Source organism: Gambusia affinis, linkage group LG09 (assembly GCF_019740435.1).
Source record: "Gambusia affinis linkage group LG09, SWU_Gaff_1.0, whole genome shotgun sequence".
NCBI classification, from domain to species: Eukaryota; Metazoa; Chordata; class Actinopteri; order Cyprinodontiformes; family Poeciliidae; genus Gambusia; species Gambusia affinis.
Window position 1 is genome coordinate 19,187,665 of NC_057876.1, and position 67,182 is coordinate 19,254,846.

The 67,182-nt window shown below is 34.4% G+C and overlaps 7 protein-coding genes across 7 annotated transcripts; all 7 read right to left on the reverse strand.

The window, feature by feature from the left end:
* Positions 1-4,599: 4,599 nt before the first annotated feature.
* Positions 4,600-7,001, reverse strand: LOC122836787. Its single transcript, XM_044126649.1, has 6 exons — positions 6,975-7,001; positions 6,451-6,777; positions 5,447-5,818; positions 5,199-5,327; positions 5,030-5,079; positions 4,600-4,927 (listed from the first exon to the last, which is right to left on the reverse strand). The coding sequence occupies exons 2-6, from the start codon at positions 6,710-6,712 to the stop codon at positions 4,805-4,807; spliced, it is 936 nt and encodes a 311-aa protein (XP_043982584.1). The 5' UTR covers positions 6,713-6,777; positions 6,975-7,001; the 3' UTR covers positions 4,600-4,804.
* Positions 7,002-18,799: 11,798 nt separating this feature from the next.
* Positions 18,800-20,983, reverse strand: LOC122837462. Its single transcript, XM_044127817.1, has 4 exons — positions 20,941-20,983; positions 20,480-20,812; positions 19,011-19,719; positions 18,800-18,893 (listed from the first exon to the last, which is right to left on the reverse strand). The coding sequence occupies exons 1-3, from the start codon at positions 20,981-20,983 to the stop codon at positions 19,286-19,288; spliced, it is 810 nt and encodes a 269-aa protein (XP_043983752.1). The 3' UTR covers positions 18,800-18,893; positions 19,011-19,285.
* A 3,793-nt stretch (positions 20,984-24,776) lies between these two features.
* On the reverse strand, positions 24,777-33,236 carry LOC122837463. The gene is made up of 10 exons (XM_044127818.1): positions 33,126-33,236; positions 32,009-32,365; positions 31,771-31,899; positions 31,649-31,689; positions 31,458-31,560; positions 26,599-26,931; positions 25,479-25,835; positions 25,241-25,369; positions 25,119-25,159; positions 24,777-25,031 (listed from the first exon to the last, which is right to left on the reverse strand). The coding sequence occupies exons 1-10, from the start codon at positions 33,190-33,192 to the stop codon at positions 24,924-24,926; spliced, it is 1,665 nt and encodes a 554-aa protein (XP_043983753.1). The 5' UTR covers positions 33,193-33,236; the 3' UTR covers positions 24,777-24,923.
* Positions 33,237-37,923: 4,687 nt separating this feature from the next.
* On the reverse strand, positions 37,924-40,330 carry LOC122837464. The gene is made up of 6 exons (XM_044127819.1): positions 40,258-40,330; positions 39,843-40,166; positions 38,684-39,037; positions 38,465-38,590; positions 38,299-38,330; positions 37,924-38,200 (listed from the first exon to the last, which is right to left on the reverse strand). Exons 1-6 carry the CDS (start codon positions 40,328-40,330, stop codon positions 37,994-37,996), a joined length of 1,116 nt encoding a protein of 371 aa, XP_043983754.1. The 3' UTR covers positions 37,924-37,993.
* Positions 40,331-44,088: 3,758 nt separating this feature from the next.
* On the reverse strand, positions 44,089-46,969 carry LOC122836817. Its single transcript, XM_044126703.1, has 7 exons — positions 46,965-46,969; positions 46,638-46,711; positions 46,212-46,538; positions 44,818-45,174; positions 44,600-44,725; positions 44,467-44,498; positions 44,089-44,368 (listed from the first exon to the last, which is right to left on the reverse strand). The coding sequence occupies exons 2-7, from the start codon at positions 46,678-46,680 to the stop codon at positions 44,234-44,236; spliced, it is 1,020 nt and encodes a 339-aa protein (XP_043982638.1). The 5' UTR covers positions 46,681-46,711; positions 46,965-46,969; the 3' UTR covers positions 44,089-44,233.
* Positions 46,970-51,279: 4,310 nt separating this feature from the next.
* On the reverse strand, positions 51,280-54,493 carry LOC122836877. The gene is made up of 6 exons (XM_044126848.1): positions 54,412-54,493; positions 52,964-53,296; positions 52,219-52,575; positions 51,990-52,118; positions 51,856-51,908; positions 51,280-51,739 (listed from the first exon to the last, which is right to left on the reverse strand). The coding sequence occupies exons 1-6, from the start codon at positions 54,455-54,457 to the stop codon at positions 51,629-51,631; spliced, it is 1,029 nt and encodes a 342-aa protein (XP_043982783.1). The 5' UTR covers positions 54,458-54,493; the 3' UTR covers positions 51,280-51,628.
* Positions 54,494-57,574: 3,081 nt separating this feature from the next.
* Positions 57,575-60,121, reverse strand: LOC122836900. Its single transcript, XM_044126878.1, has 6 exons — positions 59,999-60,121; positions 59,534-59,878; positions 59,050-59,400; positions 58,695-58,817; positions 58,166-58,221; positions 57,575-57,758 (listed from the first exon to the last, which is right to left on the reverse strand). The coding sequence occupies exons 1-6, from the start codon at positions 60,045-60,047 to the stop codon at positions 57,597-57,599; spliced, it is 1,086 nt and encodes a 361-aa protein (XP_043982813.1). The 5' UTR covers positions 60,048-60,121; the 3' UTR covers positions 57,575-57,596.
* Between the last annotated feature and the right edge of the window lie 7,061 nt (positions 60,122-67,182).

Consider the following 67,182-nt stretch of genomic DNA (forward strand, 5'->3'; position numbering starts at 1 on the left):
GGTTACCTCAGAATATAAAATCAAAGGGCATTTCCTGTATGTACATATGCTTTGTTTCCATTGTTGTGTCCTTATTTAATTGTTATGTTGGCTTTGTGTTTACCATCAATAGTTCTTTGCTAAAGACAATATAACACAGAAGAAAGGTTGCAAACAAACATGTCACAAAAATCGGATGTAGGGAACCAATTGCAACATGTTTATTAATCTCACTCGCTAACAGAGATTTCATGAGTTCTGACATCTTATAACTACCAAACTTATTAGACAGACTTAGTTCATTATTTTGTCGCCCAAGTTAGGTTGACATTTTGAGCCTCTGCATTTAAAAACCCATTAAAATGTGCAGGCTTAAGAAGCATTTTTAGCTTTATGTAACACTTTAGCATTGTTCTATGGTCAATCAGTTTGTGACCCCTGCCTTTTTCTTTCTGAAGGATAAACCAATTGATTGGACCCTGAATTATAACAGTATACATACAGGAAATAGTGAAATAGCAATAATGTAGGGTTAGGGACAGAGTTACCACACCTAGTTATTGATCAGATAATTTTCTCTTATGTCTAAAAATCATAATTACACAAACAAGATCTAAAACTACGGTAATTGATCTTCAACGCTGCATATCACTAGAAATGTGCTAAGCGTAGATTAGAGATGAAAAGAATGACTTGAGTTCTGGAGATTCAGCCATTGGGACAACAAAGCACACCTTTGATTCATTTTTAAAGTTATACATGGACAAAATTGTTGATAGCCCTCTGTTAATGACTGAAAAGCCCGCAAAGGGTTCTAAAATAATATAAAATGGACAAAAGTAATAATGAATAAAAATATACTGAAAATTACCCAATGAAAATCAGATATAACTTCTGAACTGTTGTTCAAGAGAATTACTATTAAAAAGAAACAATAATAAAACAGGCCTGGTCAAAAATTACAGTACGTGTAATTTAATTGTTGTGCAACCTTTTGATGCAATGAAATGCAATCAAACAATTACTGTAACTGCTAATGAGACGTCTTCACCTGCCCACAGGTAATTTGACCCACACCTTTTGGGCAAACTGCTCCAATTGCCTCAGGTTTGGGTGCTGCTTTAGCCAGACAGCACATTGTCTCCTTCCATTGATATTCAATAAAATTTAGACCAGGGCTCATAGAAGGCCAGTTCAGAATCATCCAGAGTTTTTCTCTTGGGGATTTAGAGATTTGTGTTTGGGGTCAATTTTCTGTTCAAAGACCCTTGACATGTGACTGAGGACAGCATATTTCTCTCCAGAATGTTTCAGTCATCAAACCCTGCAAAGATTTGAGACATACTGGGCCAAATGTAGCAAAGTAGCTCCAGAAAATAATTTTATTTTTTTTCATGTTTCAAAGTAGGGACACATTTTGTCTTTCCATGCTTCTCATCTGTGGAAGTAGAGATGATATGCCTTGGTTCTGTCTGACTGCCCCAGAGCAGCTGTGGGTGCAGTCCACATTATCAGCATGTGAAAGACTGTGTGAATGGCAATGACTGATTTCATTGTAAAGCGTCTTGAAAAGAGCTATGTAAGTATGATCTCATTTAACTTCTTTGGAGGTTGTTCTGGAGTCTTTGGCTACCGTTATTGTCCTTTTCTTCAATTTGTCATCAATTTTCCACTCGCAGCCACAGTTGGCTACAGTGTGTTTGACTTTAAACTTCTTAATACTATGAGCAACTGTTGTCACAGGAGCAACAAACTGCTTGGAGATGATCTAGCCTTTACTTTTAATATGTTTGTCTATATTTTTTCTAATATCCTGGGTCAGCTCGCTCCTTTGGTTCCTGTGGTCCATGTTCAGTGTAGCACACACCATGTCTCCAAAGAGCAGAGTGACTACTTGCCACCCTTTAAATAGGCAGCCTGATTGATTATAAGCTTGAAGGCATCTGTAGTGTTAATTGGAGGAGACACCTTGGACCATAACATGTCCCTATGGTCACATTATTTTTGGTCTTTTCTAGAGGTACACTATTTTTTTCCAGGCTTGTTTATTCAGTTTATTTTTATAATTATTCTTTTGGACAAAGGAAGTCCAGTAAAGCAATCATTAATACAAAGAACCTAAAAATGTGCAGATGGCATTCTTCTTATTGTGACTTAGAATAGAATAGAATAGAATAGAATAGAATAGAATAGAATAGAATAGAATAGAATAGAATAGAATAGAAGTTCTTTATTCATCCCAGCAGGGAAATTACTTCGCAGTTGCAGCATAAAAACAAGACACAGTAACAACTAGTTGTAGATAATATAAAATATCAAATGCTACAAATTGTAAAATTAGAAAGTGCTGTAAAATATAAAATGGAACTTAAGAGCAGTCCTTGCAGAGATTAAAAAAATGCAGATATGTATATGTAAATATATGTATATGTATATACTTCCAGATAATTGTAGTCACTTTCAGCAAAACAAAGTTAGAATATTGTAACTGGTCTTGGTGTGACAAAATAAAAGCTAAAAAGGACAAGACATATTCCGCATGTGTCTCAGAACTTGCTGAGACACATGCCTTGTAACATTGGTGATTCAAATTCATGAAACAATGGGAGACCAGAATTAGTAGAGATTAGCTATTATATTGTCATTGCCATCACAATTTAGATCACAGTCTAATTCAGATTTGAAGAATCTGAATTATGAGTTACACCACCATATAATTTCCCTTTGAGATCAATAAAGTATTTCTGAGTTTGAATTTCAGTTGTTTTTGGAATTTGTCTTTATTGTAGCTGAAGGTTGGTGTTATGACAGTATGAGATTAACAATTAGAAGGTTTTGATCTGCCAGAGCAGAGTGATTGTAGGAATGTGGGTGTTGCATATATGCATTCCAGTTCTTGTCTACTCAGACCCATTGGACTGAATTTCACAGTTTTATATACTATCTTTTATGAAGCAGGGATAAAATAGTTACTGGTTTAAATTATCATAGTCATGTAAGAATAGCTAGCACAATGAAGTATTTAGTAGGTTGTTACAATTCATGGGAAATGGATGGAAACTCTGCATGATATGATATATTTGATGAGTTTATAATTATTTTTGAAAATTGAATTATCATTAAAAGCACATAGAATAGCTTCCCATCTAAATATGAGGTTTTTGCCATCTATCACATTGTTACAGATGCAAGCAGAAAGCTAAAGCAGTTTTATCCACCAAAAAGCATCAATTGTTACATGTTGCTATACGTTAAACTTTGTGATTGAGCAAGGATCATTTTTGATATTTTGTCCTTTCCTTCTATAACGTCTAGCTTCTTGTCCATGCTTACTACTAAAATTGTAAAAATTTAGTAGTTTACCAACTCGTAATATTTACTTGACCACCACCATTGCATTTAAAAATCAATTTGTACCTGGCATGACACAAAAACGAAAAACACAAGGGATAATATGTCAGTAACAGAAATCTATTTAAGACAGTAAGCTGTCACAATAAGATCCTTAAACATGTTTAAAGACCTCTTAACTTCAAATATATTTAAATCAACTTCTCCAGTTTTGACTGTGATGCTACTTGGAAAAGAAGATATTTGACCATGCTTATTAAATGCCAGAATAATGAAATGTTTTTATCACTTTCTTAAAAGTCAGAAGTTTATATAACTTTCCTCAGTATTTTTTGAAACAGTGTGACTAGAGTTTAACATTTTGTGTGTCCTCACACAAGCTTCTTTTCATAATTTACTAGAGTTTTGGTAAATCCTAACAGGACCATGTCACTCACATACGCTTCTTTGTCATCTCTGGCCACAGAATTTCTACAGATCTAAGATCAGCTTTTTGTTGTTACTTCCACTTTCTAACTGAGGTGCCATTATGCTTTGGAAAACCCATTTATGCCTAGGCTTTGACTTTCCGTTTGACTGAAGATGTCGCTTCAAAATTTTTACACAGCTTCCTTTCATCATGAGGCCATCTGTTTTATGAAATATAAAATATGTCCTCCAGTAAAACACCAACCCAAATCTGTCATCACTATAATTTACTGTATAGACAATGGGATAAGTTTGAAAAGGTTCCCCCTTTTGCCTCTGAACCTAAAAAGTATATTATTACTTAACACTTCAATTTCAGCTGCCAATTAAAGGATGTCTCCTAAGTTTTGGTTTGAATGTTTCTTTTCAAACTGTAAACTTGTGCTTTATGCTTGTTTTGGTGTATTGATGTCTTCCTCTGTGGATAATGACACTTTGATAAGTCTCAATCAGCATTTTTAAAGATGCTTTTGCTCTAAAGATGATGATCACATTTTTCAACAAAACTCATTCATCTTTAGAAAACAAAGTGATCCTGTAATAAAATCCATCATGCAGATATGATGTGAAGTAAGAGTGACAGATATATGTTGTTATTTAAGAAAAATTAAGTAGAAAGTTTAAAATAGGATATATGCATTATTTAGGGTTTTTTTTTTGTTTGTTTTTTGTTTTTTTGCAGGGAGGAGGGAGTCGGAGGTCTGACATTGTTCATTACTGAAATACACACCAGTGTTCAAAAGTTCAGAAATGTTTTACATAAATTTAGATGAGAAATCAAAAGGGTCCATAGAGCTGTTTTTATTTTTCACTCCTAAGGAAAATACAAGCCATCTTATTTACTTTTTATGTAGGCAAATGTGACAAAATATTAAATAAAAAAAATTTTTATTGTATTTTTCATTCAATTGTCTGCTTGAATTCACAACTTTTATTTCTGTCACTAACAGTAAGCATTTACATCTTTCAAAAGGTTTTCTTTACAAGCTGACACAGATATTCAAGCTCATCCTTTAACCTGTGAATACACACTTTCTTCAGTCATCAACTCTCTCTTCTTCTTTCCTCTTGAAGTTCTCCCTTCAGAGAAATGTAACGCAGCGTAGTTCAGATCAGGTCCAAATTCAGTCTGTTTGGAAAAACACATTTACCATCAAAGTTATTTAGTAATGTTGAGATGTATCTTTTAGTATTAAAAAGAACAAATTAGGCAACTAAGATTTTTACTTACTTCATTTTCTATTTGGCTAAAGTTGCTTCTTTTCTCTGAAGAAGAGCTTTCTGTAAACATGGATGCAAAATGGAAACTGATTACTCAGTTTCAGTGTTTGTTTCATGTGATTCTATTTTTTCTGGCATCACATATGTTTGAAATATATAATTCAGTCACTGAAACAAACCTTTAAATCGATGACATGTTGATCTTTGTATTCGAAAGCAAATGAAAACAATGTTAAATATTACAGAAATGACCAAACAGATTATTGCAGCTATTGTGATCACTAGAGTGTTGTTTTCATCTGTTTTACCTGGAAAACAAAGACAAAGTACGTCATTTTCTCCATCAAAAGAAGGTTGTTGCTTCAGAAAACACTGATTTGTGATGATTTAAGAAATTTTGTGATATCTCATGCGATGTAATTCATACCGTTTTTAATTTCATTTCCAAATATTATCTGTCCACATGTGGCTACAGCGCAGTAGTAAGTCCCAAGATCAGAAGAGCTGGTATTCTTAAAGAAGTTATAAAAACATTTCTTCGGCAAATCCGATCTCTTCTCACAATTTTCTGATCTTTTCCCATCGGTGTAAATCATGTCAGGAAAAGATTTTTCTGATCTGGCTCTGAACCAGAACACGCTGGGTTCTCCTGAACAGGTTGTGTTCTCAGAGTCAGAGAGGACCGAACACTGCAGAGTCTCTGAGCCTGTTGGACGGGTGGAACCAGAGACTGTTGTCTGCTGAGCAATACTTGTTAGCTGTGAAAACACAGTGTAGTCTGAAGTCCGCTTGGACATTCCTGTAAAGTAATCATTATTTGTTAGTGAACTGTTGAAACAAACTGAAATATTAAAACCAGAGATACAGTACACACCAAAAGTTTGGACACAACTGTGTGTCCAAACTTTTGGCACCGTTTGGACACATCTTCTAATTGAATTCAGTTAGAAGGTGTGTACTGTAGATAGATAGATAATAAAGTAATGAAGCTTTTTAATCCCTTTGGGATTTCACTCAGAGAAATTGTAGAATTTATACCATTTCTGGAAATTTTAACATAACCAGAAAATTTGTAGAATTTAGAATTGTAATCATAAAAAAAAATGGGGGGGTTGTAAATAATTTAGCAAAGACTTTCAACATTTTTTATGGCACATTTATTTACAAAGTTGCCCGTCATGACAAAAGCACAACTGTCAAATATTGAAACAAACAAATTAAGTCACAACATGGTTATAGCAGATGAATTTAATATGGGACACTTATTTCATAGGTGTTAACAAGTTACTCACAAAAGATTTGGTTCTTTTTTTTAACCATGATTTAAAGATACCTTAAAGTTACCTTGGATTTAAAGACAATGATGCACATAGGTCAATTTGTGAACTAAAAAATATAAAAATTTATAGTAGATAATAATGACAGATTTACCTTTTACTGATATATAAGTCCCGCTCCATACAGATTTAAGTCTATCTATTTGAGCGCAGTGATACATCCCCTCATCTTCGGGAACTGTTGTGAAAATCGTTAGCCTGCTGCTGCTCTCATTTGATGTTACGAAGAATTTTGAAGAAGAGATTTCTGGTCCATAGTTAGGGTTTGTAGTTTTTGATACCATCGCAATTAAAGTCAGAATATCTCCAGGACTCTGCTTGTACCAGTAAAGCCATGTGTTGCTCTGATATTTCATGGTAAAATCACAAGTCAGATTTACAGATTGACCCAGTTCCACTGTGACCACTGGAACCAGAGTATCTGTATTGGGGGGCAAAAAACATGTAAAACAAAAAAAGGACAGCATTAAAACAAAAATAATGTTAGATTGAACTGATTCATTCAGTAAAGAACAACATGAAAAAGAATAATACTATATAAATAAGAATTCAGGCCTGTTTTTTAGGAAAATATTTTGACGTAAACTATCTCAATTCAAGTAAATAGTACTTACATACTTGATGAAGAAGTAACAATGTGAGCCATAACAGAGTCATGGTGACACTGTCTTTATTCAGAAAGAAGATCCTTTAGTAACTGAGGAGGTGTGGAGATTTTGTCCGTCAAATGCACCTGATTGGTTACCTCACAATATACAATCAAAGGGCATTTCCTGTATGTACAATGAGCTTCTGTTCTCACTTTTTGAATCTATTTTTCATTTTATATAAATGTTGGTTTTGCGTGCACCTTTAATGGTTCTTTACTAAAGATAATATATACACAGAAGCAGGACAATAAGCAAACATGATACAAAATTTTGATGCAGGGGGTAAATTGCAAATGTTTTAGTCTCACAGCTTTATAACCAGCGCCACCAGCAGGCCTTTGTGGTTCAATCATCTTTGAACCACAGATCCCAGATTTAAATTTAGCAGTTTTTGTCTTCCTCTTCAGAGGTTTTCAGAGGACCCATTTCACTGTAGTTAATGACACTGACCAACCTGAACCAGCATCTTTAAAAGTACTATTGAGTTTGTTTTAAAGATGTTACACAGTTCTCATCAAACTTTGACATACTGTGTGCATGGTGGCCTGGAATCAATTTGTTTGAACAGATGAGCATCTGGAAATTGTACCCAAAGATGAATAGGAATTCATGTAAAGCTCATAAATGAAGTGGACATTTCTCTGCTCTCTCAAATAAGATATCCTTTTATAGAATCTAATCTAAATCAAGATGCCATCAATTAGCGGTAAACATTATATCACTGACAAATAAATCCCTGTTTTGTGTGATTGAAGTGATATAGCTCAATGTCAGCACATGATACATCCCATCTTGTCCTTAAAAGTGTGAGATTGCTGACTTTCTTGCTGATTGTTTCATTGAATCTTGAAGAAAACGTCTGGTTGATGGGAGGGGGGACAAGTGTGAGGGGGTTATGAAATTGTCCAGTATCATTATTCATTTCAGTTTCTCCTGCACTCTGCTTGAACTGCTAAAGCTCTGTGGTGCTTTAATGTTCATCCGTAATAGCACAAGTCAAAGTCACAGGTTCACTAAGTTAAACTGTCACTGAAATAAAAGTATCTGCATCGTGGTGAAAATGTCTGATAGTGAAAAGTGTGTGAAACAATAAAAGATGGCATAGAAAAATGAATAATATTAGATTTTGGGGAACCAAGCTATACATAGTTGAGTTTGGACAATTCTGTCTAAATGTATACATGTACTAGCATATCTGATGATAACAGTGAGAACCACATCCTAGTTATTGTGAATCTGTCTTCATTCCAATACTGGGTTCTTTAGTAAGAGGTGGAGGTGTGGTGATCCCAACTACCATAGGCATCTGATTGGCTATCTTAACATAAATGCATGAAGGGCATTTCCTGTATGTACAATGCATATTTTTTCTGTCTGTTTCTTTCTTTTGTTCCTTCATTAGGTGATATCTGTTGTGTTACGACCCGTCTAGGGGTGGCCAGATCATAACATGAAAGGTCCCTCCTCATCCCATCCCAAGCAGCCAACACACGCAAAGTTAAACATTTTATAGTGATATTTATTGATATGTATGGATTTAGATAAGACAAAATGGAATAATAACTTCAGAATGAGCTAATGCCAAAACAACAAACAAAAGAAACTGTCTGAATAATAATCAACTTACCTAACAGAAAATAAATAAATAAATGACAAAAACTTACCTCCCTAACTAACAAAACAGAAAAGGACTAAGGTAACATAAATGGCAGCTCACTCCTACAAACTCCAAACCAAGATGTTTAACAAACAAAGCAAACAGTGTGGCTGGTTGAGATGAGCAGAGGAGGGATCCCCAGGACGTCCACATCCACAGCTTTTATACTCGTCAGGTCCGGGAAGCCACCTATCGGACGCCCCCGTCATCCTCCAGGCACCAATCAAAAACAGGTACCTGCACACTCGTTTGCATAATCAGGTTAAACGACCCCAGTCGTAAAAGTTGTGTTTATATTCCTTTTGTAGGACCGACATGACACTAAATGGAAAACAGTTGTCCACAATTCTTGTAAGAGACTTTCTTAGTATTTTTTTTTTTTCATATGCAGGCATGTGGATGTTTTTTCACCACTTGTTTTGAATTAATTGGGTGTCAATATGTATCAATAAGATTATTTTTAATGTGTAACTAAAATGATAGAATTTATGTAGTTGTACATGAGAATCTGGAGAGATATACCAGAGGTTTTGTATTTCTAAAAGAAAATCTTCAAATATAGTTACAACTTACAGGATTCTACTGACTTTATGTTCACAGTTACAAGGCACAAATAGTTTTGCACCAAAACAAACTCTGTATGTGGGTCACTTTCCAAAAAAACACTGCAACTGGTGGCTTGTGCATCTGTTTGCAAATGAGAAGAAGGAAATTGTGCAATGTAGTTTCTAAACAGGAGAGACTTCAAAAGAAAGTGTCTAATGTAGTTCTTAGAAACTCGATGAAAGTTTGACAATGTTTTTTTAGACAGAGAGTGTTATGTGAAAACATAGGTGAGATAGTCCATGACCTGCAGGTGAGGATGTGGTGAATCAAAGGAAGCTGTTAAAATGGAGAAAACGATTAATAGAACATCAAACTTTTGTTGTGCACATGAGAACCACACGAGTGTACAACAAAAGTTTTTAAAATATGGGTTAAAGTTTTTAAATAACTAGTGATTCACTGTGCAAAGAAAAATATTGTGTCTCCACAAAAAGAGAAGATCAAACAAACTGTTATGGATTGTATGTGTTCGGTGTTAAACAATTCACTCTGAGTTTGAGCAATCTTAGTATTTTAGATTTAGAACTAAAATGTAATCAGATGGCCACATAAGTCATTAAAACTGTTTTTATTATTTCTAACACATTGAAATGGTGTGGCTGTGGTTGTTGGAGAAATTAGGGAAGTTTTTTTTATGGTAAAAAGTAGTTTTCAAGAATCAGGATGAGATGAATTAATATATTTATTAGAAGCTTTCAAAGAGAGAACAAACAATGCAGTTCATTCTGGTTGTCTTTTACAGAGTTTGGTCAGTCGATCTTTAAAAAGACATTTAATTAACAGAACAAATCACAAAGAAATTAAGTAACAGCTGGAAGAAATGATGGTTATTTTGTTTTGGTGGGCTATTCAGAACAAAAGAATCTCCTAAACATAAGTGTCTCAGTGGGTCATTGTACAAATGGAAAGGTTGTGGGTCTGATTCCAGCTTCCCCGTCAGGAACAAAATAATGCAAAATAGGTAATAGACACTATCACAAGTGATGGACACTTGTGATAGTGTCCATCACAAGTTGTCAAAGATGGATAATATATACTAAACACATTTAGAATAAAAAAGAAAATGTTTGATAGATATTTAAATCTGAGTAACATGCAACAAACATTTAAGAGAAACCAGCCAGACATTGCCTTTTATTTGTACACGATTATTTCAACTTATATTTATTTACCGTTATACTGTGTCATCTTTTGAATAGAATAGAATCCATCTTGAGGAATTATAATATTGTCCAGGAAAACCCTAGATTCTGTAGCTTATATGGAAGTAACACACACTTCTGATACATCTAATCATTTCTGCTGACCAATTAGTAACCTGATATCTTCATGATGTCACAATTATTGACATGATTAATATATGAATATTCCACCACTTCACAGATCACCAGAAGTGGTGGTCTGTGATCCATTAGTAATGGATTAATGGGTATTAATCCACAGTGGTGGTCTGTGATCCATTATTAATGGATTAATGAGTATTAATCCATTAATAATGGATTAATACCATTACTAATGGATTAATGGATTAATCCATTATTAATCCATTATTAATGGATTAATACCATTACTAATGGATTAATGGATTAATCCATTATTAATCCATTATTAATGGATTAATACCCATTATTAATCCAATAATGGGTATTGGATTAATACCCATTAATCCAAATAGATTAATGGCTATGTCCTAGTTCAATAAAAAAAAAAACGGTCTAAATTCAGTGATGAAATCTACCGTCCTTATATAATTATTCAAAGTAATACTCTACACAAAGTTTTGAAATGTTGCTCCAAAGAAATGTAAATTGAATTCAGATTATTCAGCAGAAAAACTTGTGTGACATCTTTTAAAGACCAAAAGCTTTTATGCAGCAAACATCTTTTTCTCTGGTGATATTTTAGTTTCAGTATCCGTTTCCATCATGGTGTAGAATGCAGCGGTGTACACCCTTCTGTCTCCCCCTCTCTAAGTAGAAAAATTACAACATAACTTATAAGGTCAATCAAAGAAGAAGGGAACTTGTTTGTATCTTGCAAGATGTGTCCAAACATTCAACGAAAAGCAGTGTCAACATTTTACCTGTTGGCTTTTCTGACCAGGAGGTTTTTGCAGTTTAGCAGGAGCTGGACAGCAAAATAAATAAAAATAATTAAAATACAGAATCAACACTTTACTGTTAGAGATGTACAGAATAATTATCTTGTATTACCTTGACAATGTTCACATTTGTTTTTGTTTTGGGAGCAGACAAGGATAAGTAGGGCTATTAAACTTATGGCTAAAACAGTAGACAGGACAAAAGTGACTGTGATGGCCTCCGACAGCCACAGTCCTGATTCTGTAGCGTTATTGAAGAAACAGCAACAGAGAGAATAATAATTGAACATTAATGATCATCAAATGTATCTTACATCCAAATTGGCTAAGAGTAAACAGTTGACTTAAATAAGTGAGGTAGACTTCTTGTTCTCACGTAACTCAAGTGATTCAGTGAAAATATATCAAACTGCACACTTACCTTGAATATTCAGGTTAGCTCCATTTCCAAACAATATCTCTCCACATGTTGCAACAGCGCAGTAGTAAGTCCCAACATCAGAGGAGCTTGCTTTCATTGAGACGTTATAGATACATCTCTTCTGAATGTCGGCTCTCTTTTCACAATTACCTGATGTTTTTCCATCAGTGTAGATGAGGACTGGGTAAGATTTGTCAGATCCAGCTCTAATCCAGAACATACTGGGTTCCTCTGAACATGACGTTTGGTCAGTCAGTGAGGAATGAGCACTGCAGAGACACTGAGTCTGCTGGATTAACAGAATGTGAAACCGCAGGCTGCTGAACAACCTTGTAGTTTGATGTTCTCCTTGTTCCTATGTTAAGAAGAATTAAATGTGTTTTTACTTCCATGTTTTTGGGTTTAAATCTAATTTACTTAATCATTTTAACTTATAATGTGTTAAAGTTGCAACAAGATATTGAAAAAATTGTTGATTTTGGACTAAGAAGCTGACATTTTAATTTTACATGTATCTATAACGCAATCAACATTTGATCAAATTATGCCTTCATTTATATACATGTCATATACATCATTTCATTTTTAATCATTGCATTAATTACCTTTTAATGACAAGTAAGCTCCACTCCACTCAGTTTGGAACCAGTTAATGTAAGCACAGTGATACATTCCTTCATCTCCTGTAGCAGTCTTCAAGATTCTCAAGTAGCTCATTTTGTCATCATAAGTTGTGTTGAACCTTGAGGCAGAAAATCCTGGTCCATAAATGGAGTTTGTGTTTTTACGCTACATTGAAACTAATTTCAGAGTGTCTCCTGCACTCTGCTTGTACCAATAAAGCCAACTGACGCTCTGAAGCGCCTCGCTTAAAACGCATGTTACCGTCACAGGTTGACCCAGTTGAACTCTTATCACTGGAACCAAAGTATCTGTATTGGATTATAAATGTACAGCAAAAGTTGGTTTAATAAAAAACAAAGAAATATGTACACACTTTAATGAGGAGATTTTACTTCACAGAAGTGATACTTACATCCTTGATGAAGCAGAATTAGTGTCACCCATAACAGAATCATGATGCTAAGGCCTACTTAAGAAACCTCACGCTGTAGCAACAGGAGGAGATGCGGTTTTGTAGATGTAGATTTAATCTGATTGGCTATTTCAAAATATACATTCAAGGAGGACGTCCTGCCACAAGGATCTACCTTTCAGTGAAACGTATATGTTTTTAAATCGTTCCAGTTAAGTTGACTCTTATACTATAAACTTAGACAAGAATTGCAGAGCAGATGTTGGTTTATAGCATCATCTTGAGGTTACTTTATGTGCTGGTGTACACATAAAATCAACTATTTTATTGTGCCCTGTGTGAAAAGAAAAACACAGTTGTGCATATATTATATTGCAGGAGACATTTTTACTGTCTTCTGCAAGAAGTAGCTTTAAAGTAAAATGCATACAGACATATTTTGATTTTCACATTTAATTTCTTGAATTATTTTTCATCATACTATTTAACCATTATTGTTGAATTATAAAAAGCTAATAGTGTGATATGGCTGAAGAAGGTTAAATATAAATAAACATTAAATCAGCTAAATGTAATGAAAATTAAATTTTAATGAAGTGCTGGGGAGATTGGGAGGATTACCAGGGAACATCTGAAAGCTATGCCACAGAACAGGAGCTAATTGATATCAACATCTGTAAAATGATGTGACAATAATCTAAAGAAAACCTATGAGAACATCAAACAATAAGAATTTGATACTGAGAAATAAGAAACATCTAACATGTTAGGCAAGAAACAAAATTGTTGATTTTCAATGCAGGAACCGACACTACACTAGACATACAGTGAGTAAAGCTACTACAAAATGGTTAATGCACACAACAGAACAAAGTCAGTGAGCAAATTAATTTGAAAACCAAAACCTGAAAACAAAGCAGAAATCAAATAATCAGGTTCACATTATCCACAATGTGACAACATGCCATTGTTTGTAAAAATGCAAAAAATGTCTTTACTTAAATTCATAAAACACAATTGAACAATCCATAAGCACTATTTTATTACCACATCTATTACCACATTATGTATGTGTCCACAACAATAGCTTCATTTCAGCAATGTCTATGTTAACAAAAAACCTAAATTAAGTAAAAGCAATTGCTAACAGTTTAATCAAAGGGATCCAATAAAATTAATCTGTGATTTGAAACATAGTGCAAAACAATCATGAACTGGATAATCAACACAAACGTTGTAGGGTATCTTTTTTAAAATCCGAAGGCCTTTACAGCAGCAAACATCATCTGTCTTTCTGCTGTTTTCTTTGTGTTGTCAGATTTCATCAGGGTGAAAACAGCAGCAGAATACATCCTTCTGTCTTCTCTTCTCTAAGAAGATCAGATTAAAAAATATATATATAGATAAGGCAAATGAAAATTCAGGACAATCATTTGTTACATTAAAATGTGTCAAAACATCTGATAAGAGAAGCCCCAATATTTTACCTGTTGCCTTTTCTGGCCACAGTTTTTGTCCAGGTTAATGGCTTCTACACAATTAAATAAAAAAAAAGATTAAATAAAGAGGTAATAGTTTACTTATTGAGAAGTAGAAGAAAAGTATTTTGAATTACCGTCACAATGTGCACACTTGTTTCTTTTGATGGAGCACATGAGGATGGCCATACCAATCACACTTATAGATAAGGCAGCAGACAGGAAGAAAATAACTATAATGGCCTTTGATTCCAGACTGAATCCTTGAAAATTAGAAAGCAAAAAGATCATACATACAAAAAAATTCAAATTACACTTAGGCTAAATTACAGCTAATCAGAAAAGTCTTAGTTTATCAAACACTTAAATTATTTAATTATTAAATCAATTATACCTTTGATTTCCAGATTATTTCCATTTCCAAATATTATCTGTCCACATGTGGCCACAGCGCAGTAGTAAGTCCCAAGATCAGAAGAGCTGATATTCTTAAAGAAGTTATAAAAACATTTCTTCGGCAAATCCGATCTCTTCTCGCAATTTTTTGATCTTTTCCCATCGGTGTAAATCATGTCAGGAAAAGATTGTTCTGATCTGGCTCTGAACCAGAACACACTGGGTTCTCCTGAACAGTTTGTGTTCTCAGAGTCAGAGAGAACCGAACACTGCAGAGTCTCTGAGCCTGTTGGACGGGTGGAACCAGAGATTGTTGGCTGTTGAGCAATATTCGTTAGCTGTGAAAACACAGTGTAGTCTGAAGTCCTCTTAGATTTTGCTGTGAAATAATAATCATATTTGTTAGTGAGCTATTAAAACAAACTGGAATATTGAGACTAGAATAATACTAGAAAAAGGGTTTGTTGTAATAAATTTAGCAAATACTTTCAACTTTATGGTAGATTTTAAAAAAAAATAAACCATCAGTTTTGACAAAAATACAACATGATCACAACACTTATTTCATAGGTGTATTTTCTGTAGACAGATTGTGCAACAAAAAGTTCAGGTTAAACATTTTCTCTAGCTTAAGTTCTGCAGTTCAAGGAAAATATTTACATTCAGTTTTTTCATTCATTTAATTTAACTTCAGTGTTTGATTTTTTAATTTTTTAAGGTTAACAGTTTTCCACAGTTAAGGAAAGTTTTATGTACTTTCCGAAGCAAATGAAACTGAAATAAAAAATATTGTAATTTTCTTTGTTTGCAGGGACAATAATTACAGATGAACTGAAATCAATTAATTTTCGTTCAGTCTGCATTTATTTCATGTAAAATATAAGTTAATAATAAAAGCACAAAAAACATATTAAAATTAATCATTTTATGCTGGTATCATTACCCGCTAAAAACTTGGTTCTCTTTTCCCCCTGAGTCATACTTTTTTTTATAGAAGATCAATTTTTCAGTAACATAATCATGTCTAGTTGGATTTAAAGATAATGATAAAACACTGGCATATGAAGACACTGAAAAATATAAAAAATGCTGGTAGATAAAAATGACAGATTTACCTTTTACTGATATATAAGTCCCGCTCCATACAGATTCAAGTCTATCTATTTGAGCGCAGTGATACATCCCCTCATCTTCAGGAACTGTTGTGAAAATTGTTAGCCTGCTACTACGCTCATTTGATGTTGCGAAGAATTTTGAAGAAGAGATTTCTGGTCCATAGTTAGGGGTTGTGGTTTTTGATACCATCGCAATTAAAGTCAGAATATCTCCAGGACTCTGCTTGTACCAGTAAAGCCATGTGGTGCTCTGATATTTCATGGTAAAATCACAAGTCAGAGTCACAGATTGACCCAGTTCGACTGTGACCACTGGAACCAAAGTATCTGTATTGGGGTGGAAAAACATGTAAAACAAAAAAAAGGACAGCATTAAAACAAAAACAATGTTAGATTGAACTGAACAAAAATATACACTGCAGAAACAAAAAAATATATGTGTCTCAAATCATGTAAAGAATACCTACGTCCTTCATGAAAAAGCAACAATGTGAGCCACAACAGAGTCATGATGACTGTGTTCATTCATACAGTCGACCCTTCAGTAAAACACAAAGGTGTGGCGATACTGTTAAATGTGTCTGATTGGCTATTGCAGAATACACCATCAAAGAGCATTTCCTGTCACAATGAGCTTCTGGGGGTTGGTGGGTTTTCTACCATTATTTGATCACCTAAATACCCACTGCTGAACTGTTGCTTGTTATTTGGTCAACACTGGGGCTCAATCCCCTGCAATTAGAGTAAATCAGATTTGTCAGAAACATTTTGACACCAGTTTTACAAAAAAGTGTCACAATCTAGAAAAGCAACTGAATGTTTTTTGTAGAGTATGCAACAAACCTCTGTGAGAAATATATTCCCCTTTTCTCTTAAATATTAAAATATCTCTTAAAATTATTTAATTATGGTTTCCAAAATGATATTATATAAACATCAGTATTTTTTTTGCTATCAAAACATAGAAATGTAGTTCACAGACATTGTGCCTAGTATATGACTGTGTCCATCAAGTGGCTTTTCTTACAGCGCCATCAGTGGGTCAAAAGTTTTTGTCTTTACGAGCATCAACACATACAGTATCGTTATTAGAATAGGGATTTTGTAATAATTACTCCGATGTGCCAAGTTTAAGCGAATAGGATGCGATGGAAAAATAGACAAAGTTTTTTTCAGAGCAGTCTGATTGTCATGATTTGTGGTGGAGAGGTGGTGAGGCAGCAAACGGAAACCCAGGGCGTAGTGAAAAATGATGTTTATTGGTGAAAATGTCCAAAAGCAATCCAAAAACCAGGCAGCACGGCAGAGCAAAATCCAGGGCTCAGCACCGGTAGCACTGGATACACGAATGACTAGAGACGTAACAAGACTCGGCGACACAGGCGGAGGACCCGACGGACAGAGACACAGGTGACACTAAATACACAGAGGGTTGATTATGGCAAGAATAGATATACAGTAGACTGACCTTAAACCATGACTTACTGTACATTTTTGTTTTTTTACAACTACACAGTTGAAATTTTGCTCTTACGATAGACTATTTGTATTCTTTATTCTGTTTTTATACATTGCATATTTCTATTTTTGGCTGCTCCTACTTGCTTTGCTGGACTGTTGCTGCTGTTGTACTGAAAATTCCCCACTGTAGGACGATGAAGGATATTTTCATTTCTTTCTGTTCTTTGGAGTACCTTGTGGAAATCATCAAAAGATATTAGTTTACCTGTCAGTTTTAAATCAATATCTTTCTATCATTCTATCAAAAGCTTAGGTCTGCCCTTGGTCTTTCATTTCATAATAAATTTCATTTAAAAGAAAACAAATGGATACAATTTGATTAAATTAAAATAATGCTTAAGTCAATTTTGTCAATAATTTACTGTTCTAGACACAAGACTTATTACTTATGTCCAATGTAAAGCTATTCAGATTACATCACTGAATAGCTTTCATTCAAACTAGAAATTAAAATTCATCCAGATATTTATGTCTTCAGCTTGGAGTCTGACTGGATCAACTTTTCTGATCGGTAATATCGGTACTGATGAATTACTCCTCCATCATCTGACATATGAGGTCTCTCTCTTGCCATGATAATCTTTGTAGCATAAACTACTACAGCAAGTAATGATCTGTTAGTGTGCTGAACCTTTTACCAGGAATCTGATCTGTAAAATGATAAAACTTTGAAAGATTCAGTAATCTTTTTTTCTACTAGTATCTACTCAGCGCAGCTCGACTGAGTTCAACACAGTTCAGGTGGTTTTCCATTACAATTAAGTAACAGCTAGAGTGGGTGGGGTTGTGATGCAGTGGATGACCACAGAGTTGAAAAGTCATACATCTTTGAGCATGAGAGTTGCTCCTGAGACGAAGCTAGTGACTCCAGCCCCTCGCCAATCAATGACCGAAGGTATTCCGAGATCTTGTTTTTAGCCAGAAGTGGGACACTTTGAACCACAGTGGAGAAGAGTTGGATTAACATGTGGATGAGATAATGTAGCCATTACAGGTGGAAAATTTTTCTAATCTAGAAGAGCCCATCACTAGTGTTTAGTTTTATTTGGTATCTCCTAAAATGTGTTCATCAAAACAATGTGCAGCTCAGTCAACATAAATTGAAACTACTTCATCAAAAATATTTATTCATGAATTTGTTTATATTTTTAAGCAAATTTATTGTTAACTGAAGAGAAACATACAAGCTGCTTTATTTCAGACACACAAAGAACCCCATTTAGGTGAATTTTTTCAATACATAAGAACTTGACGCCATTTCATTGATCTGATAAAAATTTACTACAGCATTAAACTCTGAAAAAAATATTTACAAAAATTTTTTTTTACAATCTGTCTCATTTCTCACAGTTGAAATGAATCTGAAAATACTGAACTGTCTTTTATCACAACGTCAGTATCCCATATAAACCTAGAGTCGATCATATAGACATCTGTCCTTTAACTTGTGAATATACGCTTTCTTCATTCTTCAGTTCTCTTTTCTTCATTCTTCTTGGCTCTTTCCTTTCAGAGAAATTTAATGCAGCATAATTCAGATCCTGTCCATTGTCAGTCTGCGGAAAAAGATAAAAGTACATCTATTTCAATTCATTTTGTTACAACCAGCTGTGTTGTTCATTATTACTGTAAGTCAACTGTAATAATGATAATTATAGTTTAATATTACTTACCTCATTTCTTGGTTGGCTTGAGTCATTGTGTCTTGGTTGAGAAGAGGAACTCTCTGTGTAAATAGGAAAAGATAATTAATGTGACTGTGGTTTTAAAAAATTAGCTTAGTAAATTACACTTACTCTTATATTGAGCACAGGCTGATCTTTGAATTCGGCAACAAATAAAAATAATATTCAAGATCACAGAAATGGCCAAGCAGATTAATATAATCACCAGCATAATCCTTACAATACTTGTTTTTTCACCTAGAAAACAAAGACAGATAAAAATATCAATGATTCAGAAAAGCATGATTTTTCTGTGATGGCACAAATGGCACAATACGCACAATACCTGGATTGCTCTTTGGCAACATGAGGTTTGTTCCATTTCCAAATAATATCTGTCCACATGTGGCCACAGCACAGTAATAAATGGCAGCTTCAGATGATTTGACAACTTTAGTGAAATTATAACTACATTTCTTCTGATTGTTTGTTGTCTTTTCACAGTTTTCAGGTATTTTTCCCTCAGCAAAGATGAAATCTGGATAGGATGTATCTGATATGGCTCTGAACCAGAACATACTGGGTTCTCCTGAGCAGGTTGCATTTACAGAGTCAGAGAGAACCGAACACTGCAGAGTCTCTAAGTCTGTGTCACTGGCGGGGTTAGAAACTGTTGGCTCCTGAACAACAGTGAAGCTCGAAATCCTCTGAGAGTTTTCTGTGAAGACAATAAGGAACACAGCTATAAAAAAGACATTTAGCATCTTGATTTAAGCTGAAAGTCAAAATATTAATGTGAAAAATCGTTTGTTTTTACCATTGTCTATTAATAACTGAGGATTTTGTAAATAAATTTTAACATGTAGGTCAAAGTATGTATCTTAGCTAAGCCCAAAGTTGTTTGTCCCTTTTCAAATTTATATTCAGTTTTATTTTGTATTTTATAAACAAAAAACAAAAAAAACAGCATTTTGAAAATGATGTATGCCTTTATTAATGTGTAAATAAAAATCTTTATATCCATTGCAGATAACCATTATTTTCTTTCTCACCAGCTTTTTGCACATTTCCACTGGTATTTGGAAATCAGCTCTAAATCTTTGAGGTTGAAAGGTTCCTTATCATCACCCTAATCTTTAGCTGCCTTCACAAATTCTCCATTTGATTAAAGTCTGGACTCCTGCTGGTCCCCTCAAAACTTTCAGTAATACTTCCAAAGATAATAAATATATTAGTCAAATTAAAATATTACTTGAAATCTCACACAACGATGGTATTAACTCTGTGGTAACTGTTATGGAATATGTGATTTTTTAAATTTATTTTGTAACACATTCTGTTACAATATAAAATTAAATTGTTTCCAGCAATTTATATATCAATGGTATTAGAGCGTTAGATATTTTAATTCCAAATAATGTTCCCCAATGTTAATAAATGCCAGTTTTTTGGTATGAAAAAACGTCAAGGATATTTACCTGCTAAAGACAAATAGGTCCCAGTCCAAGTAGATTCAGTCCAGTCCATATAGGCACAATGGTACATTCCCTCATCTTGTTCTACTGTTGATGAAATTATCAAGTTGCTCATGTTGCCAATATATGTTATTTGGAATCTTGATTTTGAGAATCCCGGGCCGTAGGTGGGCGTTGCACTTGTACTTTTACGCAGCATTGCAATTAATATCAAATTATTTCCTGCACTTTGCTTGTACCAGTGAACCCACGTCACAGTTTCAAACTTCTCAGTCATTACGCATCTCAAAGTCACCGGTTCCCCTGGCTGGACTGTGACCACGGGAACTAAAGTATCTGCAGTAGATAAAAGCAACATGTTAAATGATAAAGATCAGTTTTAAAGAAACTGCTTACAGATCAGAGATACAATAAAACAAAAAAAATCTTCAATAAGACAAGATTCTGTTTTTAAATCCACTTACATCCTGGATGAAGAAGGAAGAGTACAAGCCATAGCAGAGTCATGTTGCTACTGTCTTCATAAGGACACGAAAAGCTCAAGAAACTGAGGGAGGTGTGGTCATTCAGACTTTCAAATGCATCTGATTGGCTACGAAAGAAGATACAATCAAAGGGGGCTTGGTGCCTCAATGAAGTTCATTTCAGAGTGGAATAATTTCTGCTAACAGCCATTTCTTAGGTGATTTGAAGCAAATAGACAAGTTTTCAGTTATTTTTATTTGTAATTAGTTGCACAGGTTTAACAAACATGTATCGTCCTATGCTTTTTATAATCAGATGGCTTTCACCCACTGCCATTACCTAGTCAGATTTTTGTCTTTATCCTAATTTTCCAGATTTTCAAATTTAAAATCCCTGTTAATTATGAGAGAGTCCACGTAAATTCTAATATTTCTGAAGTACTGAGTCTTTCAGTATCATGCTGTTAAAAAAAACCTGAAGCAGACTCCATATAAACTTTGATTTTATAAATAGCCTTACAGTGGTTCTTTAGGCTTTCTGGTTAATAATACTTCTGATCATATGAGATATTTTGATAGGTCAAGACACTGAAGTTCGTTGAGAAAGACTATTGGTGCGCTTATTAGACCCACAGAACTGGTCCAGCTCTACTACATTACATTCACAAATTTGTATCTTCATGAACTGTGCTCTGCGCACTAGTCACTTTGGAGCAGGAAGAAGTTATTTCCAAATTGTTCTCACAATGAGCATAAAATTGTCTCTTGCAGGTCGTTTCCTTTTAATGGAGCTAATGTATAAGACCTTGTTCCTGAAATACAACCCCATGCTATAATCTTAAACCTAAATTTATCTATTGGATTAACAGACAAAGAGTCATGTTTTCTGCTTCATTACTGCAGAGAACGTGACAGAAACTGAGCTTCTGAATGGTAGGCCACATAAAATCACAGAGATGAGTCAGCAAATGCTTAGAAGGAGAGAGATCATAAAGATTGGCAACTTTCTGCACAGCAAATAGCTGATGTTTGACACTATGAAGCTTACCAGAAATTACCTGTGCTATAAGCCACCATCCCTCACTGTTAAGAGAGAGAAGAATAAGGCAGCTATTAGTACTAGTTCAGTTTTTGGACTAATGGCCAACATGGACTGAAAGGTTTTGCTCACTTCCTCTGCTGCCATTTCCAAACTAAAGGCAGATTACAATTCTAAAAAAGCTCAGAAAATTGATGCCCCCATTCACAACTTGTCCTTCTGTTTGCTGATTGGGCTGGTTAAAACTATATCTTCGACTCTGTGGGACAATGTCTACTTCAGAGCACTAAAGGGAGATGAGAATTGTGTAAGAAGGCAATGGCCAGGCTAGGTGGGGAGCAATACATAGACAGAATGGCAAATCAAGAGTTTTGGTTTTTGTTTGGGCATTTCATCACAACAGACTGACTCAGGAGATCCTCAAAATGCTTCTTCCACCATTTGAGAATATCCTCAGCTTGAGTTGTGATTAAATGGCCTCAACTTTCTGGATTACATGAGAATATTTCTCCTGGAGGTGTAATTTAAAGATCATCCACCCAGGTTCTTTTCTCAAATGTTGTGTTCACTTTTCCCTCATTATCCTAAGATACTTTCATAGCTATGAGATTAGTTCAATCTTCAGATTAATGAAATTAGTCAAACAAGAATACACTCATCTAAATACACATCACCTCTAGAAACACCGCAGTTTTCTACTTTTCCCATTTTTTGGATTACATAAATTACATATTTACAAAAAACAATAATGCAAGGCTCTCACTTATATTTTTGATATATATAATAGCAACCCTGTTGTAAATATTTGTGCACTTATAGCACAAAGGCTTTAAGTGTTAAAAGTTAATTAAAGGTAACCTATACATTTTCATGTTGATGAGCTTCAACAAAAAAGTTCTCTTTTTTGCTGAGAAAAGGTTAGGACTTTTGGATTTCCATTTGGAAAATCTCTGAACTACACTGTTGTACTCCCTCCATGACAGCACATACCCAATACATGACTGCATCAGAAGCCACCGCTGCACTTCATTTCTTTATGTTTAGATCTGCCAAAAACACATTTTCAAATATGCCAATGTTCATGGTTGGAAAAGAAGCCATGTTGCAGCAGATTTACAGCTGTTGAAATGGACACAAACAAAGGAGTCAGCTTAAACCTGCTGAAGGTACTGTGTTGGTAGGACATTGGCATTTAGTCAATTTTAGAATGAAGTTAGTATTTTACTCCAAAAATCTGTGTTTTTAGACATCATTCTTTAATTCATTCATTCACTAACGAATGAAAGAATGAAATTTTTTGACGTTTACTTTAGATTTCTTGTGGTTTCAGGAACTGTGTAGAAGAGTAGATAGCTAAGGAGTTTCTGGAGGAGACTTGTGTATTTACAGAAGTATATTCCTGCTTGACTAATTTGATTAGTCTAAAGACTAAACTGAATATCATAGTTATGAAAGTTAACATAGGATAACAAGTGAACTCAACAGAGTTGAAATAAAAACAGGACTGTGGGATGATGGAAAGAAGAAGGCCGGAGAGCAGGTGACAACAAGAAGGAAGCTAATGGAAACTAATGCCTGCAGAGACTGAGGTTGGGCAAAGGCTCACTGATTATGCAGATTAAATGAGCGGTGATGTGGTGAGTATCAGGAAACTGATGAAATGATGAAAAACATGAAGGGTCATACTTCATAATGAAAAACGTTTTGTAACAAATTCATGTTTCTTTTTTTGGCAGGTTCTCATTAAATAATACTGTATGTAGAGAAATATCTAGAATCAAAAAAGTATTTCAGGTATAATGATCTTGTGAATATCCTGTTAGTTCAATGCTTCATTTGAAAAGTGTGTACACTAATAAGTAGGAATAACACAAAATTCATTTTACTATCCGATTTGATTTCTACAATGTGATGTCTTTCATTTCCATATTGGATTTTCTTTGTATTGTTTAATTGCATAAGTTCGATCAACACAAGAGATAACTCACAATGTAAGAAACATACAACCTCATCAGATTTTCACTTACATTTGCTAGATTTTTTAATTTCTGCGTTTTATAAAAAAAATACTATATGCAATTCAGAAATATTGAAGTATGTAACAATAAACTACATCATTGCTAAAATATAAATATAGAAAAGCTAAAAGAATGTGTAGGCAGAATAAGACAGAAGCAGAGTAAGTGTTATAACAACCAAAATATTGCTGCATGCTATGGCTAGTATGATAAAACATATGAAAAAAAATTAGCAATTTTGGCAAAGAAAAATCACTTTTGTAAAAAAAAATGACTTAGCCTATTACTTCAGAACGGTGACAATATCGCTTTGCGCATTCACAGCTTTTTTTTAGCACTGTCCAGAACACAAAATTAACATTTTTCATATAAATGATCAACTGTTTATTTTTGATACATATTTATGTAAACACAAAATAATGCAGACAGAAAACATAAGGAAGACTTGGAACAAGTGTCTTTTTGTTCATGGGTTTGTAAAATAATATATCTATAAAAACTTACATTGTTGAACGATATTAGGTCAGATAAAGTGAGTAACAGCACCAATCAGAAGAAATTGCCTTTTTTCACTTACATGGATGGCATCTTCTGTCTAAGCCTTTCTGCTGTATAAATATATACCTCCAACACAAGTTGGTATCATCAATTAAGGTTTCACCGTTTCACGGAAAATCAACTCACAAAATGAAATCTGAGGGCTGATTTTTGAGTTATGGAGTTCCCATAATTTCTTGAGATGTTAGTTGTCTATGCTCTAAAACCATAAAGCTGTTCAAGTTACAAAAAGTGGAAGAAATTGTTTTCAGCTTGTGTTCATGAGGTAAAAATGCACAAACAGGAAACAAACTTATTGAATTAAAGTCATGCATCAAATTTCATCAACAATGTTATATTTAGCTCCAAACAACAATGAACCAGATAAATCAGTGAAAATGTATGTTGAACATCTTCTCTGGTATTTTCTTTGTTTCAGCACTGTCAGTTTTTATTGTGAACATTGCAGTTGAATAGATCCATTTATCTTCACGTTTCTGGAAGAAAAATTAAAAAACATTAAAACTCACTTGTGGCAGAAAATATGCATCAAAGTATTTGATAACTGTATTATCTATACTTACCCAATTCCTGCTTTGAGGGAGATTTTTATTCAGGTTAGTAGCTAGATGGCAAAATGGAAAATGTTAAGTGAAGATCAAAATCTTTCCTATTTATAAAGTATTGAATAAGTATTTGGTATTACCTTGAAAATGGTCACATTTGTTTGTGTTGATGAAGCATATGAGAAAGGTTATAACTATCAGACTCATGGCTAAAACAAAGGAGAGTGAGAAAATGACTGTGATGGCCTCCTGTGACCACAGACTTGATTCTGTAATGTTTTTGAGACAACAAAAAAAAGTATTATCAACATTTTAACCTGGATTTGCTGAGAGTTGACTAGACATTTTAGTTTAATAATTAATTATGTAAAATTATACCTTTATTCAGGCTGGTTCCATTTCCAAACAGTATCTCTCCACATGTGGCCACAGCACAGTAATAAGTGCCAGTGTCAGATGATTGTACATTCTTAGAGAAATTATAACTACATTTCTTCTGATTGTTTGACGTCTTTTCACAGTTTTTAGGTATTTTTCCCTCAGCAAAGATGAAATCTGGATAGGATGTGTCTGATATGGCTCTGAACCAGAACATACTGGGTTCTCCTGAGCAGGTTGTGTTTACAGAGTCAGAGAGAACCGAACACTGCAGAGTCTCTAAGTCTGTGTCACTGGCGGGGTTAGAAACTGTTGGCTCCTGAACAACAGTGAAGCTCGAAATCCTCTGAGAGTTTTCTGTGAAGACAATAAGGAACACAGCTATAAAAAAGAGATTTAGCATCTTGATTTAAGCTGAAAGTCAAAATACTAATGCGAAAAACATTTTTTGTTTTTACCATTGTCTATTAATAACTGAGGATTTTGTAAATAAATTTTGACATGTAGGTCAAAGTCTGTATATTAGCTAAGCACAAAGTTGTTTGTCCCTTTTCAAATTTATATTCAGTTTTATTTTGTATTTTATTAAAAAAAAAAAACTAGCATGTTAAAAATGATGTATGCCTTTATTAATATGTAAATAAAAATCTTTATATCCATTGCAGATAACCATTGTTTTCTTTCTCACCAGCTTTTTGCACGTTTCCACTGGTATTTGGAAATCAGCTCTAAATCTTTGAGGTTGAAAGGTTCCTTATCATCACCCTAATCTTTAGCTGCCTTCACAAATTCTCCATTTGATTAAAGTCTGGACTCCTGCTGGTCCCCTCCAAACTTTCAGTAACACTTCCAAAGATAATAAATATATTAGTCAAATTAAAATATTACTTGAAATCTAAGTCTCACACAACGATGGTATTAACTCTGTTGTAACTGTTGTGTAATATGTGATTTTTTAAATTTATTTTGTAACACATTCTGTTACAATATAAAATTAAATTGTTTCCAGAAATTTATATATCAATGGTATTAGAGCGTTAGATATTTTAATTCCAAATAATGTTCCCCAATGTTAATAAATGCCAGTTTTTTGGTATGAAAAAACGTCAAGGATATTTACCTGCTAAAGACAAATAGGTCCCAGTCCAAGTAGATTCAGTCCAGTCCATATAGGCACAATGGTACATTCCCTCATCTTGTTCTACTGTTGATGAAATTATCAAGTTGCTCATGTTGCCAATATATGTTATTTGGAATCTTGATTTTGAGAATCCCGGGCCGTAGGTTGGCGTTGTACTTGTACTTTCACGCAGCATTGCAATTAACATCAAATTATTTCCTGCACTTTGCTTGTACCAGTGAACCCACGTCAAAGATTCAAACTTCTCAGTCATTACGCATCTCAAAGTCACAGGTTCCCCTGGCTGGACTGTGACCACGGGAACTAAAGTATCTGCAGTAGATAAAAGCAACATGTTAAATGATAAAGATCAGTTTTAAAGAAACTGCTTACAGATCAGGGATACAATAAAACAAAAAAAATCTTCAATAAGACAAGATTCTGTTTTTAAATCCACTTACATCCTGGATGAAGAAGGAAGAGTACAAGCCATAGCAGAGTCATGTTGCTACTGTCTTCATAAGGACACAAAAAGCTCAAGAAACTGAGGGAGGTGTGGTCATTCAGACTTTCAAATGCATCTGATTGGCTACGAAAGAAGATACAATCAAAGGGGGCTTGGTGCCTCAATGAAGTTCATTTCAGAGTGGAATAATTTCTGCTAACTGCCATTTCTTAGGTGATTTGAAGCAAATAGACAAGTTTTCAGTTATTTTTATTTGTAATTAGTTGCACAGGTTTAACAAGCATGTATCGTCCTATGCTTTTTATAATCAGATGGCTTTCACCCACTGCCATTACCTAGTCAGATTTTTGTCTTTATCCTAATTTTCCAGATTTTCAAATTTAAAATCCCTGTTAATTATGAGAGAGTCCACGTAAATTCTAATATTTCTGAAGTACTGAGTCTTTCAGTATCATGCTGTTAAAAAAAACCTGAAGCAGACTCCATAAAAACTTTGATTTTATAAATAGTCTTACAGTGGTTCTTTAGGATTTCTGGTTAATAATACTTCTGATCATATGAGATATTTTGATAGGTCAAGACACTGAAGTCCGTTGAGAAAGACTATTGGTGCGCTTATTAGACCCACAGAACTGGTCCAGCTCTACTACATTACATTCACAAATTTGTATCTTCATGAACTATGCTCTGCGCACTAGTCACTTTGGAGCAGGAAGAAGTTATTTCCAAATTGTTCTCACAATGAGCATAAAATTGTCTCTTGCAGGTCGTTTCCTTTTAATGGAGCTAATGTATAACACATTGTTCCTGAAATACAACCCCATGCTATAATCTTAAACCTAAATTTATCTATTGGATTAACAGACAAAGAGTCATGTTTTCTGCTTCATTACTGCAGAGAACGTGACAGAAACTGAGCTACTGAATGGTAGGCCACATAAAATCACAGAGATGAGTCAGCAAATGCTTAGAAGGAGAGAGATCATAAAGATTGGCAACTTTCTGCACAGCAAATAGCTGATGTTTGACACTATGAAGCTTACCAGAAAATGAAGCCTAGGCGAAAATTCAAGCTGGGAGACAAAACACACACATCAGACACTCACCCGCCTCCAGCCAATCAGGACAGGTGCCGCTTCAGCCAATGTCTCACGGATCCCTTCAAAGGACAAGCTTCCCCGGATCTTTTGTCGTCAGCCGTGCTTGACCCACCTCCTCCCCATCTCCACCATCATCCCAGGGACATCTTCCTAGCTCCCCTCTGCTCCTTCAAGGCTCCGTTCCACCACCAGTATTCGGACCGGGAAGACTACCTGAGCAACTGGACCGATCACCTGCCTGGTGATCCTCAGCTCACAAGTCTTCCGCCGGGTTCGAGCGCCAAAGTTTCTGTATCATTAAATCTTCTAACTGCTTCTCTTCTCTGTGTGAGTCTATCCAGATTGAATTACCTGTACTATAAGCCACCATCCCTCACTGTTAAGAGAGAGAAGAATAAGGCAGCTATTAGTACTAGTTCAGTTTTTGGACTAATGGCCAACATGGACTGAAAGGTTTTGCTCACTTCCTCTGCTGCCATTTCCAAACTAAAGGCAGATTTACAATTCTAAAAAAGCTCAGAAAATTGATGCCCCCATTCACAACTTGTCCTTCTGTTTGCTGATTGGGTTGGTTAAAACTATATCTTTGGCTCTGTGGGACAATGTCTACTTCAGAGCACTAAAGGGAGATGAGAATTGTGTAAGAAGGCAATGGCCAGGCTAGGTGGGGAGCAATACATAGACAGAATGGCAAATCAAGAGTTTTGGTTTTTGTTTGGGCATTTCATCACAACAGACTGACTCAGGAGATCCTCAAAATGCTTCTTCCACCATTTGAGAATAACCTCAGCTTGAGTTGTGATTAAATGGCCTCAACTTTCTGGATTACATGAGAATATTTCTCCTGGAGGTGTAATTTAAAGAACATCCACCCAGGTTCTGTTCTCAAATGTTGTGTTCACTTTTCCCTCATTATCCTAAGATACTTTCATAGCTATGAGATTAGTTCAATCTTCAGATTAATGAAATTAGTCAAACAAGAATACACTCATGTAAATACACGTCACCTCTAGAAACACCACAGTTTTCTACTTTTCCCATTTTTTTGGATTACATAAATTACATATTTACAAAAAACAATAATGCAAGGCTCTCACTTATATTCTTGATATATATAATAGCAACCCTGTTGTAAATATTTGTGCACTTAAAGCACAAAAGCTTTAAGTGTTAAAGGTTAAATATAGGTAACTTATACATTTTTCTTCTTAATGAGCTTCAACAAAAAAGCTCTCTTTTTCTCTGAGAAAAGGTTAGGACTTTTGGATTTCCATTTGGAAAATCTCTGGACTACACTGTTGTACTCCCTCTATGGCAGCACATACCCAATACATGACTGCATCAGAAGCCACCACTGCACTTCATTTCTTTATGTTTAGATCTGCCAAAAACACATTTTCAAATATGCCAATGTTCATGGTTGGAAAAGAAGCCATGTTGCAGCAGATTTACAGCTGTTGAAATGGACACTTAGAAAGGAGTCAGCTGAAACCTGCTGAAGGTACTGTGTTGGTAGGACATTGGCATTTAGTCAATTTTAGAATGAAATTAGTATTTTACTCCAAAAATCTGTGTTTTTAGACATCATTCTTTAATTCATTCATTCACTAACTAATGAATGAATAACGTTTTTTTTACGTTTACTTTAGATTTCTTGTGGTTTCAGGAACTGTGTAGAAGAGTAGATGGCTGAGGAGTTTCTGGAGGAGACTTGCGTATTTACAGAAGTATATTCTTGCTTGACTAATTTGATTAGTCTAAAGACTAAACTGAATATCATAGTTATGAAAGTTAACATAGGATAACAAGTGAACTCAACAGAGAGTTGAAATAAAAACAGGACAGTGGGATGATGGAAAGGAGAAGGCCGGAGAGCAGGTGACAACAAGAAGGAAGCTAATGGAAACTAATGCCTGCAGAGACTGAGGTTGGGCAAAGGCTCACTGATTATGCAGATTAAATGAGCGGTGATGTGGTGAGTATCAGGAAACTGATGAAATGATGAAAAACATGAAGGGTCATACTTCATAATGAAAAACGTTTTGTAACAAATTCATGTTTCTTTTTTTTGGCAGGTTCTCATTAAATAATACTGTATGTAGAGAAATATCTAGAATCAAAAAAGTATTTCAGGTATAATGATCTTGTGAATACCCTGTTAGTTCAATGCTTCATTTGAAAAGTGTGTACACTAATAAGTAGGAATAACACAAAGTTTATTTTACTATCAGATTTGATTTCTACAATGTGATGTCTTTCATTTCCATATTGGATTTTCTTTGTATTGTTTAATTGCATAAGTTCGATCAACACAAGAGATAACTCACAATGTAAGAAACATACAACCTCATCAGATTTTCACTTACATTTGCTAGATTTTTTAATTTCTGCGTTTTATAAAAAAAATACTAATGCAATTCCGAAATATTGAAGTATGTAACAATAAACTACATCATTGCTAAAATATAAATATAGAAAAGCTAAAAGAATGTGTAGGCAGAATAAGACAGAAGCAGAGTAAGTGTTATAACAACCAAAATATTGCTGCATGCTATGGCTAGTATGATAAAACATATGAAAAAAATTTAGCAATTTTGGCAAAGAAAAATCACTTTTGTAAAAAAAAAAATGACTTAGCCTATTACTTCAGAACGGTGACGATATCGCTTTGCGCATTCACAGCTTTTTTTTAGCACTGTCCAGAACACAAAATTAAGTAACATTTTTCATATAAATGATCAACTGTTTATTTTTGATACATATTTATGTAAACACAAAATAATGCAGACAGAAAACATAAGGAAGACTTGGAACAAGTGTCTTTTTGTTCATGGGTTTGTAATATAATATATCTATAAAAACTTACATTGTTGAACGATATTAGGTCAGATAAAGTGAGTAACAGCACCAATCAGAAGAAATTGCCTTTTTTCACTTACATGGATGGCATCTTCTGTCTAAGCCTTTCTGCTGTATAAATATATACCTCCAACACAAGTTAGTATCATCAATTAAGGTTTCAACGTTTCACGGAAAATCAACTCACAAAATGAAATCTGAGGGCTGATTTTTGAGTTATGGAGTTCCCATAATTTCTTGAGATGTTAGTTGTCTATGCTCTAAAACCATAAAGCTGTTCAAGTTACAAAAAGTGGAAGAAATAGTTTTCAGCTTGTGTTCATGAGGTAAAAATGCACAAACAGGAAACAAACTTATTGAATTAAAGTCATGCATCAAATTTCATCAACAATGTTATATTTAGCTCCAAACAACCATGAACCAGATAAATCAGTGAAAATGTATGTTGAACATCTTCTCCGGTATTTTCTTTGTTTCAGCACTGTCAGTTTTTATTGTGAAAATTGCAGTTGAATAGATCCATTTATCTTCACGTTTCTGGAAGAAAAATTAAAAAAACATTAAAACTCACTTGTGGCAGAAAATATGCATCAAAGTATTTGATAACTGTATTATCTATACTTACCCAATTCCTGCTTTGAGGGAGATTTTTATTCAGGTTAGTAGCTAGATGGTAAAATGGAAAATGTTAAGTGAAGATCAAAATCTTTCCTATTTATAAAGTATTGAATAAGTATTTGGTATTACCTTGAAAATGGTCACATTTGTTTGTGTTGATGAAGCATATGAGAAAGGTTATAACTATCAGACTCATGGCTAAAACAAAGGAGAGTGAGAAAATGACTGTGATGGCCTCCTGTGACCACAGACTTGATTCTGTAATGTTTTTGAGACAACAAAAAAAAGTATTATCAACATTTTAACCTGGATTTGCTGAGAGTTGACTAGACATTTTAGTTTAATAATTAATTATGTAAAATTATACCTTTATTCAGGCTGGTTCCATTTCCAAACAGTATCTCTCCACATGTGGCCACAGCACAGTAATAAGTGCCAGTGTCAGATGATTGTACATTCTTAGAGAAATTATAACTACATTTCTTCTGATTGTTTGACGTCTTTTCACAGTTTTTAGGTATTTTTCCCTCAGCAAAGATGAAATCTGGATAGGATGTGTCTGATATGGCTCTGAACCAGAACATACTGGGTTCTCCTGAGCAGGTTGCATTTACAGAGTCAGAGAGAACCGAACACTGCAGAGTCTCTAAGTCTGTGTCACTGGCGGGGTTAGAAACTGTTGGCTCCTGAACAACAGTGAAGCTCGAAATCCTCTGAGAGTTTTCTGTGAAGACAATAAGGAACACAGCTATAAAAAAAGAGATTTAGCATCTTGATTTAAGCTGAAAGTCAAAATACTAATGCGAAAAAAATTGTTTGTTTTTACCATTGTCTATTAATAACTGAGGATTTTGTAAATAAATTTTGACATGTAGGTCAAAGTCTGTATCTTAGCTAAGCCCAAAGTTGTTTGTCCCTTTTCAAATTTATATTCAGTTTTATTTTGTATTTTATAAACAAAAAACTAGCATTTTGAAAATGATGTATGCCTTTATAAATGTGTAAATAAAAATCTTTATATCCATTGCAGATAACCATTGTTTTCTTTCTCACCAGCTTTTTGCACGTTTCCACTGGTATTTGGAAATCAGCTCTAAATCTTGAGGTTGAAAGGTTCCTTATCATCACCCTAATCTTTAGCTGCCTTCACAAATTCTCCATTTGATTAAAGTCTGGACTCCTGCTGGTCCCCTCAAAACTTTCAGTAATACTTCCAAAGATAATAAATATATTAGTCAAATTAAAATATTACTTGAAATCTAAGTCTCACACAACGATGGTATTAACTCTGTGGTAACTGTTGTGTAATATGTGATTATTTAAATTTATTTTGTAACACATTCTGTTACAATATAAAATTAAATTGTTTCCAGCAATTTATATATCAATGGTATTAGAGCGTTAGATATTTTAATTCCAAATAATGTTCCCCAATGTTAATAAATGCCAGTTTTTTGGTATGAAAAAACGTCAAGGATATTTACCTGCTAAAGACAAATAGGTCCCAGTCCAAGTAGATTCAGTCCAGTCCATATAGGCACAATGGTACATTCCCTCATCTTGTTCTACTGTTGATGAAATTATCAAGTTGCTCATGTTGCCAATATATGTTATTTTGAATCTTGATTTTGAGAATCCCGGGCCGTAGGTGGGCATTGTACTTGTACTTTTACGCAGCATTGCAATTAATATCAAATTATTTCCTGCACTTTGCTTGTACCACTGAACCCACGTCACAGTTTCAAACTTCTCAGTCATTACGCATCTCAAAGTCACCGGTTCCCCTGGCTGGACTGTGACCACGGGAACTAAAGTATCTGCAGTAGATAAAAGCAACATGTTAAATGATAAAGATCAGTTTTAAAGAAACTGCTTACAGATCAGAGATACAATAAAACAAAAAAAATCTTCAATAAGACAAGATTCTGTTTTTAAATCCACTTACATCCTGGATGAAGAAGGAAGAGTACAAGCCATAGCAGAGTCATGTTGCTACTGTCTTCATAAGGACACAAAAAGCTCAAGAAACTGAGGGAGGTGTGGTCATTCAGACTTTCAAATGCACCTGATTGGCTACGAAAGAAGATACAATCAAAGGGGGCTTGGTGCCTCAATGAAGTTCATTTCAGAGTGGAATAATTTCTGCTAACTGCCATTTCTTAGGTGATTTGAAGCAAATAGACAAGTTTTCAGTTATTTTTATTTGTAATTAGTTGCACAGGTTTAACAAGCATGTATCGTCCTATGCTTTTTATAATCAGATGGCTTTCACCCACTGCCATTACCTAGTCAGATTTTTGTCTTTATCCTAATTTTCCAGATTTTCAAATTTAAAATCCCTGTTAATTATGAGAGAGTGCACATAAATTCTAATATTTCTGAAGTACTGAGTCTTTCAGTATCATGCTGTTAAAAAAAACCTGAAGCAGACTCCATATAAACTTTGATTTTATAAATAGCCTTACAGTGGTTCTTTAGGATTTCTGGTTAATAATACTTCTGATCATATGAGATATTTTGATAGGTCAAGACACTGAAGTTCGTTGAGAAAGACTATTGGTGCACTTATTAGACCCACAGAACTGGTCCAGCTCTACTACATTACATCCACAAATTTGTATCTTCATGAACTGTGCTCTGCGCACTAGTCACTTTGGAGCAGGAAGAAGTTATTTCCAAATTGTTCTCACAATGAGCATAAAATTGTCTCTTGCAGGTCGTTTCCTTTTAATGGAGCAAATGTATAACACATTGTTCCTGAAATACAACCCCATGCTATAATCTTAAACCTAAATTTATCTATTGGATTAACAGACAAAGAGTCATGTTTTCTGCTTCATTACTGCAGAGAACGTGACAGAAACTGAGCTTCTGAATGGTAGGCCACATAAAATCACAGAGATGAGTCAGCAAATGCTTAGAAGGAGAGAGATCATAAAGATTGGCAACTTTCTGCACAGCAAATAGCTGATGTTTGACACTATGAAGCTTACCAGAAATTACCTGTGCTATAAGCCACCATCCCTCACTGTTAAGAGAGAAGAATAAGGCAGCTATTAGTACTAGTTCAGTTTTTGGACGAATGGCCAACACGGACTGAAAGGTTTTGCTCACTTCCTCTGCTGCCATTTCCAAACTAAAGGCAGATTTACAATTCTAAAAAAGCTCAGAAAATTGATGCCCCCATTCACAACTTGTCCTTCTGTTTGCTGATTGGGCTGGTTAAAACTATATCTTCGACTCTGTGGGACAATGTCCACTTCAGAGCACTAAAGGGAGATGAGAATTGTGTAAGAAGGCAATGGCCAGGCTAGGTGGGGAGCAATACATAGACAGAATGGCAAATCAAGAGTTTTGGTTTTTGTTTGGGCATTTCATCACAACAGACTGACTCAGGAGATCCTCAAAATGCTTCTTCCACCATTTGAGAATAACCTCAGCTTGAGTTGTGATTAAATGGCCTCAACTTTCTGGATTACATGAGAATATTTCTCCTGGAGGTGTAATTTAAAGATCATCCACCCAGGTTCTTTTCTCAAATGTTGTGTTCACTTTTCCCTCATTATCCTAAGATACTTTCATAGCTATGAGATTAGTTCAATCTTCAGATTAATGAAATTAGTCAAACAAGAATACACTCATGTAAATACACGTCACCTCTAGAAACACCACAGTTTTCTACTTTTCCCATTTTTTGGATTACATAAATTACATATTTACAAAAAACAATAATGCAATGCTCTCAGTTATATTTTTGATATATATAATAGCAACCCTGTTGTAAATATTTGTGCACTTAAAGCACAAAGGCTTTAAGTGTTAAAAGTTAAATATAGGTAACCTATACATTTTCATGTTGATGAGCTTCAACAAAAAAGTTCTCTTTTTTGCTGAGAAAAGGTTAGGACTTCTCTCCAATGTCTCTTGGATTTCCATTTGGAAAATCTCTGGACTACACTGTTGTACTCCCTCCATGGCAGCACATACCCAATACATGACTGCATCAGAAGCCACCGCTGCACTTCTTTTCTTTATGTTTAGATCTGCCAAAAACACATTTTCAAATATGACAATGTTCATGGTTGGAAAAGAAGCCATGTTGCAGCAGATTTACAGCTGTTGAAATGGACACAAACAAAGGAGTCAGCTGAAACCTGCTGAAGGTACTGTGTTGGTAGGACATTGGCATTTAGTCAATTTTAGAATGAAGTTAGTATTTTACTCCAAAAATCTGTGTTTTTAGACATCATTCTTTATTTCATTCATTCACTAACGAATGAAAGAATGAAATTTTTTGACGTTTACTTTAGATTTCTTGTGGTTTCAGGAATTGTGTAGAAGAGTAGATGGCTGAGGAGTTTCTGGAGGAGTTCAATGCTTCATTTGAAAAGTGTGTACACTAATAAGTAGGAATAACACAAAGTTTATTTTACTATCAGATTTGATTTCTACAATGTGATGTCTTTCATTTCCATATTGGATTTTCTTTGTATTGTTTAATTGCATAAGTTCGATCAACACAAGAGATAACTCACAATGTAAGAAACATACAACCTCATCAGATTTTCACTTACATTTGCGAGATTTTTTTAATTTCTGTGTTTTATTAAAAAAAATGCTATATACAATTCAGAAATATTGAAGTATGTAACAATAAACTACATCATCGTTAAAAATAAATATAAAAAATGTAAATATATTTGCAGTTTTTAAAAAAATAAATAAATAAACTGTTTACAGATAAAAGTATTTTTAAAAATTTAATTTATTTCTGCTTCTAAATCCACTTACATCCTTAATGAAGAAGGAACAGTACAAGCCATAGCAGAGTCATGTTGCTACTGTCTCCTAAAGACACTTTAGGGAGGTGTGGTCGTTCAGACTGTCAAATGCATCTGATTGGCTATGAAAGAACATACACTCAAAGGGGTTTGCTGTCACAACAGCGCTTATTTTCAGTGCAAAACAATTTTATTTGGAGCAAATAGACAAGTCGTCCCATCTTCTTTTAAGACAGCTATATCACAGATTTTGTACAAGACATTATACTCATCTAGCAAAGGCACAAGATGAATCCTCATAAGCTCTTTAGGATCAGGTAGCCTTCATCCATCACCACCTGGTCAGAGGTTTGTCTTTATCAATGAGCATTATAATAGTAAAAATAATAAATAGATTACACATATACTTCAGCAAAGCCAAATTTAATTTTAGTAATTAAAATTGTAAAACATAATTCCAGCACATCATTATGTTATGGCACATCACGGTCATGGCTGTCTAACGCCTGGAAAACCTGTCTGCTGCATGTTCCACAAATTCTGCGGGCAAAAGATGTCTGAGTGGGACAGATTAGTGAGTCTAACAATATTTATGCAATGAAACCACAATGAAAAACACCTCGATTAAACTTTGATATTGTGCTATGTTAATTAACAAACAAAACTAAATACCAACAACCTACTAATGTTCAAATCTTTATATTTGTTTAACAGAAGACTAAATAAATAAAAAGATTCACTTCCACTTTGTTTCTGTCAATCAGCTGTGAGTTTTCCCACCTCCCTGAAGTGGCTCATTTACTTTGTAAACAAGCTGAATTCAAACACAAATTTTGAAACCTTTAAAATTGCTATTTAAAGCATGAGGGGCACTCTTCATGACTTCAACTAATATATTTAGTAAACTCAATATTCTCAGAAATTGATGATATTGTAGGGGGTATTTTCTCTATTCCTGCTGTGGCCTTGTTCCTCAAAAGTATCCATTCTGTTGATGCTGTTTTCCACATAAATAAGTTTATCCACAAAATTCTGACCAATCACACCATAGTTTTATATCCAGAAGAGGGAAGAGTTATTATACTATTTTCTGTGTAACTTCCTGAGAGTGACACACAACTATTTGTAGAAGCAATCTAGATTTTTAGTTGGTGAAATTTATATACTTGTCGAAGGATCCAGAAGGTAAGGCAAGATCATTTTAATTGTTTTCCACAATTTCAGCAAAGAGGTAATTCAAAGTGCTTTGTGTGAGTAGAAGGAGAATAAAACAAGAAGCAAGCAAAATCTGTTAAATTGCAGTAGCAAAAGGACAGACTGAAAAACAGACTACACTTTATGATTTTTCCATTTTTGTTCAATAGCAACAAATAGGACCTTAGCTTTAATTTAAAGGAAGGAGTTTTACAGTTTTCTAGAAGTGTGCAGATATTTATAGTGCAAAGATTTATTACATAAAACTGCTGCCAAACCTCAGAATAAAAGAAATGTGGTGCTTTTGCAATCAGGGCAGTTTGAGTTTCTTTGTTTTTACATAGAAAATTACATCTTAGTAAATTATATCTCTCAATTTATAATTTCTCAAATCTTGTTGCAGATAGATTTGAATCTACAACATTTTGTTGTTGTTCATATGAATACTGAGCATTTGCAAATTCAGTTTTGACCTGTGAATACACACTTTCTTCAGTTTTTAATTGTCTTTTTATCTTTCCTCTTGAAGTTTTTCTGGGATCAAAATGCAAGGCAGCGTAGTTCATATCTTGTCCATCTTTAGTCTGAGTGGAAAGAATAAAATACATTAAAAAAAAATTTCAGTCAGCACTAAAGTAAAGAATTTTATACAAAAATAAGTAATTTAATAATATGCACTTACAAAATTATTTGGCTGATTCTCAATGTGTTTTGCTGTCGAAATAAAATTCAACAAAAAGGTACACTTTAATCTATAGTTTTTCTTTCAAAGCATTTAATTTACATATATATTTGTTTTTTACTATTTATGTTGCGGCAGAAATAGAAATACAGCAGATAAAGCTTACCTTTAAAGTTTTTACATAGTGATCTTTGAGTTTGGTGACAGATAAAAACAATATTTATCGTCAAGGAAATGGCCAAGCAGATTATTATGATCATCAGCACATTAACTTTAGAACTTGGTGATTGATCTGAAAAACAAGTGGGAAAGAAGATGTTGCTGTCTTTAAAGAAGTAACATTTCCATAGCTTAAAGCATCATACTTCATGCACAAAAATCATACCTGCTGTTGGTTTAGTTTCTTTTCCAAATAATATCTCTCCACATGTTGCCACAGCACAGTACAATGTATCAGAAGAGTTTAAGTTCTTAGAAAAGCTGTAACTACATTTTTTCTGAGCATTTGATGTCAGTGTGTTCTCACAGTTATGCAGTCCTTTGTCATTAGTGTAGATGGTATTTGCGTGTGACTGTTCTGATCCAGTTCTAAACCAGAACACACTGAGTTCTCCAGAACAGGCTTTGTCCTCAGACCCAGAGAGGACCGAACACTGAAGAGTCTCTGAGTCTGATGGACGGGCGGGATCAGAAACTGGGTTCTGAACAACAGTGTAGCTTATTGTCCTTTGAGATTTTCCTATGAAGAAATTAAAGAACATGGATTGAATATAAACAAGAAAAAATAAAGGGAACAAATATAAAGAAAAAACTAACCTTTTTCTTAAATTGTGTTTCATAAATTTGTCAAATTAGTATAACTATCAGTAGAACATAAATATAGTTGATCATTATTCAAGAGTTAAGCATAAACCTTTCTAAGGTATCATGGAAAAATATTTAAGAATAATGAAGTTAACTTTGTCTACTTTGTTTGTTCTACAAGATTTTTGTTTCAACTTTTTGGAACTTTACAACTCCCTTACTCACACATTTTCTGAAGTTTTAGTCACATGCAGAATATGTCCTCGTGATATTTTTAGAAATGTTGTTCACACAGTTTTTATTGAATCTGGGCAGTTTAAAGGAACTAAAATCTGTCCTGTAAAGCAAATTTTTGTCTACAATACATTTGTGTTGTTGCTGTTTATTTTAAATATGACATACTATACCCAGCAATTAATTACATTTTTTGTGTATAATTTTTGTGCATTAAGGATATTCTGAAATATATATTTTTTCAGATAATCACTGTGTGGATAGGTTGATATATTTTGAAATAATTTAAATTTGCACGCAAGGCAGCGTTTGTTACTAAAAAGAAAAATATATAAGACTCATTAATCATTTATAACTGAAACTCACAAATTGAATTGGTCATATGGGTAAAGTAGTAAAGAGGCATCTTGGCACTATTTCACTTTGTGCCCAGTAAGGCTATGAGTTTTTGCATATATGAAACTTTTGTTTATTACAAAACATTAAAATAATTAGATCACGATTACCTTTAATTGACAAGTAAGTTCCACTCCAAATAGATTCAGTCCAGTCCATGTGAGCACAGTGATACATTCCTTCATCTTGTAGAACTGTCTTCAAAATCGTTAGATTGCTGAGTTTGTCATCAATTGTTGCTTTCATTCTTGAAGCAGGTACACTTGGATTGTATTTTGGGTCTATGCTTTTCTGTTGCATCACAATGAATTTTAGAGTATCTCCTGCACTCTGTTTGTACCAATGAAGCCATGTGCTCTGAAGTCTCTCCGAAAAACCACAAGACAAAGTCACAGGTTCACCAAGTTGAACCGTGACCACTGGGACCAAACAATCTGTATTGTTAAAAAATACATAAAAACAATAAGGAAAAACATAAACATATTTAATGGACATAAGAAATTTCATATCATCCAGTTACCTAACTGATGGTACTTACACCCTTGGTGAAGAAGAAACAGTGAAGCCCATAACAGAAACATGCTGACACTGCCTTCATTGAGACCCTTGATTCTTAAATAACAGGGGGAGGTGTGGAGATCCACAGTCAAATGCATCTGATTGGCTATGACACCATATACAATCAAAGTGCATTTCCTGCCACAGTAAAGCAATGTTCTTTGAAAAGCCCACTACAATTACACCTGGTGGTGTTAACAGAAGTTTCCAAAGTTGCCCTCCTGGACAGTGAAACTCAGGGCCAAGCAATTACCCAATAATCTTTGAATACAACATACAAATACCAGAAGATCAGCCTGTGGTAAAAAACTAAAGTATTTTTCATCACTCATTTCAGAAAGGCAAAGGCAGTATTTTAATTTCTATGCACACAGTACTTGGTTATGTTTATTACATTTTGAGTTAAATATCAGAAGCTTCACTGCAGACTGCAGATTCAGGAAGGAGCTTTGTGTAAACAGGTGAAGCTTTGTTAGACCAAACGTTTAGGCAACTCCGAATGTGGCTTCTATGCAAGACTTGAAGATTCCTCAACGATACAGGAAAGAATCAAAGCAAGATTTCAGGTATGTTTTCGGTGAGGAAATAACATTACAACATGATATAAAGCCCAAAGCATTACAAAATTCCCTATAAAATTTATTTGCACTCCTAGTTTTAAACCAGTGCTTACTTTGTAAATTTAAAATTTTCAAGTGCAATACATCACTGAATTCTATGGAAGCATTTTCCAGCTTTCATATTATTACATAATTATATTGTAAAAACATGATAATGAATTGTATAAATGTGATACTTTTATTATATAAATGTGATCATTTCATCCAGACAGTGGCAGTCATATGCATTGACAACAACATGCAATAATGGGAAGTTGGCGACACTCCGTCACTTAGATTCACTCATGGAAGAGGAACACGCAAGTCCATTATTCATGGTCATTAATTTGTACTGTATCATAAACGAACATTAATGATAATGTTCTGGCTACCATACTACAGCCTGAAATTATAAGATTGAGTTAAATTAAACCAATGGTAACTGATTTTTTTTAAATAATTGTTTAATCTTCACTTTATGTGTTATGTGCCTTGTGTAAAATTAGGCACATAAGGTATAGTGGGATTGAATGCAAAAGTACGTAGTAATTTTAAAATATGGTTGATGCAAATAATAACCATTTGCCCTTACATGATTCTATGTGGAAAAAAATGACAAACTGATTTTGTGTGTGAGTGCACTTCCTCGTTGTGTTGCCAGTGGATCTCCCACTAGGTTCCAAGCTTGAGTTCTAATACAGATTTCTGTCTACACAGATTAATCCAAAAGTTATTGACTCTATGACACTCTCTGGTCAGCATATGAAGACTGAATAACAGCACACTTCTGTTTAGAAAATAGACAAAATACAAAATAGTTAAAAAAAAACGTTCACTTGCTTGAATAGCTAAAGAAGACAGTATTGACAGTATTGACAGTAATGGCGATATAAACTCAGATCATGTTGAGAAAAATATCAGAAAAGACCATTATGTGAAATCCAACACATGGGATGAAAAAAAGACAAGAATCAAGTTTGGATGGTTTTATGATGGCAAACAAGTGATCAAAATAATCAAAAAATAGTGGAGAATAAAGATAACCAAGTAAGTGAAACCATCGGTAGTCTGCCATTGGATTTTGAACTTTCCATATGCATTGTCTGATGAGTCTGAAATGAAATTCAGTCCAGCTTAATATGGAGAGCTTATGGCTGGTGAACTTTATGACATTTTGATATATCGGTTTGAAGGAGACAAATCAGTCTTCAAATCTGTGGAACTTCCTTCCTCTAGCACAGCACTCAACTCCAGTATAACGTGATGAAACAAGTACCAGTAAAGCTTCATATGAATAAAACTTTTGTTCCACGCCAATGGAGTTAAGAAATTTTGTGATGGGTTTACAAAATGGATTTGTATTAAGTGGATTGACGTGGATTCATAAAACCCTTAAATTGATCCCATACTGCTACGTGACATCTCGTGGAGAGCAAGAACTTGTAGCACAAAAAAATAACAAAGAGGCACTGCCCACAAACTTAACGACAGATGTCTGGAAATATTTAGAATTTAAAAAACAGCAACATAGCAATTGTTAGAATTATTATGTTTTGTTATCTTTCTTACATTAGTAGTTTTATATTACTAGTTGTTTTTTACTTAACAGTTTAGTGTTCTGACCCCAGAGAGGAGGAACTTGTTAAACTATGTGTAAGACATGACTAACCTTTCTTTGATCTCAAGCATGTTTTTGCAGGTCTGTAATTGTCTGTATGTAGAATTTAGTTTCTGTTTTCCCTTCCTTGTTATCAGCGTAGCCCTCTCACAGCTCACAGAAAGATATGTCAAATTACCAGTGGTCCAGAAAACGAGTTCACTATGGCAGGTCTGTATATTCTCCATTTGTGACAAAAATGGGAAACATTTTTCGTACGTTTTCCTTTTAGAGTTATTTACAGCCACGCTGCACTGTGTCCATCTCAGGCTGTCCTTCTCGTGTTTAGTCATATTTCTACTGGTGAAAAGCTTTTCCAGGGCTTGTTGGTGGTCTGCAGCACAATCAGCCTGATGCTGAACATGTAATGAATTGAATTGAATTGGGCTCTAATGAATCAACCAGAGTTTGGAAATCCAAATCGATGCCTCTCACTGTTAAACAGCTTAAAGGTGGTGAAACTTATATCCACATAGCCTCTCATAATGCAACATCAAGAGGATCGGACTGATTTTTTTTCTTCTGTGCAGTCTGGTTCTGTTTAGGATCCTTCTCAGAGTGTGTAGAATAGGTGCACTCAAGTGACCTTGATTGCTGTCATCCTTTCAGGTGCATCCCTGCTCTAGTACACCTGTATCCAATGAATCCCTCGTTACCAGGCCTGTTCAATGCTAAATGAGGGAATTCAACCATTTGATTCTGGTCTGTTGCAATACGGTAGATCCCAGGGACTGACCTTAAGCAATCCTGGTGTATACTAATGTTGACTTCATCCACAATGTGCGCACAAGAATATTTTTACACGTGATCACATCTTGACAGTGTCACCATGAGAACTCAGGCTTTTTTATTTCAAACTGGTTTGTTTTTCTGCCTTATTTCTGATTTGTTTATGTTTTTTATGGTCTAAGGCAGTGTTTCCCAAATCCAGTCCTCGGGGCCCCCTGCTCTGCATGTTTTAGATGTGCCTCTATACCAGAACAGCTGATTCAAATGATTGCATGACATCTTCTGCAGCCAACAAGTACTGCAGGCGCCTGTTAATCACCCAAAGATTCAATCCAGGTGTGTGGCAGAAGGGAAACACCTAAAATATGCAGGAAGGGGGGCCCTGAGGACTGGAATTGGAAAACACTGGTCTAAGGCACTTTGAGCTGCATTGTTGCTGAGATGTGCTATATACAAGTAAAAGTGTGTTTATCCCTGTCTGTATTGTACTCTACGGAACAGCATATCACACTAAATAGGCTGTGTCTAAGGAGGAGTTTTAAAAATATTTTTAATAACCATCTTGTAAATCTACATTTAAAACCATTTGAAATGAACCATCAAGCTAGCTGGTTGTCATTGAGGCTTTAACTGTGCTTAAAGAGGTATAAAAAAAATTTTAAAAGTCAAAAGAGCAATAACTTTATATATGAGTAGACTGACAAGTGGCCTTTAAAATAAGTTCAAAAACGGCAGCTTATTGATAAGTTCTAATTACATTGCAATAATAATGTAATGCAATAAAATTGTAATTAGAGCAGAAATATATTCACATAAAAAAGTATGAGAAACTTTATTCCACATCAAGGCAGTTTGAGCTTGTTTCAAATATCAAGACAATACAGGACCACAATTATGATGGTCTTAATTACTAACATTGGATTAGTTTGAATCTACATTTGTTCATATAAACACTGAGCTATGTCAACATTATATCACATTTAACCCCTGAATATACACTATCTTCAGTTTTCAACTGTTTCATATTTCCTCTTGATGTTTTCCTTTCGTCAAAATGTAAGGCAGCGTAGTTCAGGTCCCGTCCATTTACCGTCTGAGCAGAAAGAAAATATTGCATTAAATTTTTGTTTCATGTGACATTCAGGTAGATTTTTTAAGAGTTTTAAATACAGTTTTATTTAGGTCACTTACAACAGTATCCAGTTGATTCTCATTCTGTTTTGCTGTTGAAAAAATTCTCAATGGTTTGCTCAAAAGTTCAGTTTTACTTCATAGTAGATTATTCATAGTAGATTATTTAGATTATTTGTAAGATACAACTTACCTTTAACGTTTCCACACCATGATCTTCGAGTGTGGTGGCAGATAAAACCGACATTTACAGTCAAAGAGATGACTAAGAGGATTATTATGATCATCAGCACATTAACTTTAGGACTTGCTGACTGATCTGCAAAACAAGGTGAAAAAGAAATATATCATTGTCTTCAAATATGTAATAATATTTGTATAAGTAAGTATTTTAAGTACAAAAACTCTTACCTGCTGTTTTAATTCCATTTCCAAATAATATTTCTCCACATATTGCCACAGCGCAGTAAAATGTTCCCTTGTCAGAAGAGCTGAAGTTCTTAGAAAAGCTGTAACTACATTTCTTTTGAGTGTTCGATGTCGCTGTGTTCTCACAGTCACGACGTCCTTTGTCAGTAGAATGGATGATGTCTGGATAGGACTGTTCTGATCCGGTCCTGAACCAGAACACACTGAGTTCTCCTGAACAGGTTTTGTCCTCAGACCCAGAGAGGACCGAACACTGAAGAGTCTCTGAGTCTGTTGGACGGGTGGGATCAGAAACTGGGTTCTGAACAACAGTGTAGCTCGATGTCCTCCTGGAGTTTGCTATGAAGAAATGAAAATATATATTAAACTGTAAACAAGACTTGTACTATTTTTATTTAGGATAAAAATAATTTGATTCTTGATGTCAAAAATAAGAAGTCATCTATCTTAGTTTAACCTGAAAAATGTGTTATTGATGTTTATTTACATATTCTCTGGCTTTTTTATTGATAATTATGTCCATTTTGCTAATCTAAATAAACATAATGTCATCTCTTTTTTTTGTAAAAAAGAGTCAAAAGCAAGAGATAGAGAAGAAAATACCATTTTCTTTCTTGTCATATTTTTAAAATATCTCACAAATTATTTTAAACAAACCAAATTCTGGTCACTGTTACTGAGGCTCATCCAGTTTATCAGTTATATTTGTTTGCATTTTCTTGTGTTTGGATGTGGGTTTTAGAGACAAAAGGCCAATTGGTTTATCATGCTAGTTCACTTGACCACAAATTTTCTTTATCAATCAATCTTGGTCAGAGTTGCTGTTTTCCATCTTATTCAGCATAAATCCCTTTATAATTGGAAAAAAAAAGTTTTTTCAACAAACTGCTAATGTTATTGTGGATGTCTGTTCATTTCAAGAGCGACAATCTGTACTGTAAAGAAAATATCTGTTGATGCTAGGTTTAGTATTTAAACATTTAAACAATAAATATAATATTATTTAAGGGTGTACCGTCTTGGCTGACCATTGCTTGATGCCTCAGCCAATAATAAGAGACATCAGTGGAATATAGAAAAAGAATAAATCCATCAATACCCAAAGTATCAAGAGTACTTATTTTGGGGGCAGAGCCGCCATAAAAGAGATTAATCTTAAATCTGAAAACAAGTTTCATATGAGCAATCAATCTCATTGCGTATTAAAAATAGTCATTTATGACGGAAGCTCACAAATTGTATTGCTCAGAGAGGTCGATCAAGGTCGAATGTATTTCTTTCTAGTTTAACTTAATTCTCCAGTCCAAGTGGAGCAGAGTTTTATTGAGAAAAAGAGACACATTCAAACAAAAAAAAAAATTCAATCAGTTCTTTACCTTTTACTGATAAATAAGTCCCGGTCCAAGTAGATTTAGTCCAGTCCATGTGAGCACAGTGATACATTCCTTCATCTTGTAGAACTGTCTTCAGAATGGTTAGATTGCTGAATTTATCATCATTTATTGCCGTTATTCTTGAGATAGACACATTTTGTTCATAATTGGGCTTTATGCTTTTCTGCTGCAACAAAATGAAATTCAGAGTATCTCCTGCACTCTGTTTGTACCAGTGAACCCATGCGGTGCTTTGAAGTTTCTCCAAAAAAGCACAAGACAAAGTCACAGGATCACCAAGTTGAACCGTGACCACTGGGACCAAAGAATCTGTATCATTTAATGAAAACAGTAAGGAACAACACAAAACAATATAACTGCCATCAGTTGCTCATCATTCAGTTACTTAACTGATGAAATGTTACTTACGCCCTTGGTGAAGAAGAAACAGTGAAGCCCATAACAGAAACATGCTGACACTGCCTTCATTGAGACCCTTGATTCTTAAATAACAGGGGGAGGTGTGGAGATCCACAGTCAAATGCATCTGATTGGCTATGACACCATATACAATCAAAGTGCATTTCCTGCCACAGTAAAGCAATGTTCTTTGAAAAACCCACTACAATTACACCTGGTGGCGTTAACAGAAGTTTCCAAAGTGCCCTCCTGGGCAATTAAAATAAAAGCAAGGCAATTGCACCAAGCATCTGTTGTTTCAACATAATATGTAAAAATTAAGAAATCTTAACTCACAGGTCTTTTATCAGGTCTTTTCTGGACTGAAAAATAAATGTTTTGAAAAGATGTTTTCAGACACTATTTATTCACTGTAAGGTATATCATTTAGAGTATTTTAAAAAAATAAAAAATAAACAAAACAATTTCCACAAAACCTTAAAGTTGTTTTTGTTCCTCTCCCTCTTCACACCTTCATTAGAGAGCAGGGAGCAGGTCTAAAAATGTGAATTTTAGACGTGTTACAATGAAAAGGCTTCGACATTTGCTTAAAGTGAAAGATGCCATTTAAGAACTTCAAAATCAGGGCTTTGAAATGACCGACTCTGTGCCCTGATGTCTATCTACTCATCAATAATCTGCTTATCCATGAAGTGTGCGGGATGCTTGTGCCTTTTTATACAATGTCATTAAATGTCTACAGTTTCAGTCATAGATGTTTCCTATTTCTTCAGTCCTGTGTCTCTGCTTTCAGTTTGTGTTGGTGTTTTGATGATTTTTCTTTATATTTGTGAGTAATTGTCCTACTCAGTTCATTCCCTGTCGTTCATTATTGTTATCATTGCCTTTCCGTTTTAGTTTATTCCTTTGTGTTTCTTTCTTCTTGTGTTTTGTGTCTCTCAGTGACATACAGTGAAGTTCATAACTGGTGAGGTATTGACTTCTCTGGAATTAGATACACTAAATCCAAAATAAAGGCTTTGTGTTTTGACCTTAATTGAAACATTTGGTTGTTTTAACATTTAATTATGAATCAGTCAGTTGCATACTCTTCAACAATATTAAACACAAGAGCAATAAAGTAAAATTTAATATAAAATGTATTTTTTTCTTATTTATCTTTGGCTTAGCTCTCTTTTTAGTGAAGATCACCGAGAAGGAGAGTCATCCTGGAACATTTGTATTCCTGTTGTAAATTTTTTATTTCTCCAACTGTTTTTAGTTTTTTAAAATTTGTACATGAAAGGCACCTGTTGCCCATTGTGCCTATGGGGCTCAGCACCGACCCCTATCAGTGCAGCATGGCACTTTCAGCCTCACTCCAGACTGTGTAACATTAACATGTACAGCATATGTGTAATCCATAAATTTAGTGATTTGTCAGGATTCTGGTGTGTTGGGTGCTTTTATTTCTCTTTAGTTAGAGATCCGTCTATCCCAGAAAGTATCTGTGCTGGAGAGCACTGGGCTACTTTCACAGCTGTTCCTTATCAGCTTCATCAGGGTGACACCTTTGATGTCAGCTTTGACATCTTCAAGAAATTTTAATCTCAAAGTTTTGTCCTCTCTGAATCCTTACAAAATGCCAGGATCTCTAAGCTCACTTCTTGATAACAATTCTTCAAGCACACTGACGACAGGAACCAATATCCAAATCTTCACCCTTCCTCAGTATATAATCCCTGTTTCTCATTGCTTATCACTACTGCTGCCATTATGCAGTCGGTGCTCTCTGTCCAGCTTTTCCTATAATCTTCCTGTAAGTTCCCTTTGGTAATTAGTTATTAAGACTTTGCTAATTTTCTTCACTGTTAGAATATTTCTGTTAGTGATGATGCTTTCTGACATACAGCTAATAAATAAACGTTTAAGATGATCAGATAAATAAAAATATTTTTAATACAGATATGTGATTTTAATGAAAACAATGTTTAATGTTTGCTTCTTTAAAGGGACTTTTAATCTACAATCAAGTTTCATTGAAAAACATATCCAACTTCATTGAACATGATTATATTTATATCAATTCTCTGACATTTGAATATACACTTTCTTCAGTCTTCAGCTCTCTTTTTTGTCGTCTCTGGAGAAATGCAAGGCAGCAAAGGTCACATGATCTCCATCTTCTGTCTGAGTGGAAGGATAATATTTAAATCAAAATATACATTTTGTTGTATTCTGTTGGGTTTTTTTTATTTTGAATTCAAAACCTATGTAGACAATTGGATGTGTTTATTCATAATGTCATCTGGTTGGTTCATGTCTTTGAGTTGTGCTTTTGACGAGGTCCATTCTAAACACATGGTATAAAAAGCAATATGTGTTCTGAAATTATCTTCCTTTTTTTCTCTTTTGAAATAAACTTCCTATTTGTTTGGTTAATACTTACCTCTAAAGTTTTGTATGATGATTTTTAAGTTTGACAACAGATTAAAACAATAGTCACACAAATGGTCAAGCAGATTCCTGTGATGACCAGCATCAACATAACTTCATAACAGGATGAATGAGCTACAAAACAAAGAGGTAAAGACACATGTCATGGGCTCCAATATAGAGATGATGTCAATAATATATGCAATGTATACAATGTATACAATGTATACAATTCATACCGCTTTGGATTCTGGTTCTATTTCCAAAAAAAATGTATTTTTGCATGTGGCCACAGCACAGTAATATCTAAGGTAAGATCTTTCACATGAAAACATTTTAACACATTATATCAATAAAAAACATTGATTAAAATAAGAAAAATTAAGGAAGTAAAAACCTATGCATGTAAACCTAATCCTAATCCTATAACAATGGCCTGCTTGTTTCTATGTAGCAAAGTGAGTTATGGCTCTTTAACAGAAGCATTAAAGAAGTGAATCTGGTTGCAGTCCCTTTTTTTGTTGTTCTACTTGTGGCCAGGCAGCATAACTTTTAAAACTTGGAGATGACGTGTTTATTTTCTGTTGATGGGTGCTGGTGGTTTGTAATCCATCCCCCTGTTTCCTACAAATTCCTTCTTTGACCCAAGGTTACTTTATTTTTTTCATAAATGAAATATTTATTATGTTCTACTTGCTATTGTCTCTTTATTCCTGAACACTTATACCACTGGATTGCCTTGGAGAACAGATAACAGATAAGACCCTTTCACACAATACATAGGATAGCATTACCAGCTGGTTTAGAAAATGACAAAATAGACTAAATGAATTGCTGATGTGTCTCAATATTAATGAATCACACAAATGTATGCATGTGCACCTACACAAAAGTTGACTACACAAAACTCTGTGACTTTGCAGTAATGAGGAATTACTGCAATGTTTACTTTTACATGCTCATTCAGGAGGAGTGAATGCTGTAAATCAATGACTTGATTCAAAATGTTCAGTTTCTTTACATAGAAAATATTAGCCAATTTGGAAAAATAAACTGAACTTAATGAAAGGATCAGTTGAAATACTTGTGTGATTGGATTGAAATGATTGTTTTGTAAAGTGTCTTGAGATGACATGATATGAATTGGTAGTATATAAATAAACTACCGTACACTGAATAAAATTAGCTGTATTGGTTAGCTAGCTACAATAACTAGAGGTGTCCGTTAGCACTAGAGCTATAACCTGGAGGGTTGCATCTCGTCTTTTTGAGTTAAAGTATTGGCTCAATCAAAATCAACATACTTGGACAGAGACAACGTTTTCCTAACTTTGGTTGTGTACATCACCACAATTAATTTTGAACAAAAAACATTTAGATGCTATTAAACCGTATTGTCACAATTGGTTGAAAAAAAGATTGCATAGAAATGTGAGGGACTAAAGCATTTTTAAACACGATCCCCTCATTTCAGGAGCACAAAAGAAATTGGACAAATTAAACAATTGTGAATGAAATTTACATTTCTAATACTTGGTTGTACAATTCAGGGAGGAGATAGGGTCTTTGTCCAATGACAAACATATTTTGATACAAAATGTGTGAGCTACAGTGGCCCAGACAGTTCAAAAAGACACAATAGTGATTCACCCTAGACAGAAAGACAGACAGAAGACTTAGTAAAGAAGCAGAAAGACAAGTAGACAAATTGATTTACAGTTATTATTATTATTATTATTATTATTATTATTATTATTATTATTATTATTATTATTATTATTATTATTATTATTATTGTTGTTGTTGTTGTTGTTGTTGTTGTTATTATTATTATCATGATTGTTAGTGCTGATTATACTTGTCATGATGACTGCACATCACTGGTGTATATTGATTATTCTCTCGTCTTTTACATTTTGCTGTGTACTGTAAACACTTGTGTATTTAGTGTCTAATTCAGCTCATTCTCCTAATTAAGCTCAACTGATTTTCATTGTTTATTGCTGCTTCCTTCATTATGCTGTGTGTGCTTCATGACTTGCTCTCCTTGTAATCTTCTGTAAGTTCCCTTTGGTGTTTAGTTGTCAAAAATTTCCAGTTTTGTCCCCGTTTGCTTCAACAGAATAAAGAATACTGGTTCTGGGAAAAATATGTGCTAACTTGTAGCAGGAGGATTGTTGATCTAAAATGTTAGAATAAAATTAAGACAATGTTGTATTTTCACATGTTTTTAATTGTAGCATTTTTTTAAATGTAGTGGGTTGTGTAAATACATGTATCACAATATAACTGCTCTATGTGAGTCTACATTACAGATTATAGAACCTTTTAATACTTTAGAATAATACTGAAATTTCAAGTAGCCATAGAAACTATCTATATACAGGCTGTCTTTATTTCTGTTAATTATGATGTTTTCTGATATACAACTAATTAAAACAAAACATTTAATATTAGAACACTACATCAGACCAATAAGAATATTTTTAATGCAGAAATGTGGTACTTGTTTCTCAGAAGGGACTTTTAATCTGACATCATGTTTCATTGGTAATCGCATCCTAATTTATTGAACATGATTATTTTTAAATCAATTCTCTGACATTAGAATATACACTTTCTTCAGTCTTCAGCTCTCTTTTCATCGTCTCTGTAGAGAAATGCAAGGCAGCATAGTTCACATGATCTTCATCTGTCTGAGGGGAAATATAAAATTTAAATCAAAATATAAATTTTAGTCATTTTGTTATATCAAGTCATTTTTATATTTCAATTTTACAAAATAAGTAGACAATTAGATTTGTTTACTCACCATATCATCTGGTAGAATCATGTCATTGTGCTGTGCTTTTGATGAGGATCTTTCTAAACACATAGTTCAAAAAGGAATTTGGATTCTGAAAATATTCTAATTGTTAGATTTCTGTTAATTTGAGCAACACTTACCTCTGAGGTTTTTGCGTGGTGTTCTTTGAGCTCGACAACAGATTAAAACAATATTCAGAATCACGGAAATGGTCAAGCAGATTCCTGTGATCACCAGCAGCAACATAACTTCATAACATGATGAATGAGCTACAAAATAAAGAGATAAAGACACATGTCATGGTCTCCAACAAAGAGATGACATCAATAATATATGTTGTTTAGGAGCATTATCCAAAACAATTCGTACTGCTTTCGATTCTGGTTCCATTTCCAAGGAATATCTCTTTGCATGTGGCCACAGCACAGTAATAAGTCCCAACATCAGAGGAGCTGATGTTCTTAGAGAAGTTATATATGCATTTCTTCTCTGTGTTTGACGTCTTTTCACAATTTTCAGGCATTTCTCCATCAATGTAGATGAAATCAGGAGAGTTCTTGTCTGATCCGGTTCTGAACCAGAAAACACTGGGATCTCCTGCACAAGTCTCTGTCTCAGTCTGAGAGACAAGTGAACACTGCAGAGTCTCAGAGGTTTCTTTACTATGTAGATCCAAAACAGCTGGGTGCTGAACAACACGGTAGCTTGATGTTGTTTCGCTGTTTCCTAAATAAATGAAGATATTGATATTAAATCAGAAGAAGAAACAGGTTCAGTGTTATTAATAATATTGAAAAACAATTATTGAGTTTATATTTGTCCTTTGTTCAAGCCTTTGCAAAAACACTTTACAACTATTGAATTTTACCTAAAAAATAAAATAAAATAAAAAAAATGTTTGCTTGAAGATTATGGACAGTGTAATATTTTATTAAAGTGAGATCTTATGGGTAGATAAGATGGAGATCTTTACCAACAGATATCTTCATGGCAAAGTATTCCAAAATTTGTTTGAAATACAAATTATGTTTATTTTTTATTAAAATAAAAATAAACATTAAATAAACAAAATAATTCAGTATATTTTGTATATATACTGAATTACACAAAATACCTGTTAATAATAAATAAGACGCAATCCAAGAAGAACCATGCCAGTCCATAAGACCACAGTGATACATTCCTTCATCTTCTTTGGTGGTCTTCCGAATCGTCAAGTTGCTCGTTTTGTTGTAATATGTTGTCTTGAAATTTGCAGATGTAAATCCCGGTCCATAATTGGGCTCTGGATTGTATGAGGTACGTGTCATTACAATTAATTTTAGAGTATCTCCTGTAGTTTGCTTATACCATTGAAGCCAACCGAGGCTCTCAATGGTCTTGGTAAAAACACATGTCAAAGTCACAGGTTGACCCAGTTGAACAGTGACAACAGGAACCAAGGTATCTGTATTTAAAGACAAAAGCAATGAGAATAAAGTTTAGCATAAGAAAAGCCAAAGAAGGAAAATTATAATAAAAAGTAAACGCCTAAATTTTTATTACAGAAAATTTGACATTTCAGATCATGCAGCACTTACATCCGTTATGAAGGAAAAGAAGTGCTGCCTATAAAAAAGTCATATTCACACTGTCTTTTGACATTTAAGTGAAAGAGAGATGTTTCGTAATCCACTCTTTCAAAAGCATCTGATTGGCTTTCTTAGAATCAAAAAGCACTTCCTGCCGCAATGGGGCTGATGTTCAATGCAAAATGTTTTCTGTAAAGAATAGATGGGTTTGCCTGCCACTAAAATATCTGATACTATTATTCATGTTTTGTTTTGTTTTTTTTGTTTTTGTTTTTAAGTTTACCTTTTGGCATTTATTATTGGGCACCAGTTCAATTACATTTTCACAACTTTACTGAATCAAGGCTTTAATCTATGATGTCTATATGGACCAAGCAACACATCATGTAAAAATGATCCTCCCTCTTCACGGGAAGATAATAAAAAACTCTTTAAAAAAAATATTTGGCAATTTTTTTGTCAGGATTATTTTAGTGTTTCATTTTATATTTTATGTTGTAGGTTAAACACCTACTGCGACAGACTGGCGACCTGTCCAGGGTGAACCCCGCCTCTCGCCCGGAACGTAGCTGGAGATAGACACCAGTAACCCTCCCAACCCCATTAGGGACAAGGGTGACCAGAAAATGGATGGATGGATGGTTAAACACCTACAAATTAGCATATAAAATATAGAATCCTGTTTTGGTTTATGTGTTGATATTTTCTTGAACATCCTGTTTTATTTAAAGAACATAAATATATAAATTGCAAAGTTTTAGATCATAAATATGGAGATTGATTTTGACCTCCAAATAAGAGCTGCTAACATTATCAATCCATCAAGAAAGTCATAAAGTTTGTAGAGAAAGAAAGTGAATTTTTGACTGCAAAAAATATATACGCAGCAACAGCACCAATACAACAATCCATAGAAAGCTGCGTACACAGTTGACGTGCAAGATACAAAGAGATAAATTATGTTTCATATTTAGAGGAGAATGATACTTACTTCCTTGATGAAGAAGAACATGCATTGTGACCCAAAACAGAAGCATCTAGACAACTCTTTACACTCCTGTGATGCTTAAAAGACTAAAGGAAGTGGGGCAATATCACACAGATGAAGACGAATCACTGTATTTCCTGCCTCACTCACTTTTTCCTGCAAAAGTGTTGGGCCTTAGCGAAAGCAATGTTGACTCAAATTCAGAATGCTGACAATGGAAAACAGCATCAACTCTGACTGAAGGGTCAAACTAACAAAGTGGCAACATTTCTTAAAATACACATAAAATTAGAAGAGGGCTTAATAAAACCAAACCAGAAAATTCTGTCCGATGTTTTGTTCTTGGCCTTGAACATACTGTAAATATATGTATGCTTGCAAAAATGTAACCATTTCTTTTTAAGTCTTCAGATAAGATTAGATTGAACCAGAAATCTTCTATTCCAAGGCAATTGCTCAATTATTAAGATACCATTAAGTAATATTTTGTCTGTTCAGATTAAAACTCTCAAAAGTTTGTATGTTATTCTCCCCATGTCGAGAATATTTCAGTTTACTCTGAGTTTTCAATTTTGCTTCAAGCTGGTTCTTGTCATTTATTTCTGGGACATTCTCCTTGTGAAGCGGTAAACAAATGGCTTTAATAAAAGAGTAGAAGTGGTTAAAGAGAAGAAGAATGGCCAGTGGAGCTGGAGATGGCAAAGAGAGCCAGAGAAACAGACCATAGCACACTGACAAGCAGCACAATGAGAGAAAACGTTGTGCTGGGTCAGACCAAACAAGCTCGGGTGAACTTAGCTAAAATTTAGTTTTGTTGTTTTATTCACTGAATAATTCTTTAATCGGCTTAGATAAACAGTACAATCTCCAATGCATATCTTAAGCTGGAAACAGCCATTTTCACTCTGGAGATACACCAATGAGTGTTGAACCGTGGAGTGTAGAGAAGTAGGAAGTTCAACATCTGAGGTCAAGGGACTCAGCCCTTTTCTTAGAGGTGAAGCCTTCTGTGAAGGCTGCAAATTCTTAATTACTTTTCCAAAAATGTAAGTTATTTTCATAAACTTTGCGCTTAACTGTCAATCAGAGGGAAAAAGACCCAAATGTTAAGGTTAAATATTTATAAGTTAAAGAAACCCCAATGTTCCTTCTCCAACCTTTCAGAGAAACCCCTTTTAAGTTGTCAGATTTCATGTTTAGTCATTTGTCTTCATGAATAACTAATTGCTGTAGCATTGATTTGCAATTCTAGGTAGGGTACAGCTCTGGTATGTAACAGCACTGGAAGAATATTGTTTGTTTTTATGCTAAGTTTACTGTTCTTTGCAGCCAAGATCCTGGCATGGACTTCTGCTACTGTGAACGCTTTGATTCAAGGTTCAGTGTGTTGTAGTTTAGAGATGGTATTCTGCATGCCTTGAGTCTAAGGATAGTCTTTCTGTCATCTTAATTCTGCCCATTCTCCTATGGCACATATGTCAGAGTCAAGGCCCGCGGGCCACATCCGGCCCGCGAGAAGATTTTCTACGGCCCCTGGGATGATCTTGATTTATTATTAGAACCGGCGGCAAGCCCCGTCTGAAAAAATGCGAGATGCACCCCCGTTCGATCCTCTGCACCCCCGTTCGAGAAATTTCGATGCACTAGACCAAATGCGTCATTTAAAAAAATCTCAAAGAACATTCGATCAGTCCGGCCCTCGGCTTGTAGCTAAATTTTTTATTTGGCCCTCCGTCCATTTGACTTTGACACCCCTGTCCTATGGCCTTTAGCATGAAAAAAAGATTTTCATTTGCACAACTACTACTTGCTGGATTGTTTCCTCTTATTGGACTGTTCTCTGTAATCTAAGAGATTCTTGTGTGAGAAAATTCCAGTTTATTAGTAGTAAATAGATACTCATACCAGACCATCTAGCATCAACAACCATTCAAAGATTCTTAAATTTCCTCACTTCCTCAATCTGATGCTTAGATTGAACTTCATCCTCACTATTTATAGATATTCAAGTTGCTACCATATGATTTACTGCTTTTTTGTTTGTTTTTACAAACCGCTCTTTAAGTATATCTAATAAGATAATGCAATTCAAACTTCTGAAAAAGTTTCAGACAAAAAAAACAGAAAAACATCTATGTTAAGTTTCCAACACCACCAATAACCTGAAGCATAGCTTAAGTAATTTTGAGCCTGCTAATATTAAGTATGGGAAAAAATTTTATAAATGAAATTGTGTACCCTATACTATAACTTACACAGGGAAACATAAATGTAATAATCAGACATAGCGTGAATTGTCAATTGTAATACTGGGTAAAGCAAGTGGAATGAACTGGAAGGATTGCATGACTTCTGTGTAACAACAGATCTGTATTATGTGTGACTTCTCCCACACAAAATAACCATCATGCGAACTGAAAGAAATTAATAAAATATAGCCTTTGAGTAACTGTGTTTTTCAGAGACCTTCATGTGGCGTGTGTCCTTCTCTTGAAAATGTTACATATATACTTCCTTGTTCTTTTCTGATTTAATTTCCAAATAAAATTTTTCCACATGTGTCGACAGCACAGAAGTAAATTTCAAGGTGAGAGGAGCTGATGTTCCTGGGGAAGAAAAAATTACATTTCCTCTGGGCATTAGGGTTTTTCTCACAATTATCATCTCTTTTTCCTTCAGTGTATATGGTTTTTGGGGAAACGTTTATTAAACCATAGTGAAATAATGAATACGCACCACACAGGTAGAAGAAAGACCCAACATTGCCAGGCAAAAACAGATGTAAATTGAGATATCACTATAAAAAGAAATCTGAAAAATATACAATAAACCACATTTACATGTATACACTTAGAGCACTTTAACTGTTTTACAGTTTTTGTAGGAAACAGTTAATTGTTTTTTTATATATTTTCATCAAACAACTGTTGCAGCATTTTAGCAGCACACAGAAAAATAAACTATGTAAAAAAAAAAACTAACTTTCTATTTATATGTTCACTAATAGGCCAATGGACATTATCATGACTCTAATATGTCACATCAAATTTCTTTATTCTCTGTCAAGCAAGTTTAAAACAAATATGTTAAAACATTTAACAATATAATAACTTGTACATTTGAAAAGCCTGGAAAAGCTTTCTATGTAAATGTAAATATAAAAAAGTCAAATGTTTTTGTACATATGTTCATTTTATATTATCCCTTTGATGGATGCTGCCTTTCATGGACAGTTTAATGTTTGAATATGTGCAGTTGTCCGATGTCTCCCTCTTACTCTTCCTTCTTGTAGATTTTCGTGAAGAGAAATTTAGAGCCACATAGTTCAACCCATCCTCCGCATCATCCTCCTAAAATTGGTTAGACAATAGTGTTCAGTTTGTTATAGAAAATATATAAGTTTTTTAATAGATAAAATCTGTTTTTAATTATTCCAAAGATGACTAATGTCGAACATAATAAAACTGGTTTTAATTCATTTGCATCTTTATCAAGATTTCTATGCATTCAAGTATTGTTTTATCCACGCTACCATTTTTTCATTCTTCATTTATACAATTTTTGCAATGGTGTTATGTTTTCTTTTCATAGAAGGTACTCCTTGCCAACTGCTTCTGCATGTAGCGATATCTCTTTCTTTCAAGAAGAGAAAATTATTGACTGAGCTGTTTCTGCCAATCTGTTTGTCTGTGCTAGCTGCCATTGACGTCATGTGGATTCTCTGTTATTTTTGCACATAGAAAAAAAATGTTTTTACCACATTGCATGGCTGATCCTCATCCAGTTCAGTAAGACTTGTGACTGTTGTATTCTCTGTTAAAGGAATAATACATTAGTTGCAGTAATCTTTTGACCAACAGGTCCCAGATTTTATAAGTGGTGAAAATATAATTAGGTGTTCTGCTATTCTTATATTTGCCTTTTGACTTACTTTGTATGTGAGAAATCAAAGCTCATCAATCTCTCTTTGTGAAGTAGAAATAAACCTTTACATGGAATGGACTTGAAGGTGACTGGAACCTGAGCTGAGACTTTTAGGACGTCTTACCAGGGCAATAGCCTGGAGTTCTGGGGTTTGAGGTTTCCATAGAAAAATTATGTTGAATGGACTTTGTTTATTTGAATTGTAGAAATATACCCAAGACTTAATTGAGTTCATCCAATTAGTCATTTCTATGAGTGAGGTGCCCAATATCTTCTTAAATCTGATCCTAGTATATATAGCTTAACACATGTGCAATTAAACAAACAATTTAGAGAAAATATTATACACACAACAAACCTACCTTTGAGATTTTCACAATGTCGTTTTGGCTTTCTTCTTTGGAAAATCAAAGTGATGTTCACAAGAACAGAACAAACCAAAAGTCCTCCAAGCAATACAATAGCATACAGGAACAATTCTTCTCCTAAAAATAGAAACATAGACATTACATGTAATGTAACACATGTAATACTGTTTTAGTGACTTTCCTAAATCCACTATAGGGATTTAATAAATCATATGCTGTGGCATTTTTTCATATGGTCTGTGTGGCTCACTATCACAGTGACTACAAAGCAATTCATTTGTCATTTATTTCTAAACTTGTTAGGCATGTGTAAATTAATTGCAAAGATGAAAAAAAGATAAAGATGTACCTAAAAGCTTACTTGTCTCCACTTTGGTTCCCTCTCCAAACAGGATCTCCCCACAAGTGACCACAGCACAGTAGTAGTCGGAGGAGCTTCGTATAGTTTTAGCCAGACGGTATCCACAGCTGCTTCCTGCTTGTTTATTGCAACTTTTTTTATCAGCATAGATGAATCCTGGTTTCGATTTTGATTCTGCTCTGAACCAGAACACATCATGTTTATCTGCACACTCGTCTGTGCTTTGTTTTTCTTTTTTCTTTGATAGAAGTGAACACTGTAGAGTCACTTCAGTTCCAGGAAAATCTGACTTCACTTCTGAAGTTTGAATCACATTGAAAGACTTCTTATTTTGAGAATCTGAGTTTGAAAAAGCAAATAAAAATTATGCAAAGGTTAATTGACGACTTCTTTTTATTAGACATAATGAAAACATATCATATCTTTGTATGAGGATATGAAGAAATCTTCACACAAAATGAAAATATCTTACCATTCACAGCCAGGTTTGTGCCATTAACAAAGGTCATGTCATTTACTGACCCTGTCTGACAAAAATATGTTGCTTCATCCTCTTTGCTGACATTTTTGATGATGAGACAATTTTTGCCTCCCACATTTTTAACTTGAAACCTTGAGTTTCTAAAGTTATTATCAAGTTTTACGTTTGTCGAAGGGCCGCTAACAACTGTTTGGACCATATGTCCATAATCCATTTTATACCAGTAAAACAACCCACTTTGCCGACCAGATGTATCACATGTCAGATTCACAGTTTGACCGAGTTCAGCTTCAATCAGAGGGATTTTGTCAGGAACCTTTAGGGTTTCAATCACAACTAAAACAAAGAAAGAACAAAATTATTAAAACCACAGAACAGCTAAACGGACACTAACAGAGTCCTTAAGCAAAACAAAATTTTACACATTTAAATAATAATTATTTTCTTTGAACTCACTCATTGTTCTTAGAAGAATTAACGCTGACAGTCCTCTGAACATTGCCATTGTGTCACCGTTCTCCTGCGCGAATGATGATTTTAGATAGAAGATTTAGGTTATCAACGTCAACAAGACTGAAATCACGCTGATTGGTTCAAACGCAGAAGACGCACACTCTACAAATCCCATGAATATGACCCATTTTCATTCAGTCTGCAATAAAAAGTAACACCTGTCACACATTACTGTAAGGAAGTACTTCAGACTTTAGTTTTGTTTTGTTTTTCAATTTTGTGGTTTTGTTAAACAATCGTTCAAATACAGGTTTTAATTTTTTCAAATAAAGATATATCTCAATATACACAATGTAGGTTTATTTAGTAAATGTTCAGGTTAGAGAAGTCTCCCTTGAACTTGGTAAAGATAAACAATATCTATCCATTTTAAAACAGAGAAGAAAACATTATTTTCACAGTACATTCTGTATTATATTACAATTAATTGCTAGTGACAAATGGCTTTTAATAGATTTCAATATCTTGAGCCAGGTGTCACTGTTATATTACTTTATTTATATGTCTGTGGTAAGATAAAACAACTGTTTCCTTTTTGAAGTTAGAAAAAAAAACTACTGTATATTTCAAAGTTCAGTCATCAATTTGTAGGAAAGAGAATGACAAAGTGAATATTAAAAGTAACAGTGTTCTCCCTTAAGTTTGTTTAACATGTTTACTCAGTGCTATAATTAAAGTTAGCTAAATTCTATACTAAACAGATTTACTATTAAAACTATCAGAAAATAATTTATCCCAATGTTTATTATATAGGAGCTTTTTTCTTTGTTTTTAGCTGATATTAAGACATTTACCAACGATCTGAATCATTCCCAAACACGCAACACCGTCAGGTTGCTATGATAAAACCTGTTTGGTTTTCAGCATCGTTTATCCATATTGAAGACACTGTATCACTGTTTGTGTATTTCTGTTTCCCCTAACCTGAACCTATCGGGGACTATTACAGGCACAGGTAATGTCAATGAAAATCACTGAAATGTATGTTTTTTAAAACTGAACAATGTTTCATGGGAAAAGTAGTGCAACAAAAGAGGCCACCAGAATTAAACAGAGGTTGTTAAAGTAGATTCTCTGCAACCTGACAGAAATCAGGTCTTTTACATTTGGACTTCAGATTTCTTAAGTCATCACGATGAAGCAATTCTCACCTCAACATTACATAGGTCTTGCAAATGTACTGAATCAAAATGTCTGAAGACAAAAAACTAAATAAAAAAGACATGCCACATGTTTGGATAATGTATTACCAAAAAAAAATAAAAATAAAAAGGACATTTTAAATCAAAATAATCTCTGCTGATGACATGGATATGTTTACATATTTACAATAAAACACTATGCAGTACTGCAACACAGTTTAAAAGGGGCAGATATTGTTTTTTTCTCCCAACAACATATTAAAGAGGATTCTATTAGAAAACATTTTTTAACTGAATCTGACACCATTTTTAATTTACATTGTTCTAGAATTTTATTTCTGAATTCTCCTCTTTGATCTAAGTTTACAGTTGCTCTTGGTCCAATTCTTCATAGAAGATTGTCCCTAATACCACAAGATGACTTTTTACTTCTGGTTTCTGCTCTGTTGCAGGGTTAACTCATCTACTCACCTATGTTTCTGCCATGCAGAGATAGTTCCGGTTTGCCACTGTTCTGAGGATCTATTTACTTTTCTACATGCTCTTGGTAATGTCTCAACTGTCTACTACAGGTAAGGGAAGCACAACAGATTCACAGAACCTCATTGCCACAATTTGTCAAAACCCAATAAGACACACAGTTTCATAATATGTTGAGTTATTTTGAGAAGTGTAGAAACCCTGTTCAAAGTAAGTTGGGTTTTTCCATTTACCAGTGATGCAAATTTGAAAGGAATCTTGAAAAACTATTAAAAACAAGTGAAACCTAGCCACCTGAAATGTAGATGCTTGAAACAAATAAACTGCATATTGTCACCACACTGGGTTACGTAAGGTGCATTTCTTGTTTGCTTTCTAAAATGTGCATCTTCAAAGTGTCAGGTAAACTGTGTTGATGAAACGTTGTGCAGAAAGCAAATCAGGTTAACAAACCTGTGCTTTGATGAAAGGCTGCTGTCAGCATGTAAGCCTGTTAGCCCCACCACTTCAGAGCGGTATGAGGTCCTCTTATCTCTGAATCTGAACTCTGTTACTTATGTTAGCCAGACTTTAACAACACATGTAAAGACTGTGCCATGCCGGTAATTTGTAATGGAGCAGCTACTTAACTCATTTATGAAATGTGCACCAGATGTACACCATAAATGACAAAACATACTTATAAGATTACCAAAAGCACTCAGGAAAAGGAAGTGCAATTCCTGTAGTCAGAGGGTTAAATCTCTTGTGTCTGCTAAATACACCAAAAAAATCATATAATTAGCAACTATCATAGGCAGAATACTTAACTATACCTTTCCAAGTGATAACTGAGTCATGTACTCAAAAGAGAAACGAAACAGCAATTGCTTTCACCACAAATATCTATTCTGTTGTTACTTAACCACTAACAACCTTGTCTGAGTACTAACACAGCCCCATCATGGCTGGGGCTTTCTCCATTACAATTGCAACCCACTCTTAGCAAAACAGTAATCAAGCCTGAAAAAAAAAAAACTACTTCAGATTTCAGGATCTGGGGTATTTACTTGGTCTTCAAACTCCCCAAACGTCCCTTTGAAGGAAGCTCCACCCCAAAACTCACACGGTCCAAAAGATATATGAACATTTTACAGATGCTCTCCTCATTTATATCATATGTTCTTTCTGAATTGTCTGATGGACGGAAGTTCTTTTGCTGAATGAGTAAGAAGGAGGTGGTGTGACGTTTTGACTGATTAGTTTAAATGCATGTGTGATTAACTCCCACCAAATTTGTTCAATTCAAATAAATGCAATTAATACAAAGAAATAAAAACACATAGACGGCTGCCTCAGTTGTTGATCTAATGCAGTTGCAGACAAAGAAAATATCACTATGGTTCCACCTCTATGTTCATATTTGAGTCACTCACTGGGGACTTTCTGGAACTGAAGGTAGGTTGGCTGGACTATCAAGCTGATCTTTTCATGTCAATGTACTCAAAGAGCAACAAAAAAACACAATGTTTAACCGCATTTTGTCTATTGCTATGTACTTTCTCTGAACATTGCTGAAGAGGATGCAAAACAGGTCAACTACAAATATATTATGCAGAGGATTGCAGAATGATTGTCTCCGTAGTTGTAGGTGGAAAATAAGTAATGAAAAGGACAGCTCTGGTGAAGAGAATTTGCTGACTCAGGCCATGCAATATCTAAAGAAACCATTATTTTTTACAGGAACTGTGACAATCATTCGCCATATAACTTTTAAAGTATGAAAGTTTGTAAAAGGTAAAAATAAAATAATTGTTTGCTTGTTTTTTCTCTTTTGTGCTGACCCCAAATGAGAAAATGTATTTCAGGTGGAAATTCTTTATCTTGAGGTGTTTTAACTCAAATGCAAATATGAAAAAAAAAATTGTTTGCATGAACAAATGGTTTGCACTTAATTACCTGTGAAACAAGAAGTAAAGCCAAATGCAGTGGCTGAGCTGCAAGATGTAGGTTGTGGCTGGCCATTTCTATGCATCTGGCAAACCGCACAGCATGTTTACTCAGAATGTGCAACGTTCTGTGCGTCAACAGGATATGCAGCCAAAGTGCACTAGAAGTTTCGCTGAGCTAAATTTAGCAGAAACTATTGACCTGATCCTATGCTTTCCTGCAAAAATTATTTTATGTTGTTCAAATCAATAAAACAAAATATCAACTTAACCTATACAACTACAAAAACTGCAATTAGTTAAATATTAATTGCCATTTTTACCAAGCTTAACGAACATGTCAGTCAGTTTTGAGATTGCTCAGTTAAGGCAGGGTGTGTGTGTTCAGAGTGATAAGGTGAGTTTCAGATCAACCATGACAATGTGGCGAATCTAGCACTACTCTACCCACTACAGGAGGGTAGAGTATCCAAAAATTGTACTCAAGAGTACCACTAATTCAGCATATTTTTACACAAGTAAAAGTTGAATGGAGTTATCCAATAAATAAATCAAGTAATAGTTAAAAATTATTTTATTTTGAAGCCACCTAAGTAGTGAGTAAATGATGGCAATATCTCATTTAGTATTAAAAGATCATGTCATCAGAAAAACAAAAATCTAAAGTAACATGTAAACCCTGGTATTTTGGAGGTCAAAATGAAAAAAAATATAAATATAATAACAAAATAACACATTTATGTAGTAAACAACTCCTCATTGTATATTTTCTCCAAAAAGTAAAGCAAATGTAGTTACTTTCCATCTCTGAAAACCTGTTATAACAACCCACTCCCGAATTTGACTTCAGACTGATTATACTAAAATTAAAAAAAAATCTTGAGGCATTGCGATAATATGTTTTTGAAAAGAACAGGAAGACCTTCTCATGTGAGTTTAATCAAGAAAACAAAAATGCATAGGGTGCAGCTGTGTTGCATCAAGCAGGGCTTTGATCTGAATTATCTTTCTGTGAGGTTGCATATTTCACTTATTTATGGTAGTGGTAGATTTAGGATGGGTGTTTTTCTAAACTGACAATGCATGGAAGGCCATACAGAAAGCCTCGCCCCACCTTTTTAAATGCTCGGCTGCACATTGGTGCACCAATGAACCCACCTAGACAAGGAACAAAAAAAGGGTGACAGAGTTTCTCAGCTCCACAGCAATCACATCCCATGTCTGCCTTTGACTTTGTCTGCAAAAGGTCTAAGGGGATCATTTCAAGATTGAAACTCCTGACTGAGAATGATCAACAAAGTGATTAGCAGTTCAGCTCTTTGCACCTTTTAAAACATGTTGGTCGGAATAGTGACTAAGCAGCATGTCTAAGTAACGACTGAAGAACAGACCCACAGCCGCATTTACCGCAGTGGAAACTTCAGCATGTAGCTGTCATAGCACATGCATTGGGATAGGTTATTTTAGTACACTCAGGCGCTAAAAAAAAAACAAAACAGCATATAAAAGCTATATTTGTTAAGGCTGAAACGTAGACTAAAAAAAACCCTGTTGTGAATTCACACCTCATCTTGACCACACAACCACACTGATGCTAAATTTTCCATCATTGCTGTTTGTTTGTCACTGTGCTGTACCATAACCTGTGTGAAAATCAGCTCAAGCACCATAAATTAAGTCAAGTTAATTTAAGTACATTAGGGGTGTGTAGTAGTGGCGCAGGGGCATGCCCCACGTTTGGAGGCCTTAGTCCTCGACACTGGTTTGACTCCCGGTCCCAGCGACCTTTGCCGCATGCCTTCCCCTGTCTCCTAGCCCTCATTCCTGTCTGCCTACTTTTGTAAAAATACAAGCCACTATTTGTATTTAGTAAGATTTAAACTCTTCAGAGAAAAAAATGAATAAAAAAACAAAAAAAATTAAGTACATCAAGCTAATCAGTCTCCTCTTGAGTTGTTGTGTTGATTTGTTTGTTTTCTAGCATGAGTTTTAATAAATGGCAGACATTAGGATGCAGCTGAAGGTATCTAATTAGAGTCTAAATTAAACACATTAAGTTGCAAATAACACAGCAGTTTAACATCTTAAAGTATTTAAAGTCATTGGATTTAATAAAAAAAAATGTCTGAATTTAAAATGATGTTTTATATTCTTGTCAGTGCTATAAAACAATATTTTGATTATAATTACCAAATTAATTTGGCAGTAATAATAATTTTAAAAGATTACCTTCTGGATTGAAACTGCATTGTTGCTGTTGCATTATATTTTGGAGGCCGCTCTGTAACCCAAACATGCTGACTTGGTGCTGATAAAACCTTTTGTGCCCCCTAATGGTACATTTTATTTATTTTTTTAGCCATTTGAAAAATTGACATCCTTTTGAGTAGTTGCTGTTGCATTTATTTTTGACGGCCTTGGGCCTAAGACGCTGAATTAGTATTGAAAAATCCTTTAGTGCCCCCTGTTGGTAGATTTTATTTGATTGCTCCTGTCACCCTTGTGAAATTGTTGCATCTTTTTATGGTAGCTGGTGTCGCATTAACTTTTGGCGGCCATCCCTCAACCCAGATGCTGAATTGATGTGAAAAAATCCTTTGGTGCCCCCTGGTGGTAGTTTGTTTTTTTTCTAGGTCTGCTGATTTATTCACATCTATTTCAGTGGTTGGTTGTTCTGTGCTGGACTGGTGTGAGCATATATGTTTATTTGAAATTGTTTTATTGCTCGTAATTAAAGTTAAATTGATTTTTTTTTCTTTTTTTAAATTATAGGTTAAACTGACTGCACATCCTTCTACTAATCAATGTATCGCACACAGTGTTATCACAAAAGTTTGGACCTTTTCTTTCTTCTCATATTTTTTGACAAAGACTTTCAGAGTTTGTTTTTCTCATAAAACAGCACAGTACTCCCCATGAATTGGCAGATTTGCAGATTGTGTAAGCAGCTACCTTTGGTGAGTATGAATCTGATATTATGTCCCACTTTTACTTTTAATTCAAAGAACAGTACTTCTGTGTGCAATCTGAATTTAACTGTGTAAATCTAAATTGTATTAAGTGAACAAAAACACAGGGTAGTGTTAAATAATAGAGGAATGAAAACACACAAACATACTCCATTATAGTTTTGAGGCCTTGCAGACATCCCTGGCCTAACATTCTTGAAATGTTAGTTTTAAGTCTGTTAATAGAATGAAAACGCCCACCCAAAAGGAATGTCAATTATCAATGGATTAAGTAGTAATGACATTTGTGCCAATTAGCTCATTTCACTCCAACAAAACAGTTAGTAGATGTCTTCTAGGGTGCATTATTATCAAATCTGGCTTCTTATTTAGCTTTCAGGAGCATGAGCATTCCCCAACTTGAATGAGGACCAAACATTGAGAGATCATGTTGGCTCTTTATTGGGCTTGGGTCCAAGGCAAAGTCTGGTAGAAACAGTGGTTGCACATCTGTGAGCTCTGGTCTGTTTGCATAATCTGGTCAAAAATTTAAGGAAGAATGACCTCAGACCAAGGTCAACATGGTCAACCTAATAACATAGCTGATAGTGCTTAAAGTGACACTACAG

Excerpts from the sequence above, each read along its gene's own strand:
- LOC122836787 (XM_044126649.1), bottom strand. The coding sequence starts at position 6,712 with ATGAAATATCAGAGCAACACATGGCTTTACTGGTACAAGCAGAGTCCT. Across the intron at positions 5,819-6,450 it reads GACTTATATATCAGTAAAAG|GAATGTCCAAGCGGACTTCA; the intron begins GTAAATCTGTCA and ends ATTACTTTACAG. Across the intron at positions 5,328-5,446 it reads TGGAAATGAAATTAAAAACG|GTAAAACAGATGAAAACAAC; the intron begins GTATGAATTACA and ends TTTGTTTTCCAG.
- LOC122837462 (XM_044127817.1), bottom strand. The coding sequence starts at position 20,983 with ATGACTCTGCTATGGCTTGTACTCTTCCTTCTTCATCCAGGAT. Across the intron at positions 20,813-20,940 it reads CTTCCTTCTTCATCCAGGAT|ATACTTTAGTTCCCGTGGTC; the intron begins GTAAGTGGATTT and ends TATCTACTGCAG. Across the intron at positions 19,720-20,479 it reads GACCTATTTGTCTTTAGCAG|AAAACTCTCAGAGGATTTCG; the intron begins GTAAATATCCTT and ends TTGTCTTCACAG.
- LOC122837463 (XM_044127818.1), bottom strand. The coding sequence starts at position 33,192 with ATGTACCATTGTGCCTATATGGACTGGACTGAATCTACTTGGACTGGG. Across the intron at positions 31,690-31,770 it reads CAAATGTGACCATTTTCAAG|CTACTAACCTGAATAAAAAT; the intron begins GTAATACCAAAT and ends TTTACCATCTAG. Across the intron at positions 25,160-25,240 it reads CAAATGTGACCATTTTCAAG|CTACTAACCTGAATAAAAAT; the intron begins GTAATACCAAAT and ends TTTGCCATCTAG.
- LOC122837464 (XM_044127819.1), bottom strand. The coding sequence starts at position 40,330 with ATGAAGGCAGTGTCAGCATGTTTCTGTTATGGGCTTCACTGTTTCTTC. Across the intron at positions 38,591-38,683 it reads AGAAACTAAACCAACAGCAG|ATCAATCACCAAGTTCTAAA; the intron begins GTATGATTTTTG and ends CTTGTTTTTCAG. Across the intron at positions 38,331-38,464 it reads ACTATGTAAAAACTTTAAAG|CAAAACACATTGAGAATCAG; the intron begins GTAAGCTTTATC and ends TTATTTCGACAG.
- LOC122836817 (XM_044126703.1), bottom strand. The coding sequence starts at position 46,680 with ATGTTTCTGTTATGGGCTTCACTGTTTCTTCTTCACCAAGGGC. Across the intron at positions 44,499-44,599 it reads ATGGTGTGGAAACGTTAAAG|CAAAACAGAATGAGAATCAA; the intron begins GTAAGTTGTATC and ends TTTTTTCAACAG. Across the intron at positions 44,369-44,466 it reads AGAATCAACTGGATACTGTT|ACGGTAAATGGACGGGACCT; the intron begins GTAAGTGACCTA and ends CTTTCTGCTCAG.
- LOC122836877 (XM_044126848.1), bottom strand. The coding sequence starts at position 54,457 with ATGCTTCTGTTTTGGGTCACAATGCATGTTCTTCTTCATCAAGGAA. Across the intron at positions 53,297-54,411 it reads TGTTCTTCTTCATCAAGGAA|ATACCTTGGTTCCTGTTGTC; the intron begins GTAAGTATCATT and ends CTTTAAATACAG. Across the intron at positions 52,119-52,218 it reads TGGAACCAGAATCGAAAGCA|CTCATTCATCATGTTATGAA; the intron begins GTACGAATTGTT and ends TTTATTTTGTAG.
- LOC122836900 (XM_044126878.1), bottom strand. The coding sequence starts at position 60,047 with ATGGCAATGTTCAGAGGACTGTCAGCGTTAATTCTTCTAAGAACAATG. Across the intron at positions 58,818-59,049 it reads GGAGACAAGTAAGCTTTTAG|GAGAAGAATTGTTCCTGTAT; the intron begins GTACATCTTTAT and ends TTCTATTTTTAG. Across the intron at positions 58,222-58,694 it reads ACATTGTGAAAATCTCAAAG|AGAATACAACAGTCACAAGT; the intron begins GTAGGTTTGTTG and ends TTCCTTTAACAG.